We start from the raw sequence: 72,089 nt of genomic DNA, 5'->3' as shown, positions 1-72,089 counted from the left end.
AATATGGATACTTCTGCCTAAGGACTTACGTTTGGCTTGAGTTGTTATGAAGTTGTATCTTTAAAACCTAGTTCATTTTGCATGAATGTATGATCTCATTTAAAAATATGCAAGGCCGCTTCAATGTTCTCCAGTAGTGGTGAATTTCATGCGCTAATGATACACTGGCTGAAGAAGAATTTCCTGTTTTCTGCTTTGGGTGCTGTGCTGTTTTCCCAATATGTCTCTAATTTTCTGTGCAAGTTGCTTGGGAAAAAATGTGGCAGTGTGAGGCTATGCACCAAAATACCTTTAGAATAAACTGTCTTGTAAATAATTAAAACAGATTTTCTCCTGGAAGCAAATATTTAAGAAGAGAGGCCAGCAAAGGTTTGTTTGAATTAATAAATAAAGATCAATGCCTTTAGTCACAAAACCAGAAATACCCCATTACTGCTCAGAGTTCACTTCTTTGATGTTTTCTTCCCAACTGATCAAAATCAGAAAAAGAAATCTGTAAAATCGGCCTTATTGTGAAAATTAGCCTAATCTGATCTTTCTTGGAAGGATAGCTACAATTTGGTCTCAATCTACTCAATCTTATGCTACAGCACTTTCTCCTGCCTGCTGTTTCCAGAGAACAAATGATGTGGCGGACTCTAAGAGCCCTAACACTCATACAGGCCATCTCATTGGCCTGGTATTCCCTTTCCTGTCCATCTCTGCTTGAAGATTCCTAAGACTGTATCCTGCAGATCCTTTAGGCAGTGTCAGCTGCAGATGTCTTCAGTAGTTTCCTGCTCTTCACCATGATCCGTTCCTCTCTCCTCTCTGCTGCTTTGCCTATGTTATAGCCTTTAGCTATATCTGGTGAAAAATGAATTTTTAGTTTTAGAAGTAAAATCTGCGCAGGCTATATTTCTTTTCCATGAGTGAGCTTTGTACAGAAGCACAGACACATATGGTACTAGATAATAACAGGTAAATCTGAATTTTCTTTCTTTTCTTGTTTTTCTTAATGCAAACCAGTAGGATTAAATTAGGAAACTTTCAAGATAAGGACAAAGATTAAGAATTCAACTCCCAACTAATTTATGCCCAGGAGGGAGGCAGTGACAGGTGACCAAGGGGAAAATGCACTGTCCTTTTGGTACAGGAGAAATAATCTTTTCTTTAAAACAGACAAGCATGGGAACAGTAGGTCTCAGAGTGCACACATAGTAGTAACATTGGCCAACAGTGAGACCTTTTGCTGGAGACCATGCAAGAAAATGAATTCACTAACTTTCCCTCTTCTCTCCTCATAGAGTCTGAATTTCTGAGACTGTTCATGCAGACAAAGGCCTGGCCATCTGCTGGTTAAGGGTAGCCAAAGAGGTAGCCAGATGTGTACATGTTGAGACTGTGCGAGTGAATACAATTCTTTTAACAATCACAGTTAAGTTGAACATGTGAGAGATTTTTTTAAAAAGTTCATGGCAAATATGTACCATGAAAAAAAAATCTGCATGAATTCCAAATTGTTTTCCCTCCAAAATAAACTTATTTTCTCCATTTTCTTTAAATATTTTGATGTACTCTCATTTTTACATTTCAAACCATCAGCAAAGAGATCTCCCTCCAAATTAAAGTAATTCAAGTGCGTGCCATGATGAGCTGCTGAGATTTTACCAATTTTAGAAGACATTCTGGTCACTAAAAATAATAGAAATAATTTTTGAGTGATATTTTCTTGGAATTATGAGGGTCTCAGAGGAAGATGATCCTCCAAGGGACATTACAGTGAGACACCTTCTTGTGCTGTATTTTAAAAACATTTATTTGGTTGCACATTTCCTCCTCTAAACGAGGAGCTCCTTGAGGTCAGTGGAATGGAATGAAAAACACATGGACTTTGGTCTGACTTGGCCATGTGTTTAACTACTGGCTATGTGACCTTGGGCAAGTTACTGAACTTTACGAGCTTTGTTTTGTTTAATCTGCAAAAACCTCCTGGAAATTATTCAGCATGGGCCTGTGCCAGATGAGACATATGGTTCATATTTCTGAAGCCGATTAACGGAATAATTAATTTATTAATGGTTCTTTGTGTGAAAGGATTTACAATGTCATTTATTGATATTGGTATTGACGATGAGTAAAAAATGGATTACATTAACATGGTAAATGTGCTTTATAGACTTATATGATAAAGGAGCTGTAAGTATAGAAATAACTCCAGCCCAGTTAATCTCAATGGTGAAGGAAGGAAACCACTTAAGAAACATCTGGTTCTATGTACAAGCTGGGTTGTCTCACAAGGACCTCCTGTGGGATTTTGGTCTTTCATTATAGCCACATTATTATATCTGTTTCTCTCATTATATTGTGTTGCAAAACTGCTAATTGTTTCTCTCTAGTCTCTATATCCAAATTAAGAGCCTATTTGTCAGCCAAATAACTCCAGTTACAAAGGATGAAGCTGTCACTGGAGGCAGAATGACTTTTAGGGCCATAAGAGTATAACACCAGGCCTTTGAGACACAGTGCTTTTCCACTAAACTTTGCAGCTTGGAAAATGCCACAGTCAGAAAGATGAGGCAAGGTCACCGAAGAAATTAAAGTGGAATTGAGAAACACAATGAAAGTATTTCATCACCTTTGGAAGTAAATTTTGTCTCATTTGAAATTAATGTCTGTGATTATGCAGTGTTTGTGAGTTAATGAGTCACAGGATCAAGGAGTCCAGATTCCTAGGGCAACTCTGAGTATTTTATAGTTAGGTAGTGTCTGTAGGGTGGTTAATTTAAAAAAAAAAAAAAAAGAAGTAGACCTAACTTCAAGCCTTGAAGATATGTTTGCCTACAGAAGCTTGGGGAAAGAGACTGACTTAAAAGAAGCTACTTGTTTGAAGCTAGGAAAAGAAGCTATGAAGACAAATATTGTCAAGAGTGTGAAGCCTGTGGTTAAGTTCAGATGAATGAACACATCACTTCTGCAATCATGGAAGAGAGAAAACTAAGCAGTTTTGTTTAAGAAGTAACGAAAAAATCATTTGTAGGTTTATGAAATAGAGTGAGAAATTTTTACTACGAAGATGGGTTTAACTTTCCATTCTAAAAATACAGAAAGTGTCCCTTTCTGGCAGTTCCATTTTGTCGCATCTGTGGACCTGGAGAAGCATGCATCGTAGCTACAGAGAATACTCGAGACTTCCTGTGAATCGCATTATTTGCATGAATAGTATTATATTTTATTTCCGATGTAACACTGCCATAAATTTTTCTATGTTTAGCTTGTGGTCTGTACTGTCTCAGGCCAGAGAAAAGCACACAAGAACACAGGTAGTGCACACACAGACTCATGCAACCAAAAAACTGTGTATTCTCAAAAATGCCAACTCTGAACCCTTCTTTCTATTTTAAATCGAAGCCATACTCATTTTGATATATGAAAATTTGCCAGGGTAATTAACTGAAACCATTTTGATTTTTAAATTTTCATATCTGACATTACGCAAGAAGAGCTGCCTTATTATTAAACATAAAACTTCATTATTTCTTTACAACTGATGATAAATGATATACCACTGAAGGAAAGTGTCATAATTTTCTTTTACATTATAAAATTGGATGAAATTTGAACTTTTATTCCTAAAAATAAAATGATTACATTACAATAATTGTCTCATAAATTTTAAGTAGCATACTCAAATGGCAAATCTGTCATAGTCTCAAGCACATCGCCCCAGTCCTCCTATGGAACAATTAGGAAGTTAGAACTCTATTTTTTTCCGTTATGTCATCTTGCATGGCATGAAAATTGTTGGAAAGAGTGCTGAATATAGTACTCTACGTTGGAAACAGTGCTGAAGTGGAAATTAGGAGAGTCATGTTCTATTCCTTTCTGAATCAGACAAACAGCACAAATTCTTTTATTTTTATCACTTGTAAAATAAAGTGTGGAGCAAATGACCGACTCTCCACATAAAATCAAGTCCTTTTCTATTGCCTTGGCCATATGCTTAGACATTTAGCTGAGGAAACTGGGGGTCATCATGCCCAAGATAAGGAGGTTTCAAAAATTTCATGGAAAAATAGAATTAAAAGACAATTCACATTTCCTCTGAACTTTTTGAAGCTCCATTCATAGACTATATTGCTATTATCTGATGCTTCTCCTGTTAGTGATTTCCTATGCATAATCATCTCTCAGTTTCTACAATTAATAGAAATGGACTTGTATCACTCACTTGCTCTACTGCGTTGGTCCCTTATCTACATTTTTTTCTGATTTCTTAGGATTGCTAATCTCCATTACCCGTGTTGCAGTATATCTGAAAAATTCTGTAAAACAGAAAGCTAATGATGACAAGCACTCTGGAAGAATGGTATGTTTCTGCCTGAATATTTAGCATGTTGTTCAAGACCCTTCTGTATTAATTTTACTGCAGCTCCTATCACCATTATCAATTCTCACCACCATGTTAGCACACTGATCATCTTGACCTCCTTTCTCCAGAATGCACAACTTCACACTTTCATAAAGGCATAGGAGGCTAAATCTTAACATCTGTGTTCAAGTTGCTTTCTTCTCTAGGATACTCTGCTTCCTTTGCAAATCTTAATGGACAATCTTCCTTGAATTATCACAAGCATCATTCTATTCAACAAAAATTTTGTAACGATGCTCTTATTCCGTATTACTTCTTCAGTGTGGAATCCATTATTTTATCGTTCCACTGTTTTGCTCTTATACCACAGTAGCTATTTGATTTTAATGCCATAAAATAGTTGAGTGTATCTGAATATTATTTTATTAAAGTTTTATATTTATTCTCAACTCCTTGGGTATTACAACTGACTGGTGTTTTGCATTTGTATTAAAACTCACAGAAATTGCCTTTGTAAAATATAAAACACTCTTTCATTTATAAGCAGCCTTTGAAGGTGCCATAAATTTGTTAATATTTTATCAACTGCATTTTTCCTATATGGGAGTATTTTAAAAGATTCATAGAAAAGTGTAATTAAGAGATAATGTATATTCTTCAGTTTGTTAATATGATATATCACATTTCTTGATTTGGGAATGTTGAACTATCCTTGCATACCAGGAATAAAATTCAGTTGGTCCAGGTGAATGATCTTTATGATTTGTTATTGAATTCAATTTGTTGGTATTTTGTTGAGGATTTTTGCATTATGTTCATCACAGATATTGGTCTATAGTGCTCTTTTTCTGTTGTATCTCTTTCTGGCTTAGGAATCAAGCTGATGCAAGCTTTATAGAAGAAGTTTGGCAGGATTCCCTCCCTTTCAACTGTTTGAATAACTTGAGAAGAATTGGAATTAGTTATTTAAACATCTGCTAGAATTCAGCAGTGAGGTTGTCAAGTCCTGGGCTTATCTTTGTTGGTAGGTTCTTTATTACTTATTCAGTTCCCATCTTGGTTGTTAGTCTACTTAATTTTTCTATGTCCTCATGACTCAATATTAGTAGACTGTATGTGTCCAGGAATCTATTCATTTCTTCTAGGATTCCCAATTTATTGGCATACAGCTCTTTGTAGTAATTCCTGATGATTCTTTTTATTTCTGTAGTACCTGTTGTCACAATCCCTATTTCATCTCTGATTTTATAGATTTGGATCTTCTACCTCTTTTTTTTTTTTTTCTTGATTCATTGGGCTGTTTGTGTGTCAATTTTGTTTATTTTTTTTTAAAGCAGCATTCTTCATGTCACTGACCTTTTGTATTTTTTTGGTTTCATTTTTGTTTATTTCTTCTCTAATTTCTTTCCACCTACTAATTTTGAGCTTGGTTTGTTGTTTTTCTAGGGCATTGAGATGTATTTGATAGCTCATTTAGTTGGTGTATTTCCAATTTCTTCATGTAGGCACAGATTGCTGTACACTTCATTCTTAACATTGCTTTTGCTGTATCCCTTAAGTTTCAATATGATGTGTTGTCTTCATTTGTTTTCAGATTTTTTTAAATTTCTATTTGACTTTTTCTATGACCCACTGTTCATTCATGAGCATGTTGTTCAGTCTCCATGTGTTTGCAAATGATCTAGAGATTCTTGAGTTTTTGATTTCCAGCTTCAGTCCATTGTCATCAGAGAAGATGCATGGTATGATTTCAATATTTTTTTTTATTTGCTGAGACTTGCTTTATGACTTATCATATGGTCTATCCTGGGGAAAGTTCCATGTATGTTCATCTCAATAAATGCAGAGAAAGCATTTGCTAAAATACAACATCCTTTCATGATGAAAACTTTAAACAAATTCATTATAGAAGGGATATTCCTCAATACAATATGGTAATTTATGACCAATCCATGGCCAGCGTCTTATTGAATGGGAAAACCTGGAAGCATCCCCTCTAAGATCTGGAACCAGACATGGATGCCTATCACCATTATTATTTAATTTAGCCCTGAAAATTTTAGCTGGAGACATTAGGCAAGAAAAAGAAATCAAAGTAATACAAATTGGAAAAGAGGAAGTCAAAATATCCCTATTTGCAGATGACATGATTCTATGTATAAGGGATCCAAAAGGCTCCACCAAGAGACTATTGGAACTCATAAAAGAGTTTGGTAACCTTGTAGGATATAAGATCAACACAGAAACTTCAATAGCCTTTGTATATGTAGAAAATTCATGACTGAGAATGAATTGTTAAGATCAGTCCCATTACCAATAGCTCCTAAAAGAAATAAATATCTTTGAATAAATTTAACCAATGATGTCAAAGATCTCTACAATGAAAATTACAAAACACTAAAGAAAGAAATGGAAGAAGACATTAAAAAAAACATAAATATCTTCCATGTTCATGGATTGGAAGCATCAACATCATCAAAATGTTCATATTACAAAAAGCAATTTACAGATTCAATACAATTCCAATACAAATGCCAAGAACATTCTTAGCAGATCTAGAAAAAATTATGCTAAAATTCATATGGAAGCACAAAAGAAACTGCCATATGATACACCCAGTTCCACTCCTGGGAATTTACCCAAACCAAAAGAAATCAGCATATGAAAGAGTTATCTGACCCCTATGTTCATTGCAGCATAATTCACAGTAGTTAAGGTATGGAATCATCCCAGATGTCCATCAACAGTTGACTGGATAAATAAAGTATGGTATATATACATTATGGAGTATTACTCAATTGTAAAAAAAAATAAAATAAAATCCTGTCCTTTGCAACAAAATGGACACACTGAAAACTATTATACTTCATGAAATAAGGCAGTTCCCAAAAGACAGGTATCGTTTGTTTTCCCTGATCTGAGGTAACTAATAGAGTAACCTAAAATGTAATGTGTTGGAATGAAATGAACGTTTTGAAAGTTGATGATTGTTTATAGCCCTTGTCTCTTCCATTGAGAAACAATGTTTTTTTTCTTCATATTCTTTGTTAAACTTTTTTAACAAAGTATGAGGTTAACTTTACTACCATTAAATAAACTGAAAATAGATATTTATTAAAATTCAGAGTGGGATTTGGAAAGAGACAAGGAAGAAGGGTTGGAGTGTAGATTAGGGGGGAAGTGTCACTATGTTCCTAAATTTGTACATACGAAATACAAGAAATTTGAATAAAATTAAAAAAAGAAAATGAAAAAAAAAACAGATAATGTATGAACTATGTGAAAGCTCGTCACATACACTGAAGAAACAGCATGTGATTTTTAACATCAGAATCTGAAAAACACTTGTTAAAATGTGCCTGAGTTTTGTTTCAAATAATTTGAAGAACTAGCAATTCTACTTTGTTGATCTCAATTGTCTTAGTCCATTTTCTGTCATTATGACAACATATTTTGGGCCTGGTAATATATAAAAAATACCTATTTATTTATCAGAGTTTTAGAGGCTGACACTCTAAGATGAGGTGTCCCCATCTGGTCTCTGGTGAGGGCCTTGTGGTAGATTGTAGCACAGTGACAGGAACACATGTAGAAGAGATCACATATTGAGACAGGAAGCCAGAGACTTGCAGGGACTAGGATTGCTCTTTTTATAACAACTCACACTCAAGAGAACTCACAGGGGTCCTTTAAGAACCATATTAATGGCTTCCTTAAGGAAATACCACCAAAGATCTAATCACCTTCTACAAGTCTCCCCATACTAAAAGTTTCACCATGTCTCAACATTGCAACACTGGGGACCAAAATTCTAGCACATGAATCTTTTAATGACATGATCAAACCATATCCCTTCAATAGCACTAATGATGGTCTTGTAATATTTGAGATAAATTTTGTGTTGTCCTAGAACAAAAGGCCTGATTTTCCATGTGAAACCTTTTTCACATATTCCTGCATTAGATGTTAAGAAAGAAAGAGATCTAATATTTTCCTGATTGCTACAATGTACATAAAAATATTGCATATGTGAGGAGTTTACAATAAAACCGATTTATCCAAGCATTTGCTGGGGATCCTAGACTCAAACTGTCTTTATTTTCTGCAACATTTTATTTTTCTCTTAAGCACATTTGCATTGTATTAGCAGAACTATATATTTTTGTAACTATTGAAAAATTTTTTAAATTGAAAAGTATTATGCATTATGACTTCACACACTGAATTCCAAGATCAATACCATCAATAAATGAAAAATGCAAATGAATAAATTTTAATTACATGATATCTTAAAGTAATACAATCTTGAACATATGCTTTTCTGTAAATACTTATTGGGTAACAACTCTGCCACACACAGCATTAGGAATATAATAATCAAGCATAATACAAACACACATGTCCTAAAGTTCCAGGGATTTCTATTACAAAAAGAAGAAAAGATATATTACAATGCAGTTAACTATTAGAATAACAAAGGAAATGCAGAAATTTTCTCTTTATGGTGATATTTTTGTAGGTACTTTCCTTTTAAGTTTTATTAATATAATTTTATTTATTTGTCAGGGAGAGTGGGGGGGGAGAGAGAGAGAGAGCGAGAGAGAGAGAGAGAGAGAGAGAGAGAGAATCTCTTCCATCCACTGGTTTACTCCTGAAATGCTCACAATAGGTGCAGTTGGGCCAGATTGAAGTCAGGAGTCAGAAACTTAACTACTTAAGCCATAAATTGCTGGTATGCGAAGGGCAATTAGCAAGAAGTAGAATTTGGAGTAGAACCAGAGCTTGAACCCAGGCACACAGATAGGGGATGCAGGTGCCTAAGTGGTATATTAACCATTAGGACAAACATCCACCCATGTGAGATTTTTAAGTCCTTCATAATTCACCAAGCAGACAAAGGGGAAACAGGTAGTTCTAGCACAGGCTAGAGTAGATACAAAAACTCTAATGTAAGGGAAAACTACCCTCAAATTTTCCAACTTGTGGAATTTGTTTTGGTAGAACATTAAAGCTGAACTGGTCATAGGTGAATTTAAAAGACCCTTGGTGCTATGCTAAAAAGATTTAGAACTTGAGCAGATTATAGAAAATGGCATTATTGAAAACATTAATAAAGAAGAAATATGGTGAAAGTACCATTTAACACGGTTATAAGTTAAAGTGGTCACAGTCATAGCACTGAATGGAAGCTGAAGAAATGAAGGGCTGTTAAGGGGTTCCTGCAGTTATTCATGTGAGTGTGATAGAGGTTAAGACTGTGCTGACAGAAAAGAAAGATCATGAAGACCTAAAGGGATAAGAGGTAAAAATCAGATCTAGTGAATCATGATGGGCAGGAAACTGAAGAGTAGAAGACAATATTCTAGCTTCAGGCTAAGCAAATTCTGTGTATGTATGTGTCTATAATGAAGCAATGAGAGAGAGAGAGAGAGAGAGGGAGAGAAATAGGGAGAGAGAGAGAGGGAGAGAGAGGGAGAGGAGATATTTTGAGAGGAGAAGAATTTGGAAGAAATTTTGGATAACTTTACAGAGTGTAAGTAATTTTCCAACAATATTAGGAGCATGAGACTGTATGCATTAATGCCTTGCTTGTGTTAGCTTAACAGAAAACCCACAATTGATGGCTTAACCACATGGTGGTTTATTTTGTTATTTCTAACTGTAACCCAGAGATGGGCACTGCTAATAGTGCTTCCTTGTCTCTTTCATTATATTGGTCTTGGTCTCATTCTGACTGTGCAATGGTCCCAAAACAGCTGCTGCCATCTCTATCCTACACTCACATTTGAAGTAAGATGAAGAAAGATGAAAATAAAGTGACAAAATAGGAAACAATATATAATATAATATAATAATATAATATGATATGTAAATGCATATTTCTAACTGTCCAATTCATCATGATGGAAGCTCCACTCTGGGTGGAGACCAAAAGATAAGGCTGCCTATTCTCCCAGCTCCAATCGAGGGTTGCAGGAAGCTCAGACCATCCTTTCCAGAGATATGTTACAGAAATTAATTTCAGGCAACTGCATGAGGTCCTTCACCCAGTCAATCTCATTGTGCAGAGGAGGCGCTGCCTCAGGGGTGGCGGACCAAGAACAATGGGGTTTCGTTCATCGTTGCTCCAATTCATGTGCAAGGTTCTATGCTTGGAAGTACAATCTCAGAATCCCAGAGACTGCTGTGCCAGCCCAGAAGCCTAGCCTTGCAACAGTTATCTCTTGAATGCCCACTTTCAATGAAATCACTCGGATTTTTCTCAGGGAGAGAAATAAGCCACATGAACAGGGAGGTACAAAGCTCTCTACATGGTAACTGATTTTATTTGGAGCAGAGAGTCGAGCAGTTCAAGTCTTCGTTTGCTCTTGAAAACAAGGAGTATTTTGATGGTAAACAAGTAAGAAGAGGTCAGTAGCTCTGTGAAAATAGGTTAAATTAAAAGACAAATTTTAAACAGACAGAACAGGGGGTATTATCCTGCAGTTATAACAAACCTCAAAAATTGGCATCAAAAATACCATGTAAAGGGGCCTAGATTTAATTATATCTGACCATCAAGCAGTGTATGCTTTAAGGTACAGGACAATAGCTGGCATTTGGTAGATGCTAACAGTTATGTGTCACGGCTAAAAGAAGAAGAAACAGATATATTACACAGATAGAATGGAATGAGATAACTGAAGTGGGCTCTGCTAAAACTGTTGTTTACCCAGCTTGGCGCATGTGTGCCCTAGGATATACACTCTGAAGAAAGGTATTAGAGAGTTCCCATTTTGGAAAAATGGGCTTTACAAAAGCTCTCTATCTTCATCACTGAATAAATACACAGATGACAAGACGCTCCAGAGAAAGCATGACCTACAGCACAAAGTGCCCCCTGGAAGTAGGCCTGGATGATACAGGTACCAGATGAAGGCTTCAAATAAATGTCATAAACATATTCAAAGGAAAACATGCTTAAATAAAGGAAGGTATGATGATAATGTATCATCCAACCAAGAATGTAAATAAAGATGTAGAAATTATAGAAAATAATCCAATGTAGGTCGGCGCCGCGGCTCACTAGGCTAATCCTCCGCCTAGCGGCGCCGGCACACCAGGTTCTAGTCCCAGTCGGGGCGCCGGATTCTGTCCCTGTTGCCCCTCTTCCAGGCCAGCTCTCTGCTGTGGCCCGGGAGTGCAGTGGAGGATGGCCCAAGTGCTTGGGCCCTGCACCCCATGGGAGACCAGGAGAAGTACCTGGCTCCTGCTATCGGATCAGCGTGGTGCGCCAGCCTCAGCGGGCTGGCCGTGGAGGCCATTGGAGGGTGAACCAATGTCAAAAGGAAGACCTTTCTCTCTGTCTCTCTCTCTCACTGTCAACTGTGCCTGTCAAAAAAAAATAATAATAATCCAATGTAAATTCAGTCCATAATGCACTCAGGAGGAAATATAGAAGTGAATCATGACCTAAAGTTCGGAAAAGACTTCTCAGATAAAACACCAAAAGCGTAAGTGAGAAAATTTTAAACATGGACGGCATCAAAAATATCTTTTTCTATAAAAAAGCATCATCAAACAAGTGAAAAGACAACTTACATAATAGAAGAAAGTATTTGCAACATATATATCTGCTAAGGGACTTGTATCTAAAATAAGCAAAATATCTCTTACAATTCGTTAACATTAAGATACATGATTCAAATGTGAACAGAGGATATTTTTAGGGGTGCTGAAGACCACCACCATACTCCATGGTTCACCAGAAGAACCCTCAGATCCAGAAAAACTCTTATATTCACAGTTATAATTTATGACAAGAAAGAAATTCAGGTAAAAATAGTGAAAAAAATTAAAATGAGGATATAGAAAGCAATGTCCATAAATTAAGGGACATATGCTTCCAATTGTCCTCTACAATTGTCACCATATGGACAATGCTCAATTATCCTGGCAATGATGTGTGACAACAGAAAAAGTATTGCCATCTAGGGAAGCTCAGCTAAGCTTAGATATCCAGAGTTTTGTTGAGGGTCAGCCACAAAGGCATCAAATGCACATTTGATTGATCATATTTAGTCAGAATCCAGACTCTGCAAAGGTCAAACTGATAATACGTGGGCCCAGTTACTCATTAAAAACTACATCATTTGTACAAACCACATGGAACACACAGAAACTTGGGTGTAAATATTCATAGTAGCACTTGTGATAGCCAAAAGTACGAATGATTTGCATGCCTATTAAGTGATGAGTGGATAAATAAAAATAGTTTATTTATAGACTGCTATATTTTCAGCAGTAAGACACAATAATGCAATAATATCAATGCCTTGGAAACATCACATAAATGAAACAAAACCATGTCATATATATTTCCATGTACATTAAAAGTTCAAAATACAAACTAGTCATTTTCATAGAGGAAGAAACTAATGTTTGTCTAGGGTATAGAACATTTAAGAGACAAAGAGAATAGTTTCTTTCTAGGTTGATGAAAGTAACCCACAGTTAATTGTGTGTATAGTTGCGCAACCTTATAAATACATTGGATGAGATTTAATTTCACAGGTTAAAAATGTGAACTATGGGATGTGTAGAATATGTCTCAATAAAGTTTATATTAAAAAATCTTTCCAGAAGACATTGAATTATGTCTTATTGGTTGAAATTGATGTCACATGGCCATTTGCTCTATATAAGGAAGTCATCCTTCTTCAGTGGTGTGTGAAGAGTAAGACACTTTTAGTTTCTCTTTTTATTTCTTAGTTTACCAAAAATGTTATTAATTTTGCTTTCTTTCCTAAAATCTACCTCCTGTTGATCTCTTTTATTGTTTTCCTAGAATCATTTTCATTATTTCCGCCCTGATATTTATCATTTATTTCCTCTACTGACTTTGGGCTTAGTTTGTTCTTTTTTAGTCTTTGAGGTAAAACCTTGGGTTAATTGTGCTCTTTTTTCTTTTTTGATGTGTTTATTGCTATAACTTCTCTCTTACAACTGCTTTTGAAGAATGTATATCCTATTGGTATTGGATGGAATGTTCTATATATGTCTTCTAGGTCCATTTAGTCTAAAGTATAATTCAAGTTTATTTTAAGGTCTTATTGATTTTCTGTCTTGATTATCTGTCCATTGTTGAAAATGGGATATTTAAGTCCCCTACTATCATTTTATCACAGTCTATCCCTCTCTTCACATATTTAATTCTTGCTTTATATATTTAAGTGTTTCATTATTGGATGCATATATATTTAACATTACTATATCCTCTTGATGAATTGATCCTTGGAACACATTGATAGTAAGTAAAGGAGAGAGTGGATGTTGTGTGGGTAAGTGGTATTATCTCCAGCAATGTCTAAACTTTGGAGTTAGCATGAGGTCTGAAAATCATCAGGGGGAATGATAGAATTGCTCCCTACCACAAAATGTTAAAATATATTACTTTCTCGGTATGAGCAATAAAGATCATTTTTAGAAGACTGACTCTGTCTTCACATGATATTTATCAATGGAGGTAATTATCTCCTTATTGAAATAATATTGATATCTAGTATACAATCCACATATATGTATTAATACATTTATTAGCTCTCATTCTCTATTATCTATCTATCTATCTATCTATCTATCTATCTATACAATAGCTTTCACTTTCATTCTCATAGATATGTAGTGAGGAAAATATGTCTCCTGAAAAAGCAAAAAGCCCAGAAATCTGCTAATAAGTATCAGTTGTTATTGTAGTTAGTATATAATTAATGTTACTTGGTCAGCACTGTCATGTAACTAGTTAGTGATATAGTCTCATACTGGTGACTCTTCATGGTTCTTTAAGTTAGGATGGTTTTAAGAACTAGGCTCTCAAGGAAAATAAAGAGGAGTTTTATATCTCATATCTATTCCTGTTAATCTTTTATTTTAAATTATATCACTGTATATGTTAATCTTGTATGTCAAATTGCATGACCTAACCGTATTCCATATGTTATCATATTAGACTTTCCATATATTTATTTATTTATTTATTTGAGAGAGAGTGAGAGAGTTAGAGAGAGAGTGCTTCCATGTACTGATTCAGTCCCCAAAGGCCCACAATGGCTGGGTTGAGCCCTGACAAAGCCAGGAGCTAGGAACTCAATCTATGTCTCCTATAGGTGTTGCATGCTGCAGAAACCCTATTATCAGAGCCATGATTTCTATCCCCCAGAATCTACATTAGTAGGAAGCTGGAGTCAGGAGTCGGAGTCAAGTATTGAACCCAGGTACTGAGATGTACTCAGATGTAGGACAACAGTATCTTAATCGATATCATAGCCATCAGGATAAATGCCCACCAAAGCGCTTTCCTTATAAATTTTCATTTAAACTTAAGTGATTTCTGGTTATTCTGAATAATAATTAATTCTATAGCCAGCAATTTTTCTGTTGTGGCGTTGTTCTGAATTCCATCTCAAGCCTGCCTTCTGCTACCTGCTATATCTCAAAATTATATTACTTTTACTGCCTTAAATAGAACTCTGCTGAAATCCTGTGCCTTTTGTTCATGTTCTCTCTACCTGGAATAACCTCTCTGACCTTCAACTTTTACAGTCAAAATCAGCTCATTCTTTGTGGTGCATGATTGATTATATATCTGCCATACTGTGCTTTCTTAACCCCTCAACATTCTGCTTTATTCCCATATTCAAACATTGCTTTATTTGTATTTTTAGCATTTATGTTCATTTCCCTCAAGGTCTGAATATTTTAATAACTGTCTGTAAATAACGGAAGGCTGCCAACCCTTTGATAGCGGCCACTACTCTTGTTTATATTTCCAATATTTAAGCATGCAAAAGGAGAGGTCTAAGTTTTTAAATCGTGTGTCTTAGTGACCTATGAATAGGAGATATTACATATATATGTATTTTTTAAACATAATTATGCACTAACACCTTGTGCTAAAGCAATACTCAGTTACAAAATGTGTTTTAACACAACGGAAAACAGAGCATGTAGAAGGAGACGACTGTGGCAACATATGAGTACCAGGGGGCCAGATGGACACCAAGAAAGTAAACAGAATTCAGTGGCCTGGTAAAACATATAAACACAATCTCTTGAGAAATGAATTTAAAGTCTGATTACCCTATTTGAACTCTTGAGGTTTTTTAGAGCTCTGTTCATTTTCAAAATGAAAGACTTCCAGACATGGGCTGCTGCCACTTTTAGGGAGTAAAATATTCATCCCAGTGAGAGGATAGAGCAGCTTTGAAAAAAGTCAACCACTGTGGTTAGTAGAGAGGATGCTGAGGTCTTCATCTTGTTTGCACTGGGTGCCTTCTTCAGCTTTCAAAAAATCAAAAATAGAAAAATTATCAGTTTTATATATATAAGAAATTAATTGATGTCTGCCTCCTGAGAACAAATATTACATATAGTTTTTTTCAGTTATTCATTTTTTCCAAAGAATTATCAAAAATCTACAATGGACTGAGTACTTATCCTTGCTCAATGCCACATTAGAATGCACAACTAGAGAGTGACAAAGAAATCATTAGAGAACAGAGGGTTTTTTAATGCAGGTATGATACTTAGGGCAATACATTTCTCTTCTGAAACATGAAAAAAGAAAAGCTGTTTAAAGCCATATGAAAGGTTATTATTGTAGTTGATGTGAAATGTTAATCTGACAAGCTTATTGAGCCTGATTTGTGCATATAACTCTGAAGCAAATCTACACTTTATCTGATGTCCCTTCCCCCAGCAAACTGACAGCTACGGATGTGCCATCTGAAAAAACAAAGCAAAGCAAAACAAAACAAAACAAAAACACCTGGAGTATTAAAATGATTTAACTAGTATGATTTATGCTAATGGTGCAGAAGAGAATTTTTTTTGGTTCTCAAAAACATAACAGGCAATTGATGTGCCATATTGCAGTATGGTTTTAGCTATCAACATGCCAAGATTTAGTTTTGCTGTTAACATTTTACGATTTAGAAGGCTATAAGAATATGTGCAGTGTAGCTACAATGCAGGTTTCATTCCCTCAGCTATATTTATTGGACTTTCACTTTTCCCTCCTTTAGAGAAGAAATTGGAAAGGGAAAAAGAGTAGGAGAGACAGGCATCTGCTCAATATATTTCATTTTCTTTATTATGTCAAGTAATGAGAAATAAAGGACAGAAAACTGGATTTTTAATAGCTTATGCTCAGACCAAAGGTTTATTATCTCTGGTAGATAACTTAACCATGTCAGAGAAAGTACCACTTGATCCCAGACCTGCATCAATTACAAGAGTCCCAAGGTTAAGGAGGTATTGTGAATGCTACTGGATTGGGAGTTCCTAGTGATGCTACCACACATAAAAGCAACACAATGAGGGAGAGGCAATGGAAAACACCCAGAAGTTTCCACATTATACTTCACATTTAATCCTACTAGATTATTATATAAAAAGGATTTCACTTCTAACACCCAGGACAAGGTTCACCTTTGATTGGACATCATTTTCTGGCTCTATGCAGATAACTTGCATCCAATATTAGTACTCTTCAGAACACTATTAGTATCAATTTCATGTAACTATGAAATCACAAGCTCAATACCCAGACAGACTCGAAGACTTAAGTTAATAGAATATATGAGTGTATGCACACATATTTATTTCACGACCAGATAAAAAACTTTAGAGTCAGCATACATTTTTAAATGACATTCTACCATGAGCCAGATGGAGCTATTTTTAAAATGATTTTATTTTACAGCTTTTTGAAAGAAAGGATTTTCCTTTTAAAATGGACTCGACTATTCATTGAAAAGAGAGAATATTATGTTCTTGGCTTGGTTTTCTTTAAAAGAACTCAATAAAAACAGAAGAAAGAAATTCTAGAATGTGTGTTTTATTTCCCATGCAGGCAGAATTGTAGTCATATAGACTTAAGAAAGAATATTTTTCCTCCAAAAAATGTGTGTATGTGTATCTGTATAATGGTACTATTAACTGTATTCTCAAAAATGAAAGTAATATCTTTCCTATACCGCAAATAACTATCCTTCTGTTTATTTACATTATTCATTTTAAGTCTTTCCCTCCATTTATATCTATCTATCTATCTATCTATCTATCTATCTAAAATATTATTGACTGGTTCACTTCCCAAATGCCCACAGCTGTCAAGGCTGGTGGATTGGACTGAATTCAGGAGCCAAACTGAGAACTCAACTCAATCCAGGTCTCCCCGATGCGTGGCAGAAACCCAATGACTTGAGCCATTATTCTTACCTCCCAGGGTCTGTATTAGCAAGATACAGTCAAGAGCTGAAGCCACTACACAAATATTTCGCTTCTAAATCTTAATGAGAACAAATTAGCTATCAATCAATTAAAAAAAAAGCACTGATGCCACATTTTGGGCACCAATTAAGATGATGCCAAAATGATGCACAATGTCTGAAGAGTGTCTGAAGAGTACAAGAATATAGACAGCTATAAGGCAAACTGTCTTTCAAGTCAGAGATTAAATAAATAGCTAAACACATCTTATATATTTTGCATTGTCCCCTACAATAGTACATAAAACAGGTACTGTTAAATTATTTACAAATTATAATCCATTAGAAAAACCAATGTGATTTAAGAAAATATTATTCCAATATAAAATAAAATTCTTCAAAATGCTTATAATGAAAGGCCTAGCGATATCCATTTCATAAAATGAATTCTGAAAGCATAGTGGCCCATAAAATGAAATTATGGTCTGTCTGTATATGTCAGCATTGATGATATCTAATCAATAACTCTATTGTCAATCTTATGCTGAATGTGTGTGGAAGAAATGAATGTTCTATAGTTCATCTGTACAATTTCATATAGAAAAATTTGTTTATTTCAACTAAAATACCCTTTCTTAAAGTTGAATTGAGTAATTATATTTTAGGTTATTTGTATTCTTAATGACATAATATTTCTAATATATCTTGATTCAGGTTGAATAGAGAATTGAAATATTTGTATTTCTATCTCAAAAATTTGACATATTTTTGTTTATTTATTGTGTTTACAAAATAAGAAAAGAAGAAATATTTTTATTAAAGATTTAGCCATTATAGTCAATTCAAAATATCAATTCTAGTGGTTTTTTGAAATTTGAGATCACAGTTTTTTAAAAATGTATGATATTTTATTAGAACCAAGTATTTTTAATATGTTAATAACAATAATATAGTTGTTGTTGTTTATTAAGAATTTTACAGACTGTGGTGATATTTATATGGTTATAATTATGACTCATTCAGTGCCTGCTATGCACCATGTATAAGATATGTATTATTATTCTGCAAGTACACTAGATACTGATTCTAAGACTAAAAAAACTCAAATCTTAAAAAATAGAGAGGAAATCATATCATATACCTGTCTATTTCATTTCATATCCCACAATCACACCCCAATGGTATGTTTCATAACTATTATTTTATTAATTGTGATGACAATGATTCTCTGTCAGATAAACACATGTCATAGCTCCTGGTCTTCATGCACTTGTTGACTACTTCCCACTGACCACAACATGTTACCCATCATGTTACCCCTCATTGAAGTCCAAAAAAAGAAATCTTTCTCTTTAAGAGTATAACATGGAATATCAAGATAATAGCCTCTGACTTTTGTATCATAACATTTTAACTTACTTTGAGAATCTCTTCTTCAGAAACTCATTTTTCGCTTAATTTGAAGATATTTTTTCCATATATCACAAGAAGGGAACATAAGAATCATAATATTTTAGACATTCAAGGGTTTCATCATTTGCTAAAAATAATATTTAGCATCGTGCTCATTTGAAGATTTCAACAGATACACTCAAAAAACTCAAGATAAAAAGACACTAATCCTGAATTTCTCTTGAATATTCTCTTTAATCATTCCTTATTGCTGCTTTAATTCTGCAAAATCCATTAACTCTTTTTTTTTTTTTTTTTTTGCTGCTGAAACATTGCAAACAGAGACTACTTCTAGTCTAGTCTCATTTCATTTTCCAACATATAGCCCAAATTAATACCAGACTTCCCATTGGAAATGATCACCACCTGGCTACAAATATTCAGCAACTCTGCACCAGGCTTGCAAAATTCCAAGACCTCTAATGATATGTGAAGCTTTCCCTAACCTGGCTCCGGTGTTGCTTATCATCATCTATCCCATTTCTCTCTGTTCCTTTCCTATTCTGCTCACAGGATAGATCAAGTCTATTTGTGGCGGTGGAAAGTGAGTAGTCATTTTCCAGAAGGGCAGAGGGATTAGGCATTGCAATCAGAAGCTTCAAGAATAAAAGGAGTGGTTTGAATTAGCACACTATGAATACATAATTAATAGTTGACATTGGTTTGTAAAATATTAAAATTGCTATTGCACTGAGTCTCTCCTGGATAAAATTAAGTATCACTTCCCTTCTAACATTAAGTGTGTCATATAGGGTTATATTCTTGTGTTTGTCTACCAAAAACATACTGTTAGGGTTAGATTTTATACTTACCATTGCAAAACTAGAGGGAAGCAAAGGGTCTGACTAATAGTAGGCATTTACATGTTTGCTACATTATTTGAACTTTTGATAAATGCTCAAATTTCTGATCATCACAATTTTCAAAAGTCTTAATGAAATGTTAAATATCACAAGGTGGTGTATCCTGGTATTTCAGCAATAGTGATGTGCTGTGAACTTCATTATTCTAGCGGCTACAGAGACAAGTATTTCACTAGACATTAAGCAGATTAAAGAGATATTAAATAGAAGCATCAATTGGCAAGTTACTCTAGAAACTAGACTCATTGACTGGGCAACCACAGAATAAGGTGGCTTAAATCCTGTTCAATATCATATTTGTTTTTCTTATTATATATATTATTATGGGGAGCACATTTTAATACCAAATGGGATGATTTTTTTCTTCTCTAGAACTTCTCTGCTTTTAGCTTATTTTATTTGGATGAAATTTGAACCTGGGTAGTAGTGAAATGGAAAAAATACAGGATGTTAAAAGACAAAACAATATCACTAAAAAAAGTGAAAAAAAAAAAACATACAGGCAAAGAACAACAAAACTATGAGCACAGTAGTGCCTCCTGGGAAAGTTCAGATAAAGGGTGGTCCAGCATAAGCAGGCAGATAATGAAAACCAAGAAACAGGCAGGAGTGGGAGCTGGGACAGTGCAGGTAGAGGGGACCTTATAATGTTAGTGTAATCAAAAGTCACATTGTGAAAGTTTCTAGTAATCACGTTTTGCCCTTAAAAATGATAACAAAATCAGAAGTCACAGGATTAAAACTGAATGAAGTAGAATAACATGCACTTACAGAAAATATACAGAAACTGTATTATTAAGTAAAAAAATGTCCATTTGTGGAGTAAGATCTATTCAAAATTGATTATGTTAATAATGGCTTAATTTCCTTAGAATCCACACAAATATGTCAAATTATAAACCTTATAGTCTGAAGCACAATTCTCTCCTACCAAGTGTCAAATTATACCTCATAATCATGAAAATAATATTGGATCACCACTCTTCTTCCTAACCACACAGAATGATCCATTCAGATATATCTATTTTTTTCATGTTTTGTATCATGTTTTTAGCACAGTGACTGGGAAACAAACTTTTTGTTCAATATTTGCTAAATAAATGAAACATAAATATGTATAAAATAAGTCAGTACATACCAACTTGCTCAGCAAAATACTACTAAAATTAATGATAACTTTACTGGGGACTCATTTTCTGTTAGGTGTACTTCATTATTGTGAAATTCTAACATTCATACATGTATGTTTTATAGTAACCTATTTTATTAATAAAATAGCTATCATATTATGTATATTGTTCATGGATAACAGAAAAAATGCTGCTTATGACTGGAGTTCCTTTTTCATTGGTAATAAATCCTTATAAAATATTGCAACCATTTGAAATAAAAATATTGCAGGAGAACAACATTGGCTTATTTTAGAATTTTGACAAATTTATAGAATATTTACCTTTGAATAGTTAAGTCATATAAAATCAAACCTAGAGTTGAGCTCTTTCTATATTCATGAATATTACTTATACAAACGAAGATAGAATCCGTCAAGATCAAAAAGTGAACTTATGCATGATCAAGTGGGAATTATCCCTGGGATGCAAGGATGATTTAACATATACAAATCTATAAATGTGATGCAGCACATTTACAGAATGAAGTACAAGATCTATAAAAACACTCAATTGATGCAGAAAAACATTTCATGAAATCCAGCATTTTTTTTTTACGATAAAAAGAACGTTCTGTAGATGAGGCATAGAATTAATGTATCCCAACACAATAAAGGCTATGTGTAACATGGTGAAAAGCTGAAAACTTTTGCTCCAAATCAGGAACGAGACTCATGATTTCTTTCCAACAAGGGTGTGCAAACTCATAACTTCTTTTCAACATGGTACATTGTTATATGGTACATTGTTCTAGCCAGAACAATCAAGTAAGTGAAAAAAAAAAAAAAGGTATTCCACTAAGAAAGGAAGAAGTGAAGTTATTTATATTTTTCTGAGGATGCAACCTTACATAGAAAATTCTAAAGACTCCACTTAAGTATTGTTAGAATTTATACAAATTCTAAAAGTTTCAGGATACAAAAATCAATATAAAAACCAATAGTGTTTCTTTACAAATAAAGAACTATACAAAAAAGTTAATGAAACAATCATTTTTAATGGTAACAACAAAAAATGAAATATTTAGGTTTGAATTTAACCATAAAAATAAGAGATTTGTCACAAAAACTATAAAACATTGATGGAAAAAAAGTTGAAGAAAACGCAAACAATAGAGTGTTATTTTATGTTAATGGTTGAAAAAATAGTGGCCAGCGCCACTTGGCTAATCTTACAACTATTACCCTGTTGACAAATATATCTCAAAAAGGGTTGATGGCCGGCTCCGCGGCTCACTTGATTAATCCTCCACCTGCAGTGCCAGCACCCCAGATTCTAGTCCCATTTGGGGCGCCGGGTTCTGTCCTTGTTGCTCTTCTTCAGTACAGCTCTCTGCTGTGGCCCGGAAGGCAGTGGAGGATGGCCCAAGTGCTTGGGCCCTGCACCCGCATGGGAGACCAGGAGGAAGCACCTGGCTCCTGGCTTTGGATCAGCGCAGCGCGCCGGCCATAGGCCATTTTGGGGGTGAACCAACGGAAAAGGAAGACCTTTCTCTCTTTTTCTCTCTCATTCTCTAACTCTGCCTGTCAAAACAAAAAAAGTTAAAAATCCATAGTAAAGTAATTTGTATATATAATGCAATTTCTATCAAAATCCCAATGCCATTTTTTTCCAAAAATAACAAACACAATTCTGAAATTCATATAAAACTATTATAGACTTCAAATAGCCAAAAGAATCTTCAGCAGAAACAAAACAAAATAGAGCAAAAGAAAACCAAAATTGAAGGCATCATGCTTTCTGACTACAGAGCTAATGTCATCAAAACACCATGGTATTGGCATAAAAACAGATACATCAAACAATGGAACAAGATAGAAAGTCCAGAAAAAATTTCATACAGTTGTTACAACTGATTTTTAATAAAAGATAAGAATAAAAAAGTGGGGAATGGACAATCTCTTCTATTGAAATATTGGGAAAAATTAATATCCACATGTAAAAACTAAAATTGAATTCTTATATCACACCACATACAAAACTTAATCCAAAATGGACTGAAGACCTAAAAATAATAACTAAATCTATAAAACTACTAGAAAAAAACAGGGCAAATACTTCATTATATTGGTCTGGAAATAATTTTTGGAAAATAGTATTGAAAACACAGGAAACAAAAGCAAAAGCAAATAAATAGGATTGTCATAAATATATAATCTTCTGCACAGCAAAGAAAACAAGCCCATAGAGTGGGAAAATATTTGTAAACCATTCATACAATAAAGGGTTAATATCTAAAGTATTTCATAGACTCTATAGTAACAAAACAAACAACTTGATTAAAAATTAACAGATATTTCTAAAAAGAAGATATAAAAACAACCAACAGTTTTTGAAAAAAATGCTCAATTTCAGTAATCATTAAGTAAATGCAAATTGAAACCACAATGAGATATCACCTCAGGTGTTAGATTGGCTGTTATCAAAAAAGCTAATCCTAAGCACTGGTGAAGATGGAAAGAAATCAAAGTTATGATACTGTTGATAGGAATGCAAATGAGTATAGCCATTAGTGCAGCATGGAGTTTCCTCCAAAAACTAAAAATAGAACTACCATGTGATCCAGCAGTTCCACTCATGTGTGTGTGTGTGTGTGTGTGTGTGTGTGTATGGAAATCGAAATCAAAATGTTGAAGAGATCTATTTTGGATATGCTAATATGAACAACCCCTATTCATTGCAGCATGATTCACAATAGCCAATCAACCTAACGTGTTCATCAATAAATGAAAGAAGAAAATGTAGTATATAATTCAGCCTTTAAAAGGAAGAAAATTCTGTCATTTGTGAAAGCACGGACAGATCTGCAGGATGTTATAAATAAAATAATCCAGGCACGGAATGAAAATATTGCATGACTTCAGCTTTATGTAGGCTCTAAAGTAAGTTAAACTCAGAGAATAGTGACTTAACTGTTGGGCTGAATGCCTTTCTCAATTAACTTTGTCATTTTAAATTGAATATATACTTCAAGATGTAATATTACATCCCATACATATATAAAATGATGACTTGTCACTAAAAGTCATGGCAAGGGTGGGTATTTAGACTAGCACTTCGGATATAAGTTAAGATGTCTGTGGCCTATGCCAAAGTATCTGGATTTGATACCTGGTCTGTCTCCCGACTCCAACTTCCTACTAATGCATACCCTGGATAATATTGATAATGGCCCAGATAAAGGTGTTCCTGTCATCAATACAGCACCCAGACTGCATTTCTGACCCTCAGCTTCATCTTAGCCTTAGCCATTGCTGGTATTTGGGGAGCAGATCAAAGATTTCTCTATTTGTCACTTTCTGTTTTTCCCTGCTTTCTGCCTCTCAAATAAATAAATAACATTTCTAAATAATAAAAATAATCTTATTATTTAATCAATTGTAAGTAAAAATATTTTGTCTAATCCTTTTTTGACGCCATTATTTTATGTATCTAATTCCACAAAGGTAGTAATATTTGTAATTCGGTTTGTACTCTTGAGGAACAGTGGTTTTGTACTTACTACTTGTAGCAATCTTTGTTTAGTGGAGAATCAGAACGTCTATTATCAAAAAAAAAAAAAAAAAAAACTAAACAGAAAGTAAGAAGTGCTGGCTAGGATGTGGAGAAAGGGGAACTCTTATACATTGCTGGTGGTAATGTAAATTAGTACAGCCACTGTGGGAGATAGTATTGATTTCTTTAAAAACTAGATATAGACTTGTCATGAATCCAGAAACCTCACTACTGTGTATATATCCAAAAACACATGGATACATTGTTTCAAAGTGTTACTTGTACCACCGTGTTTATAGTAGCACTGTTCATGGTAGCCAAAATATCGAATAAACAAAGGTGTCCATCATAAGGTGCGTGGATAAAGAGAATGTGATGTGTATATAATGATACATTATTCAGCTTTGAAAAAAATGAAATTTTGTTATTAGCATCAAAATGTTTAAAATCTTAGTGTGCTGTACATTGAGATTTAATGCTATAAGTAGTACTCAAACAGTATTTTTCACTTTATGTTTCTGTGTGGGAGCAAACTGTTGAAATCTTTACTTAATGTATGCTAAACTGATCTTCTGTATATAAAGAGAATAGAAAATGAATCTTGATGTGAATGGAAGGGGAGAGGGAGTTGGAAAGGAGAGGGTTGCGGGTGGGAGGGACGTTATGGGGGGGAAGCCATTGTAATCCATATTCTGTACTTTGGAAATTTATATTCATTAAATAAAAGTTAAAAATAAAAAAATAATAAAATCTTAAAATAAATAACTAAAATGTTTTACTAAAAACATATTGTGAACAGTTCTTGTGTAATTTAAGCAAACCAACTAATTTTTCCTTCATCTCTTTTTGTCATCAATTCTGTCCCTTTGAAGATTTTTAACTGATTAAAATAGTTTTATTTTGCTTACTTATTTCAATTTTGCCAATATAATATGATGTATACATATTTCAGTTTTTACAGTTATCTCTACTTCCTATTTTTTAATGTTTATTTTATTTAGAGAGAGAGAATGGGGGGGGGGAAGGAAAGAGAGAGAACACAAAAGACAGAGATTGTCTCATCTGCTGGTTCACACCCCAGTTCCTGCCATAACTGTGACTGAGACAGCATAAAACCAAGAGTCCGGAACTTGATCTAGGTCTCCCACTTGGGTTTCCAGGACCCTGTACTGGAGCCGTCCCCTGCTAATTCCCAGGGTGCACAGAAGCAGGGAGTTGAAATCAGGAGCAGAGCTGAGCCTTGAACTCAGGCACTCCAGCAGAAAACAGCTATTCAAGCAGTGGCTTAACCCTATGCTGAATATCTGTTGCTATACTTTCTAATTTCATACTTGGGGATACAATGTTCTTCACCCTCAACCCAATTATTAAAAAAAATTTTTCAATCTTTTTCTAGAGAGCTTATCATGAACACTTCTCTTCTAAGTACTGTATACAAATCAGGCACTATTAGCCCGTGCAACCCATTGAGGTACAGGGACATCAATGAACTGCTGAATATCAACAGCCAGAAAATTGTGGGGTTGGGAATGTTTACTGGAGGACTCTCTTCTTACCCTCATCTCTTTCTCATCTATAAGGTTTCTTAAATTCATACTTTGTAAATGAAAATGTTTACCCATACTACAAATATCCACCTCCACATTTAACATTTATCTCACAATGCTCTGAAAGATCACATCCAGAGTCCTTACTATGTTAGATGCTATTCTAGCAAGGGAAGGAAGATAACGTTACTAAGGGACCAAGAGCATTGAGGGGAATGATAGTAGAGACGAACTGAGCAACTACATTTAAAAAGTCTCTCTAAAGACTAACCGTGTACTCAGATCCCTGGAGAGGGACAGGAGAAAAAAATCTCTCAGGCAGAGATGAAGTAGTGCTTGGTCTGGAGAGCAAAAAGCAGCTGACATGTTTACAAAGAGAATAAGTCAGGGTGACAGAGAAAGAAGAGACATGAAAAAAATGAAGTTGAAGAGTCAGTGACATGTCAGCTTGTGCAGATCTTTGTAAGTGATGTGTAGCACACAACAGCAAATGTTACACTCTCTGCGCTCTCGTGTCTCCTACCCATGCACAAGGCCTGACACCTATCATTCCTCTCTGCAGAGAGACTTTTCCCTGGAGAGCTGAGAAGACTAGGAAAACCTGAAGATAAGCTTTGGCTAAAAACTGATAAAAATATATATACACATATGTATAATTCATAGATATGCATATATATGTATATTCCAATTAATGATGAAAAACTATATACATATATAGTCTACAAAAAACTAATGGAAATGGGTATTATGAACAACTATGCATGAATTTCAAATTTTTTGAAAGAGAATAAACTTATCTTTTAATTCCCTTTTCCCCATGAACTTTGAAGTTTCCTCATATTACACACACACACACACACACACACACCTCCCTTATTCATGGAAAGAAAATCTGAAGAGTGTTCTAAATTATCTTCCAGAAGTTTTGGGATCTGTTTCTGGGAAAATCCACTCTAAGGAGGGTTATTAAATCCAAATAAACTCGGATTTCATTCTAACTTTGTTAGGAAGCAATGGGAGACTTTTAAGCAAGGAAGTAGCAGGTCTGAGTTAGGTTTTAATTAAAATGTAACTTCGCTACTTTTTAGGGAATTGAATTGAAAGAAGGAAGTAAGTACTGCTAGAAGAATATCCCAGTAGCACAGGCCAAATATGAGTGTATATTGAACTACTTCTATTGATGTGAAGGAAAAAAAAATAAGTAACTAAAGTATGTCTTGAGATTTGGATTTAAGGCTTGAAATGAGTAAGTGTGAAGGGTGGGGAAGGGAGAGATTCCCTCTACCTCTGTTAGTTCTTGAATGGGATCTTTGGCTGAGTCAAGAAAGCAAATTAATACCATCACAATTAACATGGGAAGGGTCGATTTCCAAATGCCCACAACAATCACAGCCAGGTCGAGTCAAAGCCAGGAAACAGCAGCTGCATTCATGCCTCCTAAGTGGTTGGCAGCGATCCCGATACATGAGCCATCATCTGCTGCTCCTAATGTGCAGCATTAGCAGGAAACTGGATTGGAAGAGGAGGAAGGATTGGAACTCTAGCACTCTGCTTTGGGTCCAGGCAAACCAAGTGATGCTTTAACCTGTTGTGCCACAATGCTTATCAGTATTTTCTTTTTTTTTTTTTGATAGTAGCCATCCTAATGGGTATGAGGTGGTATCTCACTGTAGTTTTATTTTCATTGCCTTAATGGTTAGTGATGTTGAGTGCTGTTTTGTATATATTCTTGAAATAATCAATATACTAACTTGGCGTATGTTCCCTTCATTTCTTCAGAGAGGGAAAAATAGAAATAAAATAGATATCTAAGATAATGTTTATCTTTTAGCCTATTGGATGCTTCTGACATTGAAGCATAATGAGGAAAACTGGGAGAGGAACAGATTTGGGGGTATAATCAATAGCTTTTGTTCTTTTTTATTTTTTGCTATGTTAACATTAGAGATTTCAGGACACATGTGGGGCTCAAACAAGTTGCTACAAGAGAAGCAGATTTGAGTGTTCCTGTGCCACAGCAGGTATTCAAAACCAGGGGTTGATTGAGATCACCTCGGGACGTCACATGGGAGGAGAGAGGGTAACCAGGGTGGAATGCTGCATCTTTAGAGGACAACATGCCTTCAAAGGAGTCTGGGAGGAAGGACTCCCATGATAAAAGCAAAACCAAGAAGGTGCCAAGGTTGAAAACTACCTTTCAGCAACCAGGGGGTGTTTAAGTCCTTTGAGTAGACACTGGTATGTACTAGCTATATAATTAGTTGTCTTTTCAAGTTCAGTTGCAACTCAGTTTGGGAAGAGAAGCCTTACTGAAGAGATTGAAAAATCAAGGACAACAATACAAGGTGAGAATGGAAGTAGATTTTTAATATCTCTTTTAAAAGCAGTTTGTTGTGAAGCAGAGGTTTGAAAAGGTGGCGAGGGTGATTGCTTTTTCTTCCTTTTCATTTTATAAATATGTAATTGTAAGATGGCTTTTTGCTTACAGAACACATTCAATATTTTAGAAGTCCTCCTAACCTGTCCATTCAGTTCACCTTACTGTTTACATGACTTATTTTCACTTTCACACTGAGTTAACCACATTCACCTTGTTCTAGAACCATTATTAAGTCCTCAATGCTTGATTCTCAGATTAAATTTCTTTTGTTCTCTTTTTCAAGTATTTTATCATGCTAAAATACCGATAACATAAAATTTAACAACATAATTTTAAGTGTACAGTTCAGTGGTGTTAAATACACTCAAAATGCACAATCATCACCGTCAGCCCCAGAACTCTCTTTTTATCTAGCAAAAAATGAAACACTTTACTCATTACACAATAACTCTCTGCCCCCTCTACCTCCTAGCCACTGGGAAACCAACTCCCATACTCTTGTCCATATTTATAGATCTGAGTATAATAAGTACATCATGTAAGTGGAATCACATAGTAATTGTTGTTGTTGTTGGTATATTTTAGCTGATATAACCGATCACCGATGTTGTAGCAAATGTAAAAATTCGCATCATTTTTAATACTGAACAATATTCTGTAGTGTATACACTACATTTCACTTTTTCAATTATATGCCAATGGGCATTTAGGTTATTTCTACATCATGGCCATTGTAAATAGTGTTGCATGAACATGCGAGTGCAGCTATTATGTCTTCCATATCTCGATCTCAATTCTTTTTGATAGATACCTAGAAGCAGAATTGCAGGTCATATAATAATCCTATTTTCCATTTTTTTTTAGTAACTGCCATACAGTTTTTCTTAATGGTTGTATCATTTTACATTCCCATCAACAGTACACAACACTCCAACTTCTTCACATCCTCACCAATCAACTTTAATTTTTAACTTCCTCCCTCCCTCCCTTCCTCCCTTCTTCTCTCTCTCTCCCTCTTTCTCTCCCTCCCTACTTCTCTCCTCCCCTCCCTCCCTTCCTTTCTTCCTTCCTTCCTTCCTCTTTCCCTTTCATCTTGTCATCAGATTTTGTAAAGGTATAATATCAATTCACTGTATATTCACAGGCTTAATTTGCCACTAATCATAATATTCAACAAGTAAAAAGTAGGAAGACCACAGTTCCACAGAAAGCACATATAAGGGCTAAAAATGATGATCATATTCCAAAATACCCATTTAATTCATATTCATTTTTAGAAAGCTTTTATTTAATAAATATAAATTTCATAGGTACAGCTTTTGGATTATAATGGCTCATCCCCCCTGCCCTCTCACCTGCAAGCCATCTATCTTCTACACCCTCTCCCATCCCATTCTTTATTGAGATTCATTTTTAATTATTTTTATATATAGATCAACTCTATACTAAGTAAAGATTTCAACAGTTTGCACCCACAGGGACATCCAAAGTATAAAGCACTTTATAAAGACTAGTTTTACCATTAATTCTTATAGTACAACTCATTAAGGACAGAGATCCTACATGGAGAGCAAGTGCACAGTGACTCCTGTTGTTGATTTAACAATTGACATTCTTATTAATGATATCAGTGATCACCCGATGCTCTTGACATGAGCTGCCAAGGCTATGGAAGCCTCTTGAGTACACAAAACTTTGACATTATATAGACATGGCCATAATCAAAGTGGAAGTTCTCTCCTCCCTTTGGAGAAAGGTACCTCTTTCTTTGATGGCCCCTTCTTTCCACCAGGATCTCACTCACAGGGATTTTTCATGTACATCATTTTTTGCCACAGTGCCTTGGATTTCCAATGCCTGCGAAACTCTCATGGGCTTTTTAACCAGATCCGAATGCCTTAAGGGCTGATTCTGAGGCCAGAGTGCTGTTTAGGGCATTTGTCATTCTATGAGTCTGCTGTGTATCCTGCTTCCCATATTGGATCATTCTCTCCTTTTTAATTGTATGCCTTATTATTAGAAGACACTTGGTCTTATTTATGTGATCCGTTTGACACTTATTAGTTTCTTTATGATCAGTTATGAACATACATTAATCATTTTTACTAGTAAGATGGCATTGGTACCTGACTACTTAATGGGATTTGGAGTCCCAGTGCAAGTTTTTAGCTTTATCCTAAGGGGTAAGTCCGAGGGAATGTTTGCTGAACTGTACAACTCCTCCCTTTCTTATTCCCACTCTTATTTTTAGCAGGGATAAATTTTCAATTGGATTTAAATACCTAAGAGTAATTCTATGTTAAGTAAAGAGTTCGACCATTGATATTAAGCAGAAAAAGAAAATACTAAAAAGAATAAAATAGTAAGCTGTTCCTCGACAGTCAGGACAAGGGCTGATCAAGTCATTGCTTCTCATAGTGTCAGTTTCACTTCTACAGGTTTCCTTTTCAGTGCTCAGTTTTCACAGAGCAGAGAGAACATATGATATCTGCCCCTTTGGGACTGGCTTATTTCATTTTTGTATTCTATATTAACTGCCACATATCATAGAAAATTTATAATTGCCTTTTTGAGACTGGCATATTTCATTAAGTGTAATGCTTTTCAGTTGCATCTATTTTGTTGCAGAAGACAGGATTTCATTCTTTTTTATGGCTGAGTAGTATTCCATAGTGTCTATGTACATTTTCTTTATGCAGTCATCAGTTGATGGACATCTGGATTGATTCCATATCTTAGCTATTATGAATTGAGATGCAAAAATATGACGGTACAGATAACTCTTTCATATGATGGTTTCATTTCTTTTGAAGAAATTCCCAGGAGTGGGATGGCTGGGTCATACAGTAGATCTACTTTTGTAATTCTGAGGAATCACCATAGTCTTCCATAATGGTTGTAATAGTTTGCATTTCCACACAACAGAAAAGGATACCCCTTTCTCTACATCCTTGCCAGAATTTATTGCATACAAAGTTATTGATATTTGTGTGTTAATTTTATATCCTCCAACTTTACCCATTTTCATGATATTCAATTTATCATTTTTTGTTAGTTGACTTTATTTTCATATCCAAGAATTTATTGACAAAATCAGTGTCATAAGCTTTTGTCCTTTCTTCTAAAAGTTTCACAGCTTTAATTTTTTACAGTTAGCTCTATTTGAGTTAATTTGTTGTACATAATGTTAGATAAGAGTTTAATTTCTTTTTTTTTTTGCATGTGGATATCCTGTCTCTCAGCATAATTTTGGTAAAGTTTTTTCTTTCTCCATTGAAAGCTCTTGAACCCTTGTCAGAAATGTTTTGGCCAATATATGAGACTATGGTTCTGGGCCTTTTCATCTATTCCAATGTTCAGTATGTCCTTTGTGCCAATTACTGTAGCTATGTAAAAATTAAGAATAGGAATGTGTAATCCTCCAGATTTTCTCTTTTCTTCCAAAAAATATTGTGTCCAAGATTCCTTAAATTCCATATAAATTATTAAATGGGGATTTCTGCTTATTAAAATAACATTAGATTTTAAAGAGATTGCAATGAATTTGTAAATTGCATTAGATATTGTTGAAAAATTCACAAATAATACATGAACCTGGAATATGTATCCTTTTATATATGTCTTCTTTTTTTTGGTTTTAATATGATTTTATTTTATAGGTTTTAATTTTTTAAGTTTTTTTTAACTTTTATTTAATGAATATAAATTTCCAAAGTACAGAATATTGATTACAATGGCTTCCCCCCCATAATGTCCCTCCCACCCGCAACCCTCCCCTTTCTCACTCCCTCTCCCCTTCCATTCACATCAAGATTCATTTTCAATTCTCTTTATATACAGAAGATCAGTTTAGCATACATTAAGTAAAGATTTCAACAGTTTGCTCCCACACAGAAAGATAAAGTGAAAAATACTGTTTGAGTACTAGTTAGAGCATTAAATCACAATGTACAGCACACTAAGGACAAAGATCCTACATGAGGAGTAAGTGCAAAGTGACTCCTGTTGTTGACTTAACAAATTGACACTCTTATTTATGGCCTCAGTAATCACCCTAGGCTCTTGTCATCAGCTGCCAAGGCTATGGAAGCCCCCTGAGTTCACTGACTCTGATCATATTTAGACAAGGCCATGGTCAAAGTGGAAGTTCTCTCCTCCCTTCAGAGAAAGGTACCTCCTTCTTTGATGACCCATTCTTTCCACTGGGATCTCACTCACAGAGATCTTTCATTTAGGTTTTTTTTTTTTTTTTCCCCCAGAGTGTCTTGGCTTTCCATGCCTGAAATACTCTCATGGGCATTTCAGCTGGATCCGTATGCCTTAAGGGCTGATTATGAGGCCAGAGTGCTATTAGGACATTTGCCATTCTATGGGTCTGCTGTGTATCTCACTTCCCTTGTTGGACCATTCTCTCCCTTTTTTATTCTATCAGCTAGTATTTGCAGACACTATTCTTGTTTATGTGATCCCTTTGGTTCTTAGTCCTATCATTATGATCAATTGTGAACAGAAATTGATCACTGGGACTAGTGAGATGGCATTGGTACATGCCACCTCGATGGGATTGAATTGGAATCCCCTGGTATGTTTCTAACTCTACCGTTTGAGGTAAGTCAGCTTGAGCATGTCCCGAATTGCACATCTCTTCCCTCTCTTATTCCCACTCTTATATTTGACAGTGATCACTTTTCAGTTAAGTTTCAGCACTTAAAAATAATTGTGTATTGATTACAGTATTCATCCAAAAGTATTAAGTAGAACAAACAAAAAAAAATACTAAGAGGGATAACATATTAAGCTGCTCATCAACAGTCAGGGTGAGGGCTGATCAAGTCACCATTTCTCATAGTGTTCATTTCACTTTAACAGGTTTCCCTTTTGGTGCTCAGTTAGTTGTCACCTATCAAGGAGAACAAGTGGTATTTGTCCCTTTGGGATTGGCTTATTTCACTCAACATGATGTTTTCCAAATTCCTAACAGGTATCACTTCTCAGTTAAAATTTAATCACCTAAGAATAATTGTGTGTTAATTACAGAGTTCAACCAATGGTACTAGAACAAAAAAAAAATACTAAAATGGATAAAGTATTACATTGTACATCAACTGTCAGGACAAGAGCTGATCATGTCACTGTTTCTCACAGTGTCCATTTCACTTCAACAAGTTTCCCCTTTGGTGCTCAGTTAGTTGTCGCCAATCAGGGAGAACATATGATATTTGTCCCTTTGGGACTGGCTTAATTCACTCAGCATGATGCTTTCCACATTCCTCCATCTTGTTGCAAATGACTGGGTTTCGTTGTTTTTGACTGCTGTATAGTATTCTCTAGAGTACATGTCCCATAATTTCTTTATCCAGTCTACTGTTGATGGGCATTTGGGTTGGTTCCAGGTCTTAGCTATTGTGAATTGAGCTGCAATAAACATTAATGTGCAGACAGCTTTTTTGTTTGCCAATTTCATTTCCTTTGGGTAAATTCCAAGGAGTGGGATGGCTGGGTTGAATGGTAGGGTTATCTTCAGGTTTCTGATTGGAAGAATCAATCAATATCATCAAAATGTCCATTCAATGCAATACCAATCAAGATACCGAAGACCTTCTTCTCAGATCTAGAAAAAATGATGCTGAAATTTATATGGAGACACAGGAGACCTCGAATAGCTAAAGCAATCTTGTACAACAAAAACAAAGCTGGAGGCATCACAATACCAGATTTCAGGACATACTACAGGGCAGTTGTAATCAAAACAGCATGGTACTGGTACAGAAACAGATGGATAGACCAATGGAACAGAATTGAAACACCAGAAATCAATCCAAACATCTACAGCCAACTCATATTTGATCAAGGGTCCAAAGCCAATCCCTGGAGTAAGGACAGTCTATTCAATAAATGGTGCTGGGAAAATCGGATTTCCACGTGCAGAATCATGAAGCAAGACCCCTACCTTTCACCTTACACAAAAATCCACTCAACATGGATTAAAGACTTAAATCTACGACCTGACACCATCAAATTATTATATACGTCTTCTTTAACTTCTTTTTTTTAGATTTGAATACATTGTCCTTTTTATTTTTTAAATATTTATTTATTTATTTTAAAGGCAGAGTTTCAGAGAGGCAGAGGCAGAGAGATAGAGAGAGAGGTCTTCCATCTGCTAGTTCACTCCCCAAATGGGTATAACTGCCAGAGCTGCGTAGATCCAAAGCCAGGAGCCAGGAGCTTCTTCCAGGTCTCCTACATGAGTATAGGGGCAAGGACTTGGATTGTCATTGACTGCTTTCCCAAGCCATATCAGAGAGATGGATTGGAAGAGGAGCAGCTGGGACTCGAATTGATATCTATATGGATGCCAGCACTGTGGCAGCTTTACCTGCTATTACTACAGCACTGGCCCCTGCGATCATTTTCATTTCAAAATGAATTTTTGTATATATCCAGGCCTTCATTCTCAGATAAGAGGATCTTGACTCCTTGAAAAATGAAAAATAAGCATGTCCATTATTCATCAAAAAAGAAAAAGCATTCACTTCTTACTGATCCATAAGCTGTTCCTAAATATTCCTTTTATTCTACGATATTTAACAATTGTTCTTCTTGAAATTTCAATTTAATGCCCTAATTCTTCCCAGCAACACTGTTTTAAAAATACCTCTGGACAAGTCATTGCCTGAAATTTGATTGTACACTATGTGTAAAATTGTGCTTCTCATGAACCTGTGGCCTTGGGATAGTGTTCTGGATGATTCAGGAATTAGATGCAACGTGAAAAATATGGCTTAATTAGAGGGAATACAAAAGTAACATTTTTAAACTCAGTATATTCTAAAAGACCATTCAATATTTTTTCTTCTGAATGAAATTTGATATTCATCTGTTTTTCCATTTTCCATACAAGCTTTCCATAGGCTCTTACTGTGTGGAATGTTGCAATAATCATGTACTCCTTTTCGAATTTCTACTATGCACTCCATAGCCAAAGCTGAGGCTCTGAAATACTGTTCTTCCTTTTTGGTAAAAACTTGAAGTTATTTTGTTGAAAGTAAAGAGGTGCAGTAGTTAAATTAGAATAAAAGGCAATAGTACTGGGATTTACACTACCATTTTGGTTACACTATGAAATCTCCATGTTGGTTTCATTGGCTGTGTTAATGTAGGCAGACTGCTGTTGAGGAGAACAGAAGCAGTTAATACATTTACTGTTTCCCAGAGATAAGCAGGAGCATGAGATGCCAAATATTCACCATCACATTTTGTCCAGCCACTTCCAGTCTGTAAGAAAGAGAACTACTAATTTGATTCTCCAAGTTCAATTAGGTACACTTGCTTGTCTCCAAAAGTGCTTATAGAGGTTCAAGTTCAGAATTGGGTTTCCCCATTGGTTGACTATCTAGTAAGGTCAGAGGATGACTATGGTGGAGTATGTGTGGAGGCAGGATCACATGGCAAGCCAGGAACAGAGCAATTTTGACAGATTTGTTGTTTTCATTTTACAAGTTTTTTATCTTCTTGGTTAAGTTAATTCTCAAGTATTTTATTCTTTTGGTTGTTATTGTAAATAAAATAGTTTGCACAATTTCCTGTTCATTGTTCATTGTTGGTATATAAAAAGGCAAATGATTTTGTGTTTTATTTCTCTATTCTTTATAATGTTTTGTACCTCATTTCCTGCATTATTGGCTTCTTTCATCTTTAGTTGATTTTTTTTGTAGTGAGATGTGTGAAATTCCTTTCTCATTTCCTTTTGTGTATGTTCTATAGATGTGTTCTTTGTGGTTATCATGGGAATTACATTTAACACCCTAGAGTTAAAATATTCTGAATTTATACCAGCTTCACTTAAGTGCCTTGCAAAATCTCTGCTATTTTATAGTCCCATCCCCATCTTCTTGGTTGTTTACGTCACATGATTACATCTTTACAATCTGTATGCTCAAAACATAAACTGCATTTAGCCTCTTAAATTTTGGAGAAACCATAATGTGGAGGTACAAAGTAAAATGACAATAATACTGATATCTATAATTGCCATGTATTAACATTTATTGATATCTTTAATGTATATTTTCACAGTATCAGGTTATTTTCTAGCTTCTGTTCATTTCACCGTGTAGGACTTTTCATCATTTCCTTTTGGTAAGATCAAGTGTGAACTAATCTCATGAGTGTTTGTCTAGTGTTGTCTTAATTTTTCCCTCATTTTTGAAGGAGAGTTTTGTTGATTAAAGAATTCTTGGGGACTGATGCTGTGGCATAGCGGGTAAAGCTTCAGCCTGCAGTGTCAGCATCCCATATGGGCACTACTCCCAATCCCGGCTGTTCCACTTCCGATGCAGCTCTCTGCTATGGCCTGGGAAAGCGGTACAAAAAGGCCCAAGTCCTTGGGTCCCTGTACCCATCTGGGAGACCCAGAAAAAGCTCCTGTCTCCTGATTCCAGATTGGGCAGCTCCAGCCATTGCGGCCAATTGGGGAATGAACCAGTGAATGGAAGACCTCTCTCTCTGTGTAACTCTATCTTTCAAATAAATAAATAAAAATTGAATTCTTGTTTGACAGTGTTTATTTTTTATATGTCTATTTGACAGGTAGGTGGGGAAGAGATAGAGTACAAAAGTGAGAGAGAGAGTCCATCTACTGCTCCTCTCAGTGGCCAGGAATCGACCATGACTGAAGCCAGAATCTAGGAATACTTTCCAGGTCTCTTATATTTCTTTGGAGTTTATTGAACTTCTTGACTGTTTATGTTCATGTCTATTCAAATTCACTGATTCTGGTGCCCACTCAAATTTTCTTTTCAATCTCTTGTTACTTTTGTTATTTTAGCTATTAGGATTTTCAACTCAGAAATTTATTCATATTTCTTTTTATATTTTCTATCTCTTTTTGATATTTCCATGTTTTGATACAATATTTTCTTAACCTTTCTTCACCTTCCTCTTTGCACCTCTCTGGCAGAATCAGCAATGAGCAAACAGTTCCTGATGTTTAAAGGATGGGATCCTTTTTGCTCTTCATTATTCCTATGAGCTGTTCCAGGAAAAAAATATGCAGCTGTCTTCCATGTGATTGAGGGGTGGGGAATGATTGATGTGACTTTGTGAAATACTGTTTTTTTTTTTCTTTTTGGAAGGTTTTTTATGTAATGAACACAAATTTTCAGGTGTATAGCTTTTAGGGATATAGTGTTTCTTCCCCCCCCCGATACCCACCCTCCCACCTGCACTCCCATCCCACCTCCCACTCCCTCTCTCATTCCATTTTCCATTAAGTTTCATTTTCAATTGACTTTATATACGGAAGACCAACTTTTTACTAAGGAGATATTTCAACTACTTGCACCCACACAGACACACAAAGTATAAAGTACAGTTTGAAGACAATTTTTACTATTAATTCTCATAGTACAACTCATTAAGGACAGAGGTCCAGCACGGGGAGCAAGTACACAATGATTCCTGTTGTTGATTTAACAGTTGACAATCTTATTTATGACATCAGTGATAACCAGAGGCTCCATGAGTCGCCAAGGCTATGGAAGCCTTTTGTGTTTACAAACTACGTCAGTTTTTAGACAGGGCCGTATGCAAAGTAGAAGTTATCTTCTCCCTTCAGAAGAAAGTACATCCTTTGATGGCTCCTTCTTTCCACTGGGGTCTCACTCACAGAGATCCTTCATGTAGAACCATTTTTGCCACTATGTCTTGGCTTTCCATGCCTGAAATGCTCTCATGGTGTTTTCAGTCAGGCCTTAGGGGTTGATTCTGAGGTTAGAGTGCTGTTTAGGATGTTTGTCATTCTATGAGTCTGCTGTGTGGACTGCTTCCCATGTTAGAACTTTCTCTCCTTTGTAATTCTATCTATTGTTATTACCAGGCACTTGGTCTTATTTATGTGATCCCTTTGACTGATGGTCCTATGTATATGATGAATCCCATGCTTAAATGATCACTTTATCACATAAAATGGGATTAGTATCACCCAGGTAAATGGGATTTGGAGACCTATGGCAGATTTTTAGCTTCATCCTTAGGGGTAGGTCTGTGGGAATGTGTACTGATCTGTACATCTCCTCCCTTTCTCATTCCCACTCTTATTATTTTAACTGGGATCTATTTTCAATTGACTTTATACATCTATAATTAATTCTATGTTAAGTAAGGAATTCAGCAAGTGGTATTAAGAAAAAAAAGAATAAAAAATATATAAAGTGAAATAATAAAGTGTTCCTCAACAGTCAAGACAATGGCTGTTCAAGTGAAATGCTGCATTTGATAAGAAGTAACCCCAAATTATTATTCAAGTCTTTCTATGGAAGTTGCAAGTCTTTCTAGACTCCAGATTCCAAAATGGTTACATTAGACATATTCAATTTACTAGATGGGGGAATAAACTCCTGGTGCTTCCTAATCTTAATTCTTCCCGAGGTTGATTTTTAAAACTAAAGAAATGACAAACAACTGCTAATTATACAATGACTGTATATTATTATTATTATTTTACAATCAAATTCCCCTCAAGTATCTATCATTTATAAACTTAGGCATTTGGTTTCACTGAATTTAAAGTAGCATTTCCTTTTTTCTTACTCAACTTAGCTTCATTATTTACTCAATTTTTCCCAATTTCCCTGTCTAATTGTGTTTATTCCTGTCTCCATGACTCTCATCCTATGCTGTTTTATGAGATCACTTCATTATGGTTCTGCCATACCACGGAGAGCCTAGAACCTCCTCACTATTTTGGTTAAGTTCTGTATCTTGTAGAAGTACTTCTATGGACAACCATAACCAGGAAGCCTACAAGGCGGGCAATTCAGGGGAAACATAGTTGTAGCTTAGCTAAACTAAAACCCTACAAAATGACAATAACTGGTAGTAATGAAAGTTTGCAAAATCAAAGAATACATATATTGTCCCCTGTTTATGCAGTTCCTATACTGAGCAATAGCTTGGTAATTAAAATTTCACCATCAAAGGTGCCATTATTAGAACCCTGTTGGTGCTCTCAGGTGTTAAATCAAGCATGAGACTTTGCCCCAGAGTGTCCTGTGAATTCTTGCATCTTATCAGCTGCTCGTGATTCTTTTGATGGCATTATGATAAAAATAAACATTTTATATCTAGAAATGAAGAATACAGTTGTATCTATACACACTAATAAGTCCTCCCTCCTTCTCTCCAGTCTTTCTCTACTGCATTTGTGTGCACATGCGTACGCACACACACACAGCATATACCCTGCAGTGACACCATAAATTACCCCAATATAAAAAAGAAAAACGGTTCTGAGTGTATTTAAGAAAAGCTCTGTGAATGTGCACAGAAATGACACATGTGCAAATAAAATGAAAGGAATTTGGTTTTGATCTAATGACTTCATCGATTTTTCCTAAGCAGAATTGTAATTACCTGCACAGGAGCTTAAAGAAATGTAGGCAGCAAGTTTCAGGAGTTATCTTATTAAATGAATATGTTATTTGTATTCTATATGGAAATTAGTTTGTGTGTTTTGACTTTATGTATGAGGCTTAGACCCCCTGGGCATCCCAGGAGGGACTGGGCACAGCTGATTTCTTCATCGGCTAGGCAGAAGCCTGACAGCCACAGATGTGAGCTGCTCCAGCTTTAGGTGTGAAAGCTGCTTTGTGAAGCCAGGATTCAGGCAATTAAGCCAGTTCCCCTCCTGGTAAGCTGGTAGTGAGCCAGGGCACTGTCAGGGCTGCCCACATTGCTCCAGGCAGAGGGTTTGGTGAGATGGAACACCTGAAGCCACTTGCTGGAAGAGAACAAAGACTGAACAACTAAAATGTTAAGTGTTTCGATTGTACAATCCATTAGCCTTTTGCTGACAGATTAAATTCAAATAAACTATAATCTACCCAAGACAATATCATTGCCAATCCCATATAGCTCCTTAGTTTTGTTAAGCACAGTCATTACTAATTGCCTATGGTTTGTTATATATCAATCATGTGCTTTATCTTACTTTTTACAAAAACAGCCAAGTGAAGTCTATTATCACTATTGCTATTTAGAGATTAGAAAACAAGCTGTGAGCAGATCAGTACCTTATTGCAGATTATACAACTCAGAAGTGGCCAAGCTAGGACTGAAGCCCAAATTTTCCTACTTTGACATTAGAATTGACTTTAAATATTTTGGCAATAGACAGGACACAAAGCCAGTTTTACTGTTCTCTCAAGTACAGTCTTGGATTATTGCCATGGTTTTAGTATATTGCTTATGGAACTAGTACTATTTTGTCATGGTCTATCCATTAGTTTGAGAACACCCAATAATTGTGAACCTCATACTTTGTCATATTTTCTAAGTAAAAGTTAAAATTGTGACTAGTCCTCAAAATCAAAGGACAGTTTGCATTTCATATGAATAGAGGTTATAAAGAATAAATCTTAAGTGGTCACACTATCAGGAATGTTGCTAGGTACATGTACATTTTGTCAATAAATTATTCCACCAATGAGATATAGGTAGTATATTATTCCCTTCCAAAAGGGAATACAAAATTCAATGTTAAGGAACTTCCATTGAGAACAAGAATACTATGATCCAGATGGAATGTGAACCCCATCCTATGTGATTCTCAAGATGAAGAGAGAAAAACAAAATATACACTAGTATTAAATCTATATTCTTCACCATGTACTCCACTCAATATTTTTTCTCTTTTTCAGAAGAAAAATATATATTTTAGAAAGATATCAAAATTATTTACATGACATTTAGAATATTGTGTGAAATTTAAATACTTCCTAAAGCTAACTCCTTTCTCTCTTTATAAAAATATTTTAATTAAGCTACAATATAGTAACTATTCAAGTCATTTCCTTCTTTTTTTAAGATTGTGCATATAAGTGACATTATGCAATAGTTTTCTTCCTGTGTCTGGCTTATTTGCTTAGTAGCCTAGTGATGTCTTCCATGTTTATCCATGTGATGGTAAATAGCAGGATCTCCTTTTTTGAAGCCAAATAAGATTCCACTGTCTGCAGAATTTTATTATCCATTCATCTTCCAAAGAGAACTTGCACTGCTTCCTTATCTTTGCTTGTTATTCATTGTGTTACAAAGAAGGTGAGTGCAGATGTCTTCATAATGTGGTGATCATTTCCTTTGAACATGTACAAAGAAGGATTGCTAGGTCATATAATATGTATATATATATATATGTATATATATATATAGAGAGAGAGAGATGTATATGTTTAATAAAATAAAATAATATAATGATAAAATAAAAAATAGATTAGTGGGGGGTGTGCGGCTTCCAGCTGTGATTCAATCTCCAAAAGCCTTCAGTGACCAGGGTTGGGCTGAGGCTAAAACTGGAACTGGGAACTCAATAATCCAGGTTTCCTAGGTATATTGCAGGAACCCAATTACTTGAGCCATCATCACTGCTTCACAGGATCTGCATTGGAAGGAAGCTGGAATCAGGAGCCAGACCCGGGAATCAAATCTAGACATTGCAATACTGGAGTTTATAGTTATATAGCTCCTAGGCTATATACATGCCCCTGGTAGTTCCATTTTTAATTTCTTTAGCAATCTCCATGCATTTTCCATGATGGCTGCAGCAATCTACATTCCCACCAGTAGTGGAAAGGATTCCCTTCTTTCCACACCCTTGCCAACATTTGTCATCACTTAACTTTTTATTGAATCATATTGCAAATGAGAAAAAGGATACAAGTTATCATGAGTTGCCTAATATCCCAAAGGGCAGAAAAGAATTCTGACTTTAATGGCTGTGGTTGTTCCACAAACAGATGCCTCGGATTTCTGAGGGTACAGAAGGATTTTTAACACATAGGAAATAACTTTTCTCGACAATAGATTAAAAGCACTTCGTTGAGCCTAGAAGATTGCAGAGTCCTTCAATACTGGCTACTAAAGAAAGATAGAGTTCTGTGAATTCTCTTTTGGCTAAGCTTCAAATAGCACTTCACTTAGAGTTTTCATCCATTTTTTGCCAATATTCTTGTAAACATAAGCTTGCATGAAATGCTCATCAGGAAGATAAATTATTTCTTGCAAACAGGAAATGTAGCTAGATAAAGTCTATTGTGAATTGCTTGCTGGTCTCCTCTAAATGGAAGAAAAAAAAAAACTCATGGAGAATCAAATTAAATATACACATCAGTACAAACAAAAATAAATGAAAAAATAACAGGTTTGCTTATAAATATGCTTAATACAAAACATTTTTACAGTTATTAGAATCAGTGCTTTATACCTCGGATTATCACAGTTAATGTCTAACAATTTGCCACTTCAGTTGTTCTATGAGGACTAAAAGATGGATAAATAATGTTAATTAAAACCCTAACTCTGTTGATGATAACAAAGTCTAATTAATGGAAAAAATATTCAATGCTACCTTATGGTAACACCATTGTTTTAATTTTAATTGTCTCTAAAGAGGAATTATGTGCCTTTGAATATGCAAATATGCATCACTCCAGGAGGTAGAATTTAATTCTCTGTTGGACATGCCTCCAAGCCCTACTCCAAGCCTTGATGGAGGACTAGTTGTTTTGACCTCTCATTACCAAAGAACAGGGTAGGGGAAAAGGAAAATGAGAAACTCTACAGTGGAGGAATTTACCAAATACTGTCCAGATCAAAGGGTGAGTCAACTGCGTGAGTCAGCGAGATACCATCACAGTGCCCTGTGCTCCCACTTGAGAAGAAGAGCGCTTCACTTCCAAAAGTTCATAATCCTGCTTGAGCCCAAGAAAAACATCAGACAGACCCAGACTTCAGGGCAATGCAGAGGGTAACTGTGGGTCCCTGCTGTGGTTGGCAAGGTCTTGAAAACAAAGGCAAGACTAAAACCGTCTTTGTTGTTTCCATGAAAATTTTCATCTTCATTCAAAGTACATGTATCTTGTCAAATAGTTTATATCATTTATTACTTCTATATTTATCAAATCATTTATTGCATTTAATTGAGAGAGAAATAGAGAGAAAGGGGAAGGTGAGAAAGAGCACACTCCATCTGTTGATTCATTTCCGAAATGCCTGCAGTAGCTGGGGCTGGGCAGGGCCCAAGCAGGAACTGGAAACTTGATAGAGTTCTCCTATGTGGGTGGCAATTACCCAACTACTTCAGCCTTCACTATTACCTCCCAGGGAATAACTTAGCAGAAAGCTGGAATCAGGACTCAAATTTAGACACTCTGGCATGGGATGTGGGCTATCCACCACTCCAAATTCCTTCTCTTTAAATACATTAAAATAGTAAACTATTTTTACAGTTTTATTTTGCACAGTGTACAGTGTTTTAAATTATTCTACATTTATATGTGAAGCTTTGTAGTTTGTAGCCCAGAACACCTATGTGTATTCCTATTTTAATGTATTTAGGGATGACAGCTTCTCTGGAATGATGATCAACAACTGTTTTCTTAAGGGGCCAGATACTAAATGGTATAGGATTCCCTTTGTACATCATTTAAGTACTTGAATAATGATTGAAAATGCAACTATTTAAAAATATATCTATCCTTAGATCACAAACCATAAACAGACAACTGGTCACTTTTGACCTTAGTGCCATAGTTTATCTACTTTGTTTCTCAAATATAGTGAGTACAGAATTGTAGGATTATAGATTATGTACATATTCAACTACACAAGATATTGCCCCAAACTTCTAAAGGGGATAAACCAATCATTATACGTATTATAATATATTATAATTGCAGGTCATACAGTCTCTTCACCTGGTATAAGATTTGTGTCATTGTGGTGGATAAAAAGTTATTGGGGTTTTAGTTAGCATTTCCCTTATCACTTTTGAGATTCAGCACTTTTATGTGTTTATTTATCATTAAGATTTTCTTCATATAAGATTAGATCTTTTTCCAATATGAAGTATTATCTCTTATTGATATTTTGTTCCATTTATTAATCATTCTTAAATTACGGCTATGTGAATGTTAAGTACCTTTTTCTCTTATTATCTTCTTTTTACATTTTATGGTAACTTTTAAATAGATATTTTTGATTTTCATGTAGTTTAACTTAGTAATACTTCCTATTCAAGAATATAAAATTATTATTTTCTCTTCAACATTTTTCAAGATTTGCTTTCACCTTTAGGTAATTCGTCTATCCTAAATGGCTGAGTATCATAGTATGCAAAGTTAATTAGCTTCTCCTCTCAGCTGTGTCTTCTCACCACTCCTCGCCCTCATCCCACCCAGGACAATCTTTGGCTCTTAGATACATTATACTCTTGTGTTAACAATCACAGTTTACAGCACCATCTCAGAGTTGACCCCTGCCTTGCTGATCATTCTGCCTCTCAGGATGTGGGTGAGCACAGTCTGAGAGCATCATGATTTGGAAGGATGTATTCTTCCTATCTGTTGTCTTCAGAGGAATCATCCTTCATGTTTTAGAAGTGCTAGGGTGCCAGAGCATTTTGTGGGTGGGAGGAGAGCCCAAAAATCACAAACAAAGCCTACAATAAAACTCCAATCCTGCAGTTGAGGCTGTGGACTCAGATGGAGAAACCTGTTATCTGATACCACGCTCATGACACTATCACATTGCAGCCATTTGATGAACAGCATCTGCTGTAAGACGCCTAAAACCCCTGACAGGGTCAGTCTCTGGAGTTGAGTCAGAGAGCACTCCCTCTTCAGGGCATACATTGTGGGGAGCTAGAAACTCTGGAAGAGCTCGGGGAGTAAGAGAGTTAATAAATGTTATCTCAGTATTTGTGCTTGGAACCTCTGAGTGCAGCCACAATCAGGCCGAATCAGATTTAACTGGAGCAGATCCAGCGCTTCCCAGTGTCAGCTGGGGGAAAGCCCAGGGTTGAGCACTGGCTTTATAGCACAGTGGACATCAGAGAGAAGCTGGGAGGTAAAGGAAAGAAAGTTATGGGAACAACACCATAACCTCACTGCTGGCAGGCACAGCGATCTCAGGTAAGGAGAGAAGAGGTGGAGCCTGAGACCATTCTGGACCATTCAGGTAAAGCCAACCACTCCTGTATCCACGATTCTAAAATCAGAGCTCTGAATCTTAGAAAATGCACCCTCACTAGGCAGAGCTTGTTAGGCGGTGCTAAAGATATGGCAGGAGCCCCACTGATTCATGCACCATCAAACAGGAGAATATAGTGCATTGAAAAGTTACAATAGCACTAAGATGTGAGATGTGTACATCATATAGCAGAACATCATCAAAACATGTGCATCCTCTTTATGAAAATCTGAAAGTGCTTATCTCCAGCCAGTTTGTTTTTTATCTTTCAGGAATTACGAATCTATGAATCTAGAACTGTGTCCCTCGCCTTGCTTTTTCTGACTCAAATTTTAAAGCCAAAAATCAAGCTTTTTTTTTTTTTTTTTTTTTTTTTTTTTGGACAGGCAGAATTAGACAGTGAGAGAGAGAGAGAGAGACAGAAAGGTCTTCCTTTTCCGTTGGTTCACCCCCCAATTGGCCACTACGGCTGTGCTGTGCAGATCCAAAGCCAGGAGCCAAGTGTTTCCTCCTGGTCTCCCATGGGGTGCAGGGCCCAAGCACTTGGGCCATGCTCCACTGCCCTCCTAGGCCACAGCAGAGAGCTGGCCTGGAAGAGGGGCAACGGGGACAGAATCCGGTGCCCTGACCGGGACTAGAATCTGGGGTGCCGGCACTGCAGGTGGAGGATTAACCAAGTGAGCTACAGAGCCAGCCATCATGCCTTTTTGAGATATATTTGTCAATAGGGTTATAGTTATATGTGCAAAAATTTTTTTTCTGGTATTATTATTCTTGTGTTTATATATTCCACTAAAATTTTTCTTCATTTTCCAATCATATTACACAGAAATGGTCTTTTGCAAAGATACATTTAGAAAAGACTAAGATGCCTTTGATCTGAATCTCTAAAAACAAAATCTGAAATGGCTTCTCTCATATTTTTAAAGATTTATTTTATTTTGATTTGAAAGACAGGGTTACAGTGAGAGGCAGAGGCAGCAGGGGGAGGGTCTTCCAGCTACTGGTTCAATCTGCAAATGGCAGCAATAGCCGAAGCTAAGCTAATCTGAAGCCAAGAGCCAGGAGTTTCTTCCGGGTGTCCCATGTGGTTACAGGGGCCCAAGGACTTGAACCATCCTTCATTGCTTTCCCAGGAACATTAGCAGGGAGCTGGATCAGAAGAGAAGTAGCAGGGACTCGAACTGGCACCTACAGGGTAGGTGGGGGCTTTAACCCACTGTGCCACAGCATTGGCCCCAATGCTCCTCTCAATTTAACTTTCAGCATAATTTCAAATTTGAAGAAGGTATATCAGTTATAAATTAGTTCAATCCAATGTAGCTATGTATGTTTATAAATGTGACTTTAAAATATCGGCAGGATCAGACCAAATGATTTTGGAGTTCTTATGTGGCCCGTGGGCCAGATGTTCTCCAGCTTTACATGAAGGTAGAGAAATCTGGAGTCCAAATATTTGGTGTTAACCGAAGTCTGGTTTTAATTTTCCCATTTGGTAAGCCAAGTTGCCTCATAGGATTTGTTAACAATCTACTTTCTTTATTGAAATAACAAAGAATCAGTATTTTTTAAAGATTTTTTAATTTATTTTGTTTAAGAGGTAGAGTTACAGACAGTGAGAGAAAGAAACAGAGAGAAAGGTCTTCTGTCTGCTGGTTCACTCCCCAAATGGCCACAGTGACTGGAGTTGCGCCAATCCGAAGCCAGGAGCCAAGAGCTCCTTCCAAGTCTCCCTGGTGCAGGCGCCCAAGGACTTGAGCCATCTTCTACTGCTTTCCCAGGCCATAGCAGAGGGCTGGATTGGAAGAGGAGCAGCCGGGACTAGAACCGGCATCCATTTGGGATGCTGGCACCGCAGGCGGAGGATTAATCTACTGCGCCACTGTGCCAGCCTCAAGAATCAATATTTTAAAAGGAGATTAGAAGTTTAATGAAAATTCCCTATTGTGGAGTATGGTTATCATCTTAGAACTGTACCTATGGAATACATGAAATCTGTTTTCTTTATATTAATGAATGTTTTAACAGTGCTCAATTGTAAGTTTTCTATATTGTAATAATAAACTCATTGTTAGCTTAAGTAGAAACCTAAAGGAAACTTCAAAATCATTAAAATGCTCATAATCACACACTATGGTTTAGGATAAAATATCTAAGAGAATATCACACTTGAATTCAAAAAGTACTATCTTAAATAGCATGGTTGATCCATTGTGCTATTTGTAAGGTGACTTAATAGATGGTTTGCTTTCTGTGATGATGGTGAATTCATACATAGCAATTTAAATATATATTTCTTTTGAAATGTGAACAGCACATAATATACATATGAATTGCTAGATTCTCTTGCACAGGATGTATAAACTAATGCACATAAATAAAATATCAGAATATATAAGTAGAATATATAAACTTTCCACAAATTATTGCTTATTAATTATCACATTGGAATAATAGTGAATATGATAGATTCACATATTTGGGACGTATCATTGATTTATTTTGATATTGTATGCTTCTATGTTCTACTTAAATTGAGAAATCTAATAAATAAAGACATCAAATGAAACTTAAAATTTAACAGTTCACAGACACTAAAACTGGAGATGTTTTCATAATGATTACTTGCAGTCCAGTTTAAGGATGCAAATTATTTAAATTTGTAATGTGCAAATGTATTGTTGCTGAATAGTAATTTTGGTAATGTTTATATAAATAATGCCATGTTCCACGAATACCAATATTAAGTTCAAGGGCCACATATATGTTTTCAATAAATAGACCATTATTTTGATCCACAATAATTGTATTACACAGAGATACGGCCTGCATTGAAGGACTGGTCTCTGATATACGTGCATGTGTGTATGAAGAAGTTTTAAGTAACATAAAATTAAAATGTCTTATGTATTATACATTGATGTCTAAATGTCCTGTAATTTTTTAGAGTCATTTTTATAGTCAGGATCATTATTTCTTTTTATTCCCCTCCATGTCCTCCCCTCCCTTTCTTCCATCCTCCCATTCTTTTTGCCTTTCTTTCCCTTTTTTTCTTTTGAACTTTCATGCTCTCATTTTCAGTAGTGTTTCTACGACCTTATTTCCAATGGTTCAATTGTTAAATCTGTTTCATTTTATTCTTTGCAGCAGCTATATCAGGTCAGGGTAAATAAAATGTTACAGTTGACAGTGTTTAATATTATTTATCCCTATCACTCTTAACACTCCATATTATCAACACGTTTAGATCTGCACTGTCAGTTCTAAAGGGCTTGCTGACATACCAAGGAAAACTGACACACTGACACACAATTCTCCTGTCTTTTCCATAAGTTTTTTTATAGTCCTTGTTAGAAAATCTTCCTTCTTTCTCAAGATATTTATTTGGAGAGAGAGAGAGAGAGAGAGAGAGAGAGAGAGAGAGAGAGAGATATCCTGCTTCTTATTTTCCACTTGAGGTTTTAATCCTCTGTTTTGAGCCTCACAATTGGTTACTGTGGAAGTGATTAAGATGTCATAAATATAGGATTATTGTAATTCAGGGAAGAGAATAAACCAGAGATGATTTTCTGAAGAACAAAGACGTCCTTTTCATAGAAATACACCTACTATTTCAAAGTGAAGAAAGCGAATGAAAGACATAAATATGAGGTCTAATAGTTCTGATTATAAAAGAAATAGCTAAAGATCAAAATTTCACATGAGAAATTAATAGCTCTGTAAATTTTTACATATACGTTTTAAGCTTGTTAGAATTTTATCATTCTTTGAATGGATATGTGTGGATCTGCAAGCTGAAAGCATGTGTACATCAGAATACCTTCTCAAGTACAGAAACCCAATTGACCGAGAGGTGTGACCTCGAATAAAGAAGACTAATTTCTCATTTGATTTCTTGAAAGCAGGGTTATTTTATAATATAACTTTTCACCCTCCATTGCATTTGAAATAATGGCATTTCAAAACGTTCAGTTATTGTGAAGTTGCATATCTTACATCAATTTCTTATTATATGGCAGAATCTACATGGATTCCCTATTTTAAGTGATTTAAGTCTGGCAAATTACTGAGTAATCACTGTGAACCTCCCTCTTCCTTGTACACTGAGTGCGGCAAGGAATTTCTCAGCACAATGCATAGAGCAGGATTTTGGTTAAGATGTGACAACTTAGAGTGGAGGACTCTCACCCCGGAGGAAAAAATGATGCCTTGACAAGACTGTTGAATATTCAGAGTGAGAGAGAAATTTTCCAACCCAGCCCCATGCCATGCCACTTTATCGCTGTACTAGGGAGCATAGAGCTGCATCTGGGGCAAGCCCAGAAGGAAAACTGAGATTCACGTGGTCTTTGGGTCACACAGCTGTCAACTTTGTGCACCAATCAGGCTGCTTCCTGGGTCAGCAGCAGTGGGTTGCTTGTGAAGAAACTTTAGTGGCTCACCATGACAATATATGCAGCTGTACACTCCAGGGCTTCCTTAAGGTCACTGGTGACATCATCATGGCCAGTTCCAGAGGACAGTCTTCAAGAACCCTAGAGCTCCTCATGAGTATCTCAGATGTTTCTGCTCCTTTTCTTTTTTTCTAACTTGACTTTCCTTGCAGATGTAATTTTCCGAAAATTTTGTTAGCTATTTTCCAAATGTTCTGTATTTAATTCTTTTCTCTTTTCATTCTTCATGTTTGGTTATAAACTGTTTATATACTCATATAATCGAATACCTGCTCCACCCTGATGACTACTGGATCTGCACCAGAGCTACCTTTTCCTGGCATTCACTCTACTCTCTAATTGTGTCTTGCTGAGTTTTGCTTGGGTATCTTGTAAGTTATTCAAAGGTAATAGGTCCAGAATTCTTTGTTCCTACTAAATTACGTATGTCTATTTTTAGACTTTTGTATGTAAATACTATTCTTTTTGTGAATACCTTAACATTAGTTAACTCTCAATCAACCAAAAAATATTGCCAATTCTAGTCCCAAAAGAAGCTCAGGCCCATCCTATATTTCCTTATTCATGTTGTACTAATTCTAAGAATAGTAATATTTTTAGGTTTGGCTACCAGGAACACTACAAGAGGTTTCAATAAACTACTTCTCAATATTCCATGCATTCTTTCAACCTCAGTCATTGTTCTGAGTACACAAGTCAATTATGTTATTTTTCTGATTAAAATATTTAAAGTCTTCCCCATATTTATCAGTGTCAGTCTGATTGAATGCTTAATGTTATAGAGACAGGTTAGCTTCAAATACTGGCTTCTCCACTTAGAAGTTAGTGAATTTGGCCAGTTTATTTACCCTCTTCTCTTATATGTTAATATTGGAATTACAGACTAAGAATGAGAAATAAATTAAGTCCTGTAAATCTGTGGTATAATTTCCTCACAATGATCTCAGTTGCTATGGACCGAATGTACTTCCCCAAACAGGTATGTTGATGGTTAATTATCAATGTGATAGCAGTAAGAGCTTAGTCTTTCAGAGGTGCTTCAGACATGAAGACGTCCTTGTGGAAGAGGTTGAAGGGGATGCCCTCTTGCCCTTTCCCCTTCTGCCACATGATGACAAGTAGTACCACCTTGGAAGCTGACAGCGGATCACCAGTCACTCAATATGCCAGCATCTTGATCTGGAAGTTGTAAGCTTCCAAAACTCAGAGAAAATCAATTTATATTCATCTTTTATAATTCATGCAGCCTCAGGTGTTTTGTTATAACATTCATAATAAACTGAGATAATAGGAAAACTGACAAGGACGTGGAATTCAGAAATTTTCATATCACCCCTGTTTCACCTTTCAGCTTCACATTGTGGTATTCCCCTCTATCTAGAAATGCCCCATATTCATACTTACTCCTTCTTGCTTATGAAAGCATTATGTTGTTCAACTGGGATGCCTACTTTTCCTCCTACTCCACTGTTACACGCTTCCTGTTATCTTCCTATAAAGGCTACAATTTATCCTCCAAGTAATCATCCAGTTTCATCTCTAGAAAAATGTTCTTCATACACATAGCAGTCAAGCAGTCTCTTTCACACTCCTGCATTGCCATATGCCTATTTTTAACATTGCTTTTACACATCATTTTGTTCTTATTTCTTTATTCCTATCCTAGAGGGATCCAGAGGTTGGAGGAAAGGAATGAATATTATTCGTTTCTCTGGTGCGTTTACAGCATTTTGGGTATTATAGTCACTTAAAATGATTTTAAATAGTTTACATTCATTAGTTTTAGCTTCTGTGTTGAGTGATTGAAGTAAGCATATTTTAAAGCAGGGGATCCATGTGGGCATTGTAGGCAGTCTAGATTTAATTTTTACTTTCCACAATTCCCTCTTTTTTTCTGTGATAGCTATACTCTTCTCATTCTTTTTTTTTTAATGACACATTTTTTTTTTCAGTTATCAATTTGGATTCCGTCTCAAAAATGCTGTGGGAATCTTGCTGTTTTTCTCCATCAAGAATAATCAGTTCTTGACTTGATGTTAATTATGCTCCTGAAAGAAATCTGACAATTCCCTTCTCTGCTTAAAGATTCTTTAGCACAGGTAAAAATATACATTCCCTAGTTCTAAATGCAAATATCTTTGTAATCTGTCTTAAAACATCTTCACACTTATTTTGAATCATTAAACTTTACTCAACTTGTATGTTGAACCACTTGATAGAAACAGGGAAAAACTGAGCCGGCGCTGTGGCTCAATAGGCTAATCCTCCACCTTGCGGCGCCAGCACACCGGGTTCTAGTCCCGGTTGGGGCGCCGGATTCTGTACCGGTTGCCCCTCTTCCAGGCCAGCTCTCTGCTATGGCCAGGGAGTGCAGTGGAGGATGGCCCAGGTGCTTGGGCCCTGCACCCCATGGGAGACCAGGAAAAGCACCTGGATCCTGGCTCCTGCCATTGGATCAGCGCGGTGCGCCGGCTGCAGCAGCTGCCATTGGAGGGTGAACCAACGGCAAAGGAAGACCTTTCTCTCTCTGTCTCTCTCTCTCACTGTCCACTCTGCCAGTCAAAAATTAAAAAAAAAAAAAACAAAAACACACACAGGGAAAAACTTGCATCATTGCATATATTTGTAATCATTCTGACATTAGCCTAAAATTTCCTTTATCCATTTACCTGGAACACTCATTTTTCACAAATTCCCTGTTCAAGTAGTACTTTACTCCTTCTTTCATTCATTCACTCATTAAATTTGTTCACCAAAAAAGACTTATCTTCAATTCCTCGTGTTGTTGTAACTTTACATTTCCCCATCTCTTTATCAGGTCCATTTCATCACAACACCATATCTATAGCTAAGCCTAAGGACCCAGGGAACTACAATCTCATACCTATTTTCTATATGATTTTCCTTCCAATAACGTGTTCTTTTGGAATTATTTTCTCCTGTTTCATAATGTTTCTATCTCCATTAGCTATATACTTTTTTCTATCTTGTATTTTGAGGTATGCTCTTTCCTACTGGATATTTCCAGGCAACATAACAATATACTTATCCAGGGGTACACATTGAGATGCAGCAGGTTAAGCAGCCTCTTGGGATACCTGCATCCTATATTTGAGTGATTGTTTGATCCCAGCTCCTTGGCTTCTGATCCTGGTTAATACACCTGGGAATGTAATGAATGATGGCCGAAGTACTTGGGTTCCTATCACCCAGATGGTGGCTCAGATACAGTTCCTGGCTCCTGGCTTTGGCCTAGCCTAGTTTGTAGATTCTGAATAAGTTTATGGAAGATCTCTCTCTCTCTCTCTCTTTCAAACACATGCACACACATTTTGCCCTTCAAATATTATATATATATGTATATATATATATGTATATATATGTATATATATACACACACATATATATACATATATATGTATATATAGATTTAAACTTATAACCAAATAAAATTCAATACCAAAATGTTTTCTGTACCATACTCTCAACCTACCATAGTCCATGTTGTTCCTTATCACTGTTTTTTTAAAAATTATTCTTCTATTTATTAGAGAATGAGTGAGTGAAGGAATGAATTTTCTACATTCCCAGAATGCACTGCGGTCAGAACACAGTCTAGGTCTCTCACATGGGTGGAAGGAACCCAACTCTTTGAATAATCACAATTTCCTCCGAGGGTCTACATTGGCATAAAGCTGGAGTCAGGAGCTGGAGTCAGGAATTGAACCCAGGTACTTTGATGAGGGACACAGGCATCTTAAATTCCAGGATAATTACTTGGTTTTGCCAGATTTCTTGAATCTTAAAGATTTCAGAATTCTGAAATTTAGTCTCCATTTTCTTCATAACCTCTATATTTCCAAACTAGTGAAAAAATATGAAACATATTTCACTAAAACACCTTCTATCAAGATTACTAAATATATCTTTATGTCCAATAAAATGATTTTTATTTATCCTTTATGAAGAAAACACAGAGTAATAGAATCCATTATTCCTCTCTTGAATCCTTTTCTTTTACCCTTGACATCTAAGACTAAATGTTTTTGTTTGGTTCTCTGACTTTATTTCCTATCTCATTCTTGGAGTCTCATCCCTATCTTCTCTCATACACACCTCATATTTATTCATCTTCATACATTGCTAGGTATGGATTATTTTTAAAAAATAATTCAAAATCTCATCTCAGGCCAAAAGCTTTTAAATTACCTATTGAGTCTCTCTACTTGTATAAATTGAAGCACTTAAAGTTTAACATGACTGAAACAGAACTCAATATCTTTTTCACCCAAGCTTGCTCCTTTTCTTGTATTTCCTATTTTGGTGAGATTGATCTCATTATTCATTCTCCCTCTCAAGAGACAACCTGGAAATCAGCCTGTATTCCCATCATTCTTGGTCTCCACAGCCTGTGTACTCTACTGCACAGTATTTTTCATCTCATCTCTTCTCTCTTCTCGTCTTTTCCCTCCCTTTCTTATCTTATTGTTTCTTTCTTTCTCTCTTTCCCTCCCCTTTCTCCCTCCCTGTCCCTACCCCTTCCCTTCCCTTCCCTCTCCTTCTGTTCCCTCCTCTTCCCTTCTCTTTTTTGACCTGAGTTGGCCCTCATCTTTATTTCCTGGATGCTATTCACAATACTTTTGCTTCATTTATCTGCCTACAATTTTTTTCACCTCATTCATTCCATAGGCAAAGGGGCAATTGTTTATCAAAAATCACTTTGTTACTCACCTCCTCAAAATAATCATTCACTACAACCTTGATTGTAACCTCTAAATCTATTTTTTAATAATAATTATGGGGGAAGTGTTCCTCTTATGCACTGCCCTGAGTTGCCCATCATCTATCTACACCTTTGCTTTGTCAATTGCTTCTCTTGTGTTGCTCTTGTCTATGTCCTGGTCCACTCTCTCCTTGATTCTACTTTACTCCATTTTATCTTCAGTGACAAACCTCAGTGTTGTGGCAGGGTGGCTTCCAGAAGCTCATATACTCTTTTTAGTAACATCTATGAACATCTTGGGAGCCACCATATGTGAATTCATTTTGTTCCTATGTCCATCTCTAAATCAATGAGTGTGCTAGGCTTCTGGTATTATAGTTTTGGATTACATATCAAACATTTAAGTGTCACTGTAGCAAGGATGACTCAGCACAGTGTTTGGCCTGGTTTAAGGCACTATATCACCTGTGGACTACAGAATAGGATGTTACTTGGAACATGGATTGATAGAGTAGAAGAATAATCTACAAGATAATTTTGTGGTCGTTATGAGAGGAAGGAGAAAGCCTTAAACATTGTCCTACATTTGACTTGTCAGAAACAAATAATACAAGCCTGCGGCACCTTCCCTCTGATCTCTGACTCCTAGCTTGGATTATAGGTGATCCAGGGCTCGACAACAACTTGCTCTTCAATGTGTAACCTGCTATTATTGGCTGCAGAGCACAAATTTCTAGTGGCATGGGTCTGTTCATAGTCCCTTTTGTATCCCTTGTACATGTTCTAATGCCTGTCCTAAAGTTGACATTCAATAAATACTTTTTTTATTTACATTATTAAGAAATGAATATAATATTCTAGTTCCCATATTAAGCCTTAAAGTAGAAGTCTTCTCTACTTCACATTTTCCATTCTTTATATGGTTTTTGTTTAATGCAATTTATCTATTTGCATATGTGTCACTGGATAGTTCTTATTAATCCTATTAATCTTTGAGCAAATATACATTGTTCAATAATGTTTGATGAACAAATGAATGAAATTGTGAATGAGTGAATAAATGAATGATGAATGGAAAGTAATTTACTTGCTTAGCTCTCCTGTGCCTCATTAAACCCTGTGGAGTCAGACAGGAAAGCTTAAGCAAAAATTCCATCACTGTGTAATTGAGAAACTAGAAGCCCTGGAAAGCCAAATTACATTTGCTATGGAACTTTCTTTGTGACCTTGAGGATGACAGGATAGAATTTAGATCTCTGAATCTCACATGCAAAATACTTTTTGCTGAAATGCATAGTTTGAATTCATATTTAGGTGTTTCAGTTTTCACTCATAGATACTGGAATATTTTGACTCCTTTATGTAAGAGAATTAGAAGGTACAGTTGATTTCTTTAAGGATGTAGCTTTTAGTAACTGATAAAATTTCCTCTAACTTCTTTTTATGAACCTTTACTTCAAAAGTAGAAAGAGTTCTGTTTGCTAGACTTGAAATGGGGCACATTTAATTTTTAATTCTTAGCTTGGAAGTTATATAAACACTATTCTTTACATATTCTTTATTAAAGAGAGACAAAACCAAGTACAAAATTTCTCCCGATGTTTACAGAAATAGAAAGCATATAGAAAAAATATTCACATAAAGCATTTGTTGTTAGTGAAATATCAATGCCAAAACAATTCCTTTTCCCCAAGTTTCACATGATGGAAAATCATGACTGTTTCTTATACTTCACTGGTGCCTGCAACTTACCATTTCTAATACTAATTTCAAAGGTGCAGGTAACAAACATTGACTTACACATAATAAATATTAAATGTCTATTCTCGCTGTATGTTTTCTTTCACATTCATTTAAAATTTATTTCAGTGACATGAAAGGCAGAGAGACAAAGAAATATACAAAGAGACAGAGAGATTTCTATCAATTTGTTAACTCTCCAGATGCCTTCAACAGCTGGGGTTCAAGCTAAAGACAAGAGACAGAAACTAAATCTGGGTCTTCCATGTGCAAGGCAGTAACCCAAGTACTCAAAGCATTATCTCCTGTTGGCTCCCAAGGTGCATATTAGCAGGAAACTGGAATTGAGAGCAGAGATTGGTTTGAAACTCTGAAATGGGATGTGGGCATACTAACCAGTACCTCAACTGCCAAATTTCACTCCATAACCTCATTTTTAATAATTTCTTTTTAACTTCTTCTGCTATTTACTGGTGTCTGTCCTTGATCAAGATATCCTTTAAAAACTTCAGATTCTCATCTGTTAAGTAGTTTATTCCACAAATTTTAAATATGCTTTATGTGTATTTCAGCATATGCAATTCAGTGTTATGAGTCAAGAGTTATCAATTTCATGAAGCAGATATATATCCCAATACACATTAAGTAATAAATAAATAGGTAGAGATATGGTTATTTTTCTTTCTCAAGGAACATATAGCCCATTGCGAAAAATAGCCTTTAAATGTGCTTCCAAGATTTTAATAAAGTTTAAACGGAGTGTGACACTTTATGGGAGTATTTAACAGGGATGAACAATCTGGTCTGTGGATCAGTCTCCCTGAAATGCTGGTGAAGCATTTCCTCTGAACAAGATTCACAAGCAAAACATTCTATTAAATTTTCCATGAAGACTGGAAATTTGCAGACTCTAATTCTGTAAATTTGTCAGAATTTGACCAGAAAGAATTGAGAGATGAAGCCTGTGAGGAGTGTGCATGACAGATTTACTCACCTCCTTTTTTAAAAAAATTAAATTATTTATTTATTGAAAGGCAGTATTATAGGAAGTAAGAGACAGAGAGAAGGAGATCTTTAATCTGCTGCTTCATTTCCCAAATGGCCACAATGGCTGAGGCTGGGCCAGGCTAAACCCAGGACTCAAGATATTCATCCAGGTAGTCCACATGGATAGCAGGATCCCTAATACTTGGGCCATATGCTACTGCTTTCCCAGGCAACATTAGCAAGGAGCTGAATTGGAAGTGGAGAATCTTGGATGCAAACCAGCACCCATATAGGATGCCAACATTGCAGGTGGCAGCTTAGCCTTCTATGCCACAATTTCTGGTCATTATTTACCATTTTAAAGGATTTTGAGTCTTTTAGTATCCTGGCAAGAGTATTCATTTACCTCAGGGGTATCCAAGTCATCCTCTGGAATATATTCTGAAGTTTTTTGGAAACCTAGCCCTTCCTGTGGAAGGATGGACCCAGGAATCCACCATGTACACTTTTGTTGTAGTGGTAGTAAAAAGGATCATAGTGTAAGCTCTTTTCCAATGAGCCTCTAATGAGAGAGTTGGTAGGGCTTTGACTATCATTGAGTCTCCTGAGGTATACTTAGGTCTTCCTGATCTCCTGGGTAATATCTCTGGGAGATCCTGGATTGCTTGTTGGAATTTGGCAAGTGATGTGATGAATCTGATCATGTAGGGAGTCTAAATATCTGTTAGAATATCATTCATAAAGAAAGGACAAGTGTTCAGTATTTTAAAAGTGCTCAAATCTTACCTGTGGGGGGTTTTCTGATACACATTAAGGCTTTGGGTAGGAGAGAGACCTAGGGAAGGTGTTTCCTGAGTTAGCTTCTTGAGTTGTCTCTCGAGGATGCCATTAGTCTTTTCTACCTTCCTTGACAACTGGGGCTTCCAAGTACAATTGAGATGATATCGTATACTTAGAAACCATGTAAATATTTATCCTTTTATCCTTGTTCAGCTTGAGGGCTCTTGTCAGAACTACCAGCTCTGCCAGTTGAGTGCTTGTGCCAGGAGGAACATGAAAGCTCCCCATTGTCTTATGTAATGTTATGACAGCATATCTAGCCAGCATGGTTTCTTATTCAACAATGGAACTCCCATCTATAAAGAGAACCCATTCCAGTCCTCTAAGTGGTCTTCTTGAGGGCCACTCAGGCTGCATATGTCTCTAGATCTGCATGCTCATGTTCACTTTTGGGCTTCTTCATCTCCTCTTGGAGACAAGCAGCAGGATTACCAGAGGAGCAAGTCTCAAGATGGATTCCAGGTTACTCCATCAGTAATGCCTGAGATTTTAAAAGGTTATTATCTGTTAACTAGTGACTTCCTTTAGAAGCTAGCAACCTTCTCACATTACAAAGGGTTTACATTATTAGGTTTTTGTCCAAGGGTCAGTTTAATGGCTTTGGGGATTAGGAAGGTAATGGCTGCCACCACTGCATGTAGGCAAACTGGCCAACCTTTAGTCACCAGGTCAGGTTCTCTGCTAGGACACCCACCAGACTGGTGAGCTGGTCCCTTATGCTCAGGAAACATCCTAAAGAAATCTCTATTTCCTTTATGTACAGATTGAAGACTTTGTTTATTTGAAGGCTCAAAGTTTAGGTCTTGAGTAAGGCCTGTGTAAGTTAGATAAAGGCCTGTTGGGCCTCTGGATCCCATGTCAAAATATGGGTTTCTGTTGTCTGAATATCTTTTATCGGTTGGTGCAAAAGATGAGCTACTTCCCAGTTTCTGGGAATTCAGTAAACAGAACCCTGTGACTTGCAGGAAGACTGTAAGCTGTTTAAGGATTTTAAGAAGTAGAAAGGTGAAAATGGACTTAATTCTATCTTCTCCCAGTGCTTGAATTCCTTCAGATAACGTTAAGCTTAGATGCTTTATAAAAAGATCTGGGGACTAGCATTAGATTTTTAGACATAATAGCCATTCTCTGCCATAAAATTGAAAAGGAATTTACTCCTTTCTTGGGAACCCTCATTATTCTGAGCATATACAATAATATCATCTACATACTATAGAGCAGTGGCCTATGGGTGAAAAAACTCCAAAAGATCTTTGGACAAGTTCTGTCTGAACAGATGGAGATTGTTCTGGAATCCTTGTGGCATCACAGTACAAGTTAGATAGTGGACTTTGTTGACAGGTGTTCAAATGCAAATATTGGGAGTCAGGGTGCAGGGGTATACAAAAAAGTCATCCATTAAGTCTGAAGCTTTGCTATGCATTTAGCCTCTTCTGGAGTTGGGGACAGTAAATTATACAGGTTAGGGACCAGCAGGTGAATGGGGATCACAGTCTCATTAATGAGATAGAGATCTTGTTCTAGCCTCCATTCTCTATCAAGTTTTTGGACTCCAAGAATCAGAGTGTCCCAGGGTTTATTGCATGATTTTAAAAGTCTTTAATTTCCTATAATGACTTTTAATCCTTGTTGGTTCTTCAGCTTTAAGGGGTATATATATATTTTTTTTTTTGGTGGGGAAAAGAAGAGGGATCCTTAAGATGAATCTGTACTTGCTTGGGTGGTTATTGCTCAGCCAATCTTTTTCTGGGTTGCTCAAACCTTGGGAATACTATCAATTAGGCAGGATTGTCCTGAAGCCGTGAGTATGGTGGTTACCATCCAGGCAATGAAATCTCTCCCTAAAATGTGGTTTTGGGCTCTCCAGTATGATCAGGAAGTCAAGTGTAAAAAAAAAAAAAATGCAAGCTATCCAAATTATAGTTTAGGCACTCAGTGAAATATTTATAGGCATTCCTGGCAAGTGTTACATGGTCATACTAAGTGACGAGGGACATCTGAATTGCGGAAAAGGACAGCAAAGGTGGTTCTAGTATCTTGAAGGAAGTCAACGCCCTTCCCTTCAACAGTTAGGACCACCCAGGACTTCTGAGTTCTGATACTCTGTATGCAAGAAGCCTATAGGAAAAGTCCTGGGGCCTTTCATTCCTGTTGGGTCATCCAAAGAAAGAGGCCCAACCCCAGATACCTTGATCACTGAGAGCGGTCAAACCTCCAATGATGCAATGATCCCCATTATAAATAGAACAGGGCTGTGGGTGTTTTTCTGATGAAGGGAATATGGGCATTCCTTCTTGAAGTGCCACACCTGGCCAGATAACAGTGAAGAATCCTGGGACCTCCAGGTTGGCATCGCAATAAGTCTGCAACCAGAGTTGTGGCTTTTTTTCTTATGCCTCTGTCTTATTGTTGGGTCTCCTGGTGCTGATTGTAAAAGACAGAAATGATGACCTTCAGCAGGTTTTCTAAGGTACTCTCAAGTCCAGTAACCAGTTTTTGAAGCTTTCTCCTCATATATGAAACTGAGTAATGAATTATGCTCAAGCTTGCTGCTCTTTTTTTGAGTCAGGTGTTTGGGAAGTATGCCTAACTAATGCCTTCCTCAATCTTTCTATGAAGGCAGAGGAATTTCCCCCTAGACCCTGGTGTATCAAGGAGAACTTGGAGTAGCATGCAAGTAGGCTGTTTTTGACTAGTTTTTTTTTTCTAAAACGGCATTTTTAAGTGGGTAAAACTTATTTTTAAGGCCTGAGGATCAAAAGAATCCCAGTTAATAATGATGCATTCCAAAGGAGTGTATGCTAAAGATGGTTTTACTTATGTGAAATAAGAGGACAAAAAAAAAAAAAAAGGAATCCCCAAGTTTCTGCCTTTGTGCAATTTAGGCATCCCTCAAGTTCCTGGATGGTGGGAGCATAGCATCCTGGATCCCACACCAGGGAGATGTTGGAGAACAAGAGTAGACACTCTTACCTGCGGCTCCATTTCTTCCTGTCTGTCCCTGGGATCCTTGAACCTGCAAATCAAAGGGAACACACAAAACATTTCCCCAAGACGCATAAAATTCTCTTTACGTAAATCAGTTACAACGGTATGGAAAAATCATGAACAGAAACCCTAGCCCTTGATACCAACACACATCACAGATGACAGTTCCTTGCCTTTCTCAGGTCCTCTGAGACTCATACCCCTGGTCCCTGTCTACTTAGCTCAGAGTACACCTCTCTGTCAACTCCACTGTGGCTTACCCCTGATAATCATGAATCTGTTTTCCAGCTTTATAATTTATCACTTAAATAATGCTATATAAGTGGAACCACACATTATCTGATCTTTTGAGTTTGATTTTCTCCCCTCAGCATAATGCCCTTGAGATTTGCCTTGGTGTGAAAGTTTCTGTTTTATATATTGATGTCCTAACCACCTTGGTGATGATATTAGGTAGTGAGAGCTTTTGGAAAAGATTAATTTATGGGTGCCACTATGATATGAGTGCCCTGGCAAAGGGTTCCTTTTCTTAGTCCATGGGTTGGTGTTATTGGAAGATGGTAAGGATTTATGACACATTGTAATCAAACTCACCACAGTGAAACATAAAGAAAAGATTCTAAAATGTGCAAGGGAGAAACGTCAGATTATCCTCAGAGGATCTACAATTCAATTCACAGCAGACTTCTCATCAGAAACCCTACAGGCTAGGAGGGAATGGTGAGATATAGCAAAGTGCTCAGTTTCAGTTCATAATTGATCATAATGATAGGATTAGGAGTCAAAGGGATCACATAAACAAGAGTAGTGTCTGTTAATATTAACTGATATAATTAAAAAGGAGAGAATGATCCAACATGAGAAGCGGGATACACAGCAGACTCATAGAATGGCAGATGTCCTAAACAGCACTCTGGCCTCAGAATCAACCCTTAAGGCATTCAGATCTGGCTAAAAAGCCCATGAGAGTATTGCAGGCATGGAAAGCCAAGACACTCTGCCAAAAAAAAAAAAAAAAAAATGACCTAAATGAAAGATCTCTGTGAGTGAGATCCCAGTGGAAAGAACGGGCCATCAAAGAAGGAGGTACCTTTTTCTGAAGGGAGGAGAGAACTTCCACTTTGACTATGACCTTGTCTAAATAAGATCAGAGTTGGCGAACTCAAAATGCTTCCATAGCCTTGGTAGATCATGACAAGAGCCTCAGGTGATTACTGACATTATAAATAAGAGTTTCAATTGTTAAATCAACAACAGGAGTCACTGTGCACCTGCTCCCTAGGTAGGATCTCTGTCCTTAATCTGTTGTACTATGTGAATTAATGGTATAACTAGTATTCAAACAGTACTTTACACTTCGTGTTTCTGTGTGGATGCAAACTGTTGAAATCTTTACTTAGTATGTACTAAATTGATCTTCTGTATCTAAAGATAATTGAAAATGAATCTTGATGTGAATAGGATGGGAGAGGGAGTGGGAGATGGGATGGTTGAGGGTGAGAGGGATGTTACGGGGGGAGAAAGCCACTGTAATCCAAAAGCTGTACTTTGGAAATTTATACTTATTAAATAAAAGTTAAAAAATTAAAAAATAAATAAATCTTTAAAAAAGAGAGAATTACTGTACACCTAAAACAAAAAAAGATGGTAGGAATCTGTAAGAGCTGGGGCCTACTGGGTCATCTTGGAGTCAATTGAGATATGTCCTCAATAGGAATTTTGGGACCCTAGTGTTTCTCTTTACTCCTGTTGGGCATGTGGCCACTCACTCCCATATGTTCTTTTGCCATTGCCACCTACCTTCACTGTGAGATGATGCCCATAATGGGTGGCCACTGAGCCTTCTCTATATTGTCTGGATTTAGAGTCTGCAAAGCAGTGATCTGAGCAAATTTATTATTATAAAGTTAGTTTCCTCAGGCATTTACTTTTGTTGTAGTAATACAAAGCTAAACTAATCCAATGGCAGAACTCTCGCTATTAAGATTAGTGACCTTCCTTGTAAGTGATACCTCCTCTTGGGTCCATAGGAGGACAAAATGAGAAGACATGTCTATGAACCAGGACAGAGGCTCTCACCAGACACTCAAACTTCTAGCTCCTTAATTATATATACTTAAGCCTCCCACACACACCTCTCCACACACACCTCTCCACACACAGAGGTGTGAGAAATAAATTTTGTTGTTTAAAAGCCACACTGTTTCTGGTATTTTGTTATAGCAACCTGAATAGATGAGGACAAAATGGATCCGTGAGAATTATTGCATGTATCAATATTGTACTCGTTTTTGTTGCTGACTAGCACTCTACTAGCATTTACCAGTTTGTTTAACCTTCTATCAACTAAAGGCCCTTTTGGTATTTCTACTTTTGGGGGTTTTAAAAATAAAGGAGCTACAAACATCTTTACCCAGATTTCAATGAAGTCACATAATTTCATTCCAATAGATAAATACAAAGGGCAGCATTCATTGCTTCATATGATAAGTGAAGAAATCACCAAACTATTTTCAAGAGTGACTATATCATTTTACCTTCCATCAGCAAAGTAGTAGAGATCCAATTTCTCTACATTCTCACCAACATTTGCTTCTGTTACAAGTGTTTTTTTTCTTTCACTATTTAAATAGATGTTTACTGATTATATTCTTCTGACTTTTATTTACACTTCTTTATTGCTAGTGATGAGGAACATTGTTTTCTATCCTTGTTAGCTAACACTATCTTCGTCAGCGAAATGTCTCTTCGTACATTTTCCTATTATATATTTTCATTGTTTATTTTTTCTATTGTGTTTTAGAGTAGTTTATGTGTTAGATAGTTTTTCTTTGTTGGGCATATTTCAGAAACACTTTCTCCCATTATGTAGATTTTATTTCCATCATATAAACAGGATGTTTCAGGCAAAAATACTTTTAATTTTGTTAAAGTTTAATAAAAAATGTTTTCTGTTGTGGCTCATTCTTTCGTCATCCTGTCTAAAATATCTTCAGCCAGGCTTAGGTTTCAAAGATCGTCTCATGCTTTTTCCCTCAAAAATTATAGTTTTAAGTTTTCATTTTAATTGATGACCTATTTAATTGATTTATTAAAAAACTCATTATTTTGGCAATGGACATTGAAAAATTTGGCACTATTTTTGAAAATACTGCCTTTTTTCCGTTTAGTTATTTTTATCCTGGTTAAAAATTGATCAGTTCTGTTTATGTGGGGAATGATTTTTCTGTTTTCTATTCTGTTCCAGTAATCTATGTGTCTATTTTCTGCTAATACCATGCAATATTGGCTATCACAACCATATACTAAATCTTGAATTTGCTTACAGTAATTCTTTTTCTTTAGTATTCTCTTTCAAAATTGTTTTAGCCATTCTTAGTCCTATGCTTTTCCATATATATTTTATAATAAACATATCTATCTGTATAAAATAAAACAAAATAAAAACCTTGCTGGAATTTTGATAGTGATTGCCTTAAACAAATTTATCAATGTGGTAAACTAACATTTTACCTGGCTGAGTTTTCCAATGCATGAACTCAGTATATCTGTCCATTGATTCAGATATTCTGTTTTATGTCATCAGTTCTTTTTAGTTTCCAGCATCAAAATACTATATATTTTGTTATTTGTTGCTATATTAATACATATACATCACATGTATGTGTCATTAGTAGTTTAAATTTTGATTTCTGAATCCTTATTGCTAGAAAATAGACCAATAATTGATTTCTGGAAATTTTCTCCTGTACTGGTTAGCATGCTAAACTGCTAAGTTCTAACAGTTTCTTTGTAGCTTTCTTATAAAATGGTATGTAGATAAGCATAGTATCCGCCCAACTTCTTCTTTTCCTACATGTGTGGTTTTCTTTTTCTTTTCTTTTCTTGCTTTATTACACTGGCTAGAACTTCCATTACTATAATGCATAGCATCCTTGCCTGGTATGTTCTTTTATAGAAAAAAACCTTCCATTTTGAATCTCTAAATATGATTTCTTATTTTTTCTTATTTTTTATCAAGTTGGGAAATCTGTCCATATATTCCCAGTTTATTAATAATTTTATCATGAATAGTCTTCAGTTTTTAATATGATTTTCTGGCGACAGTTGAAAAGATCATTTTGTTGAAAAGATTCATTTTGTTAGCTTTTATATGATTAACTGTATCCATTAAATTTTGAATATTGAACCAATTTTCTTTCCTTATATAAAAGCCACTTTGGAACACAGCATAATTTTAATACTTTTTGACATAATTGCTTATTGTTTTAGATAACATTTTATTTAAAGAACTCAACAAATAAGTAGAAAAACCTTAGTACAGCAGGAAAATACACAAGGGCTATAAACAAGAATGAGATGAAAAGATGTTCAATTTCACTCAAATAAAGTATATTTTAAAATAGTCACAATATAATTAATTAATACTATTCTTGAACTCAAATTAATGGATTTCATTGGTTGATGCTGTGTTAAATATATTTGAATCTATGTTCATGTGATATATATATACAAACATTTATTATATCTCTTTGTGGTTTTGGTATCGGAATACTATTGACTTAATAAAAAGAATAATTCAGTAGTGTTCATTGTTTCTTTTTAGGAATTTGAAGATATAGAGCAGAATTGGCGTTAGCATTTCTGTAACATTTTGTTGAATTCCTCATGAAAATTATTTTAGGGCGGTTTTCAAATTATGAATTCTATTTCCTTAATTCTTATATTAATATTTAAATGAGGTATTAAATACTGAGTTACCTGTAACAGTATGTTCTTTATGATATTGATCCATACCACTTAAGTTGTCAATTTGTAAAAATGTTTATAGTATTGTTACTTGCCTTATGTAATTTGTAGAGTTGGTAGTTGTCTCTATTGTATCTGTCCTAATATTTTAAAATTTGTGTCTTTTGTTATCCTAGTCAGACTTCTTAGAGGTTGGTCAATTTTATTAATCTGTTCAGAGACAACTTTTTATTTCATTAGTTTTCTCCATTAGTTTTCTCTTTTCAGTTCTCTGATTTCCACTTCTATCATTATTATTTCCTTCTTTCTGCTGGCTTTGGATTTATATTCCTCTTCATTTCCTAGGTTTTTGAAGTAGAATTCTATATTATAGATGTTAAACATTATTTTCCTTTTTTACTATTGTAAACAGTAGGTGCTATAAATTACCCCCACAGCAGCTTCACTCATTATGATATGCTGTTTGAATTTTCCTTCATTTCAATGTATTTTTAAATTTCATTTGAGATTTTCTATTTTGCCTCATGATTAATTTAGAGATGAATTACTTAGTTTTTACTCAATTCATTGTTCTTCCTTCCTTGTGAAACAATATCACTTATTTGATAATTGCTTCCAATTTACAGAACTTCTTTTTCCTATCTATTTGAGTTGTATCCACTAGCATTAAGTTCTCTTAGTTTTCTTTCACCTGAGAATGTTTTTTTCTCTTTTATTCTTGATGAATATATTAAGTAACTATCGAATTCTAGACCAATATTTATTTTCTTGACACTTGATACATGTTCTGTTACTTGTGATCTCTGTTATTTCTGATGTGAAATATACTGTTGCTTCTCTCTCACTGCTTTTAGGATTTTTTTCTTTCTGATTAGTTTCAACAGATTTGACTAGGTTCAGCCTTAGCATGTATTTCTCCTGGATTGCCTTGTACAAGGGTTTCAGTTCCTTGAGTCTAACTATATGTTAGTTTTCAAATACAAGAGTAATTGAGTCATTATTTCTTTTTTTGCCTTTTTTTTTTTTTTTTTTTTTTTTTTTTGACAGGCAGAGTGGACAGTGTGAGAGAGAGAGACAGAGAGAAAAGTCTTCCTTTGCCGTTGGTTCACCCTCCAATGGCCGCCGTGGAAGGCTCGCTGCGGCCGGCGCACCGCGCTGATCTGAAGCCAGGAACCAGGTGCTTTTCCTGGTCTCCCATGGGGTGCAGGGCCCAGCACTTGGGCCATCCTCCACTGCACTCCCTGGCCACAGCAGAGAGCTGGCCTGGAACAGGGGCAACCGGGACAGAATCCAGCGCCCCGACCGGGACTAGAACCGGGTGTGCTGGTGCCACTAGGTGGAGGATTAGCCTACTGAGCTGCGGTGCCAGCCTTGAGTCATTATTTCTTCAAATACTTTTATATCTTTCCTGCTCCTCTTCTCTATCTTGTTGTCTAACTGTACAAATCATAGATAATGCATCTTAGTCACATCTATCCCCAAAGACTTTTATTTGAACGTATTTTTTATTTTTTGTCCATATTGGATATTTTTTATTGGTCAATATCCTAATTCCTTCTTTTGTCTCTTTCCTTAATTCTTCTTTTGACCCCATCCCGTTAGTTTCTTATTTTGCTTATTGCATTTATTATTTCTTTTCCATTTGCTTTTTATATCTTCTGTTTAATGACTATGTTTCCTTGCTGAGATTTTATTATTTTTTATATCAGTTTCAAGTATATTCATAATTACTTTTTGAGGGACTTGTATGATAGCTGCTTAAAATCCTTGTCAGATAACATTAAACATCTGTAATCTTGGTGTTCAATGCATTTTTCATTCAAGCTGGGATTTTTCACTTCTTGGTATGATGAGTGGTTTTATTTTAATTTTAACTTTGGCATTTGGGGTATATTTTATTATAAAATTTTGGTCTTTATTGTTATTATTAGTGCATTACTTATATCTTTTAAATCTAGTTTTTCTCTGAGGATGAGGGAAAGTTCTTTGTTCTTGCCAGTATAGGAGCTCATGATTTCCTCATTCAGCCTCCACGGGCATCTGAATAGGAAGATCTAGTTACTGCCAGGAGGGGAAGTATAGGAATTCCAGATTTTGTAAGGTCTCCATTGATTTCATTACCCCTGCCTACATATCATCAATGATTGGCAGGTAAGCTTTCCTGCTGCTTAGTAGTAAATATTCCGATACTTTGCGAAGACTCCTTAGCAGCACTCTAGTGAAGACAGGGAGAGTGCCCCATTACTTTGCAATGGGGCTTCTTAGATTCTTTCCAGTGTCACTGTGGGGAAGAGTGACTCAGGGATTAGCAAAGAACAAAATCTTTTTTTTAAAGTATGCTAAGCGAAAGGAATTTATTTTTTTCCTGGTTTTAGATGCTAGAATCCCATGATCAAGGCATCTAAGAGTTTTTTCCCCTGAGGCTTCTGTCATGGACTTGTAGCTTGCTATCTTCTCTCTCTGTCTTCCCATGGCTGTCACTCTTTTGCATACATACATAATCTTGCTATGTGTGTTCTGACTTCTTCCTATAAGGACAACAGTCACACTGGATCAGTGCCACCTTTAATGATGCCATTTTAATCACATCAACCCGTTAAAGACCCTGTTTCCAAATACCATCACTTTCTAAGATATTAGGTTTTTATACTTCCAACATATGAACCTTGGGTGATGCAATTCAACCTTTAACCACCCTAGTGTCTCTGTTAGCTTTCCCTGATGCCACCTTGTTCTGAGGGTGAGGATGCCTTGTTAGAGGCTGGGCAGGATTAGAGTTCAGGCTGTCTACTTAGTCTTTGCTAATGCCACTGGGATTGGAGCCAGAGTTTTTTTCTGTGGTATTTCACTAGAGCAGAACATTTATTATCTAACATGTTTCTGTTTTCTATGCTGGCTTTTTTCAGGTCTTTTGCTCAAGAGAGCAGACTTTCATGGGAACATTTATTCTTTTCTCTACCTCTTGTTTTATAGTCACTGACTTTGTATTTTCAACTGAACAACTTGCTTATATAATATTTTATATTGGAAAATAACTTTAATTTTTATAAGTAGATCAACTTCCTAATTCTATAAAGTCTATTTAATTGTGTAAAATCATTTAATTAATTTTAGTATATTATTTATTTCTATAATCATGTTTTTAAATGTAACTGATTTAATAACTATAAATAATCTGAAGCAGTGGCAATGGGATATTTAAAATATTATTTATTTTTATTATGTATTATAATGAATTCTTCATTTACAATTCTCAGTACAGTTAATGTTATCTTAAGTATAAGACATAAATTTCCTTTGAGAAATACTATTTAGTGTTATGAGGAAAAGTTATGAATAATGTTTTGCTATATTCTCCTACTATAATTATGTGTAAGTTATGCTTAAAATGTTTGACTCTAATCAACATCTGTCAGATCTCAAGTTTAGATAGTTGAAGTGCCTTTTACATGTAGTTGTTCTTTAATTATTTCCTCTGATTCTTCCTTATATACACATGGCATCAGATACACATAGCTTTGTATTCCACCATTGATGGAACTAATGAAATACTAACCACCGCACAAGGAATAAATCAGGATGACTCTCACAACCTCAGTGGAACCCACAAATTACTACAGGAGGAGAATAAAACAGTCTTGCTGGTACTAGGCATTTTACATATTTCATTGTATTAAATACTCACACATCTATAAAGTTTTCTAAGATTATGTTAGAAACTTAGAGCATTTTTGTGGCCTAACTCTGTGTTTTTAGTATTAAGAATACTAAGCTGAGGTCAGCTGTTTTCTATGCCTCTTCTATTTACTCTTCTATATTCTGTCTTCATTTGTTTCCATTTGCCTCTCTGCTCTGAGAAGAAGTGATCTTAAGAGTTTAACATCAATGTGTTCTCTTGTCCCTGAGAAGCCCTGGCAAAAGATTTTCAAATAGGTAGAGAATAATGATGGTATATTATTTTATGGTCCCCTCTTGGCAAGTACCTGCATAGTATTTGTATTTCTGAACCTAATAAAACAACTCTGATTGTTGGGTTTGGTGAACTTTCACTAGAGTTACTTTTGTAGGTTTTTAAGAATTATTCCTTCTATTTAATCTTCAGATCAACACTGTTAAGACCTTCCCTTTGTTCCTAGTTCAAAATCTTGTTTCTCTTAAACACATCCTAATTTTTACACAGCTTTGTCAATTATCTCATTTGAATGGATTTTTTATTTCTAGTTTTGATAAATACAGATATACTTATTCATACTTTAAATTTCACTTTTGATCTGTTGTTTCCAAAGTAACTTTTGATAACTTCAAAGTAGTTTACTTATTATATAAATTCCTGTAACATACCTAAGCACTGCTCTCAAAATACTCGAGAAACCGTTCCACTTAAAAATTGCATTATTAATAATATAATTTCTGAGCGGTTCATAACTCAAACAGATTCCTTGGCATAATCAGACAATAGTATCGACTTCAGAAATCTAGAATCTCACATTTCTGATGATATTTACACTATTGAAGCCAATTTAGCATGTTCGATGTAACAGAGGCTGATAACTAAATAAAAACAAACAAAACAAAGAATCTTGGCTATTACAATGTGCCTTCCCTCTATTATGGTTGTCAGCTTTACTGTTTCATTTCTAAAAAACAGCCTTATCTGTTTTTTACTCTTTGACTAAAAAGTTAATCTAACATACTCACCTGTGTGAGGAGTCTGTTGAATTATTGTCAGGTTTCCTTGGTTAAGCATAAATCGTACATCACTTTTCTAAGTTAATAATGTCCTGTGTTTGATATTTAGCTGTGTGTAACTTGGCTCCCACAGACTTCTTTGTGATTATTGTTCCAAAAATTAATTTGTTTTGCTCTTTCTGTTTTCCAGAAACCCAGAGCTGGGTTGCAAATTGTGCTTCTGGGTGTTCTTAAGGCAGATCTTCTGTTTTTTGACCAGCTTCATTTCAGTTTCCTACATGGCCAGCTGCTCAATTGTACTGCCATCATCCATCAACTCCACATGTCCGAACTAACAAAAGTGAATTGCTCTCGGCATTGCTTCCAAACTGGTAGCTGGATGACATCCAGCTGCTCTATGTTGGTGATTTTGTATGCTAATATCCCATAGGTAAATGCTGTTGGAACTGGTTAAGAAAATATTCTTGTAGTTTTTCTCCCCATGTCTTATGGCTTAAGGGAAGGTTGGAAAATTTAGAATTCCAATATAGTTGGTTCAGAAATAAAATACAAACATTGTTGTTGCTACTGAGGAGCAAGGTCTTGCAAAGAGCCTGGCTTCATAACTTCTGAACATGAATGAGTAACAAAAGTAATTACTAGTGAGTTTCCAATTCCATTATCATGTTTGCATGAAGTAAACATCATTTCCAGCCTTCTCTAACCCAACAAATATAACTTTTGACCCAGGGAGAGGAGGTGGGTTGTTCCCTAGAGGAGACTGACATTACTGCATCTCATTTCTTCAACATTCCTCTTTTCAGTCAAAATTATTGACCAAAACAGAAATAATGATGGAAACATAAGTGATGGAGAGTGAAGGAGGTGTGAAGTCCTAAGGCAATGTGATGGCAATGGCAGGCATTGTTTGTGGATTTATATTTCTGCTAAGCATTTGAAATATATCCCATGGCGTCCTGTTTTTTGTTAATTCTTATTAACATGAATAAAGCATACTTTATTATGTGATTATCATTTCAACAAGAACAGTAACTTTCTTTATTCATCTTTGAATACACTCTGCCATTTTGCCATAATAGTAGTAGGTTTGTAATCAGTTTACACTGATTGTCAGTGTAAAGATGTATTAGATGGATAACTGTGAAATAAATAAATAATAGATAAATAAATAATAGATATGTATTGCTGTGTGAGAGTGTTTTGTTGTGTGTTTGTTTGGTGTGAAATCGTCATCATTGTTTTTGTTTCTTAATCCTTTGTTATAGTGAAATCACCCAATCCTAGAAATTATATAAAATTGTGGATGCAGATCCTAGAAATTTTTTTTCTCCAAGGTTAACTGCCCTGCCCCCAATTACTCATGATTTGGAGAGTAATCGTGGCT

General features: G+C 35.7%; 1 long non-coding RNA gene across 1 annotated transcript; it reads right to left on the bottom strand.

Annotated features, from left to right (window-relative positions):
- Window positions 1–37,878: 37,878 nt before the first annotated feature.
- LOC127492951 (uncharacterized) lies at window positions 37,879–70,835 on the bottom strand. Its single transcript, XR_007922795.3, has 3 exons — window positions 70,715–70,835; window positions 61,253–61,295; window positions 37,879–42,622 (listed from the first exon to the last, which is right to left on the bottom strand). It is a non-coding gene; the product is annotated as an uncharacterized LOC127492951 (long non-coding RNA).
- Window positions 70,836–72,089: the final 1,254 nt, after the last annotated feature.

This window comes from Oryctolagus cuniculus, chromosome 5 (assembly GCF_051225735.1).
Source record: "Oryctolagus cuniculus isolate XC-2025 breed Fujian yellow rabbit chromosome 5, ASM5122573v1, whole genome shotgun sequence".
Lineage (NCBI taxonomy): Eukaryota > Metazoa > Chordata > Mammalia > Lagomorpha > Leporidae > Oryctolagus > Oryctolagus cuniculus.
Note: the sequence above shows the minus strand (reverse complement) of the source record. Positions and strands in the feature narration are given on the sequence as shown.